Genomic DNA, 72,089 nt, shown 5'->3' with positions numbered 1-72,089 from the left:
GATATAGACATCTACAATGTATCAAGCGAACACTACACTACTGCATACGGTACTCCGTTGTATATAGAAGTGAGCAAAAACCGCCTTCCACTAAATGTCGAGAAAGGACAGATAAAGCAGCGGCAAAGGGGTATCTTCTATCAAATATATAGTGAGTTCTGTTTGACATTAAATGAAGACTTTTTTTATTATTAGTGACAGTAGTTTAGAATGGAAGTGAATACGTCTAACATTATAGTTCAATGTAGTATGGAAGACCATTCAGCGCAAACACATTCCTTGTTGCGGTAGCTCATTTTGAAAAGAATTTTGATGCATTTCGTAAATATAGTTTTTTTAAATGTATTCCAATCCAAATATTTTCGTTCAAAGCTTCAATTGTATTTCAGTATCTGTATGAACAATATCAAAATTATTAAGGCAAAACTTATCAGAGACAGTAGGCCCGTTATGCACATATATTGTCTTTCCTTGGCGTTTTGTTATTGGGGTTTCGGGCTTATAACAGATATGACACGGGAAAAGGCCATACCATACTCTCCATATAAACGTATTACATGTCATTACTTATTAATATTTCAGTGTACATATTAACATATTACTTATAAAATGTACTTATCAACAACATAGCGTACACATTACTATCGGCATATTAGTAGATTACTATCAGCACATCCATGTATAATAAATGTATTGCAACATTTATATTACTTGTTAATAGTACACACATTACTATTAGATTATTTAGTTTATGATTGAAATGATACAACAGTTATGCATGCTGTCATGAGGATTTAAAGTGACTATTGGTATTTATTTTGCTATGTTGCCTGCTGGATCTATGTGATAGACGTAGTTATTCCCTTATGGCGTAGGTTCATACAAAATATAATAATCAATTTATTAGTGTACTATTTATCGACATGTTTGTGTTACCTATCACTTTATTGCTGCATTGCACAAGATCATGTTTACCTACATACTGTGTATGGGACATAGAAAAAAACAGATATTTTATTTATGTTGTCGTGTAGTTATTCCATTGTGACGAAGGCTAATACAAATTATTATTATCAATATATTAGTGTATACTTTATCGACATTTTTGTATTAATTATCACTGTTTTGTTTCACATCACAAAGCTAAGTTTACCTACGTATGACACGGAGAAAAATTCTAATACATGTGTAGTAACATTGAATACAGCGTTATTCGTTTTGTGTATGTACTTAAACAATTATATTTACCTGATTCACATTTGTCATCATTCATCATTACTGGTCACGACACCTCTGACGCTGCACATAAACCGTGTAGTTGGCTTCTATAACAAGTCAGAGTCGTGTTTAACATGACTGATCACGAGGACGCGTGGGGATTTAAATAACTCCACAAAGATTGACGATGTACTATTTTTAACACAATGTAAATATATATATTGATATTAACATTTGCTTACCACAGAGGTCAACATGCAGTCCACACCTAAGTTTAACAGTGCATTATCACGGGCCAGCAGGAGACTGTTCTAGTGTAGAGGTTAATCAATCAGAACTGTCTAAAACTGCCGCGGTTTCATTTCCGGCCGTGTATATGTAGAATTACGAACAAGGTTATTTATTTTTTATAAAATTATCACAGAATTATATTTCAAATAGATCGTTAACAATATATTTAAGACACTGTAGATAAATTCGTTATAGGTACTGTTAGACCCCACTAGTGCATCAACGTGTGTTAATGCATCAATTGTAGAAGGTATAGTATACCCTTATTGGAGTAACTCTCGCATTAACTCATTCACCCCTGAAATTTAAAAATGGACTATCCCAACCTTTGAACTAGAAGAGTTCAAATGAGTCTTCAGGGGTGAATGAGTTAACGGAAGGTGCCTAGTTTAGCCTTAGTGCATCACATGTTAAGTTGATGCATATGGAGACGTTGGTCCTGTATACATGTGAGTGTGTTGAACGTCCGAAACATCTTTTAAGATGAACATATTAATTACACGAATAACATATAAATGTCGATCATTATTTACCAGATTGGCAGTGTAAAGATAAGTGATAAACTTTAAACGTACCTTTTAATGTTCAAAACATCGCAAACCAACTCCTTCAAACAGTTTTACAGTGTTAATCATCATGAGTATTGCGAATCCCGAGAAAAATTGAAAATAACTTCCCAGGTATGACACTTGTTTGAAACTAGAAACATCAAGCACATTAAATACTACAGGAAGTCATGCAATGCCAGCCATAACCCCGCTATTTAGTTTGTCAGATGTTCAAGATAATGATTACCATCGGCGACATAATAGTGACATTAATATGCCACATTAGGCAGAACTTAACATTTGTAAACAGATAAAAAATGTCTATTTGTGAATAATTTGATTACTGTTAAGAAAACACTATTCGAGAATAGCGCGTTCAATATATTAACAGATGTGATTAACAAAATTATTAAAGTTATAAACATTGTGATGTTTAAAAACATGTTAAATGTAAGTATTGTCATTCTGACACTACTGTTGGATTTGGATATCTCAAGTCTGAAATCAATATAAAAGAGAGAGAAAAAACAATTTAAGAAAATATTTTGAGGTCAAGCGATGATGGAGTAAATGAAATCCAGGTTAAACTCAAAAGTCATATACATATATCTCCTTTAGGAGTCAACTGTACAATCCCTTTGTCTTTTTCTTGTTCGTTACGAGTTGTGGTAAATATATATATATATCGGTGCTGTCAATCTTTAGAACGCATACAAACATTGATGTTGTAACAAAAATGTGAGAGTTATTTGTAAATTAAATGAAATAATACAACAACATTCATCTTCTAAAAACATTTGATCCTTTATTTTCATTTTAATATTTTGACATTAAGAGTCACACTGATGTTTAAATGGCGAGTACAATTATGCTTAAATACTCATATTGATAGACGCAATGATGATTAAATGTTGACATTGACAAAAACGAAACAAAAAATCCAATTACAAGTGGCTAGAAACCAATTCGTATTCACTTCGATAAAAGAGGACAATCATTCAGACCTTTCCATAAGCTGTTTGCTTGACATGTCAGGCTACGTGAATTTCTCCGCCTGGAATCGGTACATTGTACCTATGAGACAACCATCATTTGAATGCGTGTGATTTGAAGTATAAATGATGTTCGATTGAAACGATAAGATGTTGTATGGTTGATGTACTTTTCTGAATTTCATTTGCAGTTTATTTCACTTAAAAATCAATCACGACTTGCGATAAGCCAACCAAGGACTGATGTTTTACCTTGTTTAGACCAAACAATACAACAATCCGTCCACACCAATGTAGTTTAAATTTTCTATTAAAAGACATACGTGGTATAAACAGCAGCAGTAGTTCGACTGCATGCAGCCAATTCACAAATGATTTCGAATTTTCTTTCATTTGAACATATTTTACTGACACTGAATAGTCAATTGGATGGCCCTCTCCCAAAGTGTTTTCTTTTTCTTTGGAAACAGAAGTTTAGATTCTTTTGAGAATGGAAGAATGACATTCTTTATCTTAAAATAATCGAAATATTGCCAAAACAAAAATCGGCGGATATCCATCTTTTAACAAATAATATTACAATTAACATAACAGTTGTGAAACAACACTTACATATACACTCAACCCGTTTGTTATATATACCATATTCATATTTATAACTACATAATCAAAACACTTTTCTTATCATGTTTGACATTGTTGGATTCACTTCTAAGAAAATTAATTAGTACGCTTGGACTCCTACACAACCCGCACAATTGTTCTAGCCCGGTGCCAACATCGTCTCCTAGCAACAATTATACACAGCTGTAGCTTTTGTTCAGGTGATCCCTATAATCGAGTAATCAGACCACATAATGCATTTTCTTTGGAAAGAAGAGTTAGTAAAAAGGCTGCTGTTCGATTCCCGCTAGTGTATGCCTTCATTGTAAACGTACAGCCATAATGTTTACCCTATTTCAACAACAAACACCATCATTGCGTTGGATTTGAATGTAAGTGAATGAGCACAGTTGTTTTATATGAAAAAATAATTTCATTTTGTTGAATATGATTATAAACTATACACACATGTATACGTAATATAGTCCTCTTCACAAATAAACCTACATTACATATATCCACACACGCATACACTATTTACATAAATGTATATACATTTCCGGTAACATAATGTATGTATGAACACATATTTAATTACATACATTTATATATACTTAACTAATTACATGCATGTACTTACACTTGTAAATTACAGGTATATATGCTCACGCATTTACATACATGTATGCAAATACATATTAACATATATACAAATGTATCTATATAATTGCTTACATGGACATACACACAACCAGTGACATGCATACTTATATAGAAATACACATAATTGACACGTATGAAACATGTTAATCATTATACATAAACTCACTGATACAGTAACTATGCATAAAATTAAATTGAGCAAATAAAGACCCTGCCGACTCCCTAAATAAACCAGCTCTGGACGCAACCGATGCTCATCCCCATAAACCTTTCTAATGAATTAATCCTTAAATAACAACCAATCATATGTACTAAGGATACTGGTATAAACGCTGTAGAATATTCAAGATTGCTCCAATAAATCCACATTGTCTGTATCAACCAGGTTTAACACAAATTTGAAAAACATTTATAAAGATACAGTAAGGAGAGGTAACATTAAAATGTTTGTTACATGCACATCTCTTCCCTTCTTCTTGGAAAGTTGTTCCCGTTTGGATTTGTTTTCGTTATTCAGTAGGACAAAGTGACGTGTACACCAATATAGGTACACTGTATGTCCTAGATATTTGTTGTGCATTCTGCCACTTGGATGTCCTCCCTGGCAATGATGTCTTCATAAGGCGGCTGGTCCCTCAAATTGTCCCGCACCTGTCAACATTAACAAAAATAGCAAGTACACGTGTGTGTAGAATGATCTAAGACTACTGGGAGGGCAACCTATCAGTGATACGTGTTATAGTTATCACAGGTTACGTTAATGGATTTTATATTTGGTCATTGTCTATGGAGCGATCCTTTAGGAATACCGTAGGGAATGATAGAAAATGCACAAAGTCCTTAATGTCGTAAACAATAAGGCTCTCTGTACTAGGTTTCGTTTTGTGTAGGATGGACCGTCCTCGAATTAGCCAAGTACCCCCGAACATGGTGCCTAGAGATCTAGATATATCGCCGAGCATAAAGTGTAGCTAAATAGGAGAGACCAGAAAAGGATGGAGGTCCAAACTGTAATGCAGATCAATTTTGGAATCTGAAAATGTCCCATAGACAGATTACACAGGAGATATGAAAAGAAATTGGAAGACCGTTTTCCTCTCTAAATATGATCAAGTTTATGCGATACGTAGAACTTTTAAGACATTATAAGAGGGATTACACTGATAGATATATCGATTGTCGATCGTGGCACTGTATATCACACTGGTTTAACTGTGAAGGGAGTGTATATGATTTGATACGTTCTGCAGGATTTGTCTATTGTACTCCGTTTCTCTATTTTTCTGTACAGAGTTTCCAAAGTGAGGGAACATTTCCAAAATAAGATATTGCACATAATAAGGATCAACACGCCTGAGGTGTCGAAGAACTTCTTAGATTTTTTTTTTATCTGAAGACAAAACTGACGATAAAGGGAAAGGGAGGGGATTTAAACATTAATAGCTATATAGGTCATTTATTGTAGATGTGTCTGGGTATTAAAACATTACCGTCACTGTACCCAAATCGGGACACTTGTGGGAAAACGGCCTTCATTCAATGCAAAGGAATACTTTTATGTATACAGTTTTCATTTGATAATACTTTTCATGACAATTAAACTGTGTTAAGCTTGATTGGCTGCTGATTATTGTTACATGGACAATTTAAAGGTGAGAATAATTGCCAAAACAAGACTTTCCTGATTTACGTGCCGTGGGACGCTATTTATTTGGATATCATTTTCAAAAGTTGATTTTATCAAAACTAATGCTAGTTCTGAGAAGAAAAATCAGAACCCTCGTTGACTCTAAAATATTTCAACTATGCATATGTTCTGCCGATATTGACCGTTTATCCCAAAATATTCGCCATAATACCGGAAGTGTCCCTTCCAGGGTACGGTAACACCGGTTTAAGGGCCTACGCAACTCTGCTGGTATTTTGCGTTCATTTATAGAACCACGCGCCCAAAATATCAAATTGTGATAGAAATGGAAAGTGGAGGGTATCTATTTATGTAAAATGAACAAACAATCATTTTTTTGGAACTGATAGTGTTGTATAAAGAATATTGATATTTATCTAAAAAGTGTCCCGATTTGGGTACAGTGACGTTAGACCGTGTGCGTATTACCTGAACGCAGACAAATTCCATATAGATGTATTTACATGTAGCACACTTAGCTAATATCCTACCAAAACAGCCAAAGAGAGTTAATTGTAATACGTACTGCCTAACACAAATAAATTGTACCTATTGAAATAAAATTGTTCAATCAAGAATTCCTTGTTGGAATTAAGGTGGTCACTTAAGCGCTGAATCCTTTCACTTCAAGACGACACTCACCCGCTCGACTGCCCTGAACACCCTGATGAAGTTTTCCCCTACTACTTTTCTCAGCTCGACCTCTGTCCAGCCCCTTCTGCGGAGCTCCAACAATAGGTTAGGGTACTTAGACGTATCATCTAGGTCTATGGGATACCTTAACGTAAATGAAAACATCACAACATAAAAAAGTGACTTTACGCAATGAATGTATTACCACATAAGTTGTATATATTTACATTGAGGTTATCACACACATCAATCAATTGATAACCATGGAATTTTTACTTAACGAGATCATATCTAATAAATTCATAATAAAATGCAAGTCTTTATTGGCATCAGCAATGTAATACAACACCATTCGACCTGTCATTAGAATTGCGAGTGACCTCATTCCTTGTATTTTAGACCTGGATTAATATACAAGAGGTCCCACAACTAGTAGTGACGCTTGGTTTAGTTTGTTATCTAACTCGAGTTAGTCACTGTTTAATTAGGTTAATTGGTGTGTACAAGTGAACTAATTATGAGATTTATAAAAACGTGACAACCATCCATCACTAGAGTGAGGACTATTTTTCTCCATTAACGTGCATATTATATCGACAATTTCATAGGCTTGGCGTCGTTGAATATTTCTTTTTCTGATCGGAGAGACTATTGCTTTGAATTATAACGTGATGGTATACTTTAAGGTTTAACCAGTGAAATTACGTCGAAGGTGTAACCCATTGGTTGGTAATCCAAAACCAATTACCAACTCTGAGCAGATTAAAATATATCATACATAAATAATGTTTGTGGGAGAAAGAGAATGAGAAAACTATACTCACATTGTTATAAACAATCATATTTTACAAAAATTTGATTTGTTTAACTAATCACATTTGTATATGTTTAAAGAAATATTTACAGTGCATAAGGTGATATATCATATTACAAAGATTTACCACCTAGTGTTGTATAAAAGACTCCTACCGTTCAGTTTTGTTATGATTTTGGATATTTTGTCACTTTATGTTCACTGGAATAATTCATAACTCTTTATGAAGTAAACAAGGGGAATATTTAGCAAGGTAAATGTTGAATTTTCAAAATAATGTAATTTCAAAATTCTTCCGTCTTTGATATAACAAGGGAGATGACTTCTATAAAAGTTTGGATAAACTCACAATTCGACCCCGTCGAAATCTGCACCAAGCCCCACAAAGTCCGCCCCGATTCTGTCCTTGATATAGTCCAGATGGTCTGTCGGGAAATAACTCACAATAAACAGTTCATCGTTCTTTTGTTCTTACATTGTAAACTTGATACATTAGTAGATAGTTGTCTCTTTGGCTGTGTGATATACGTTCGTTATTGGGGTTTAATTTTACAGCCAGTGAATTATCTGCTATGTTGTGATGGCTTACAAAAGTTAAGTTGTTTTCAATCATTATAATACACGTGTTAGTGTTTATACATGAAAGTAAATATCCTGATTTGACGAAGCAATATATTGACAATTCGATTCTCTTTCAACTAATATGGAGTTAATCACAATTAAAACAAAATCACTGGTAAACGTTCTTAAAATTAAGTTTTTGTTTTCACAATGAATCCTGCTGTTTATGAAAATTCACAAAAGTACACAAAAACGATTTCAATTTCTTTTTCTTTTGTGCAGGAGAGGATTATAGTTAAAATGACCTTCTCCAGTGAACTTATACTTGTTCTATAGAAAATAACCTTGCTATCCAAGAGTTACAATATGACACACTATGAAAACTGCTAGTAATAACAACTTCAAGATATCTTTGATCAACGCTCTGTCTAACCATGAACTTACCTGCCACAGTTTGAATTGTCGTGTTTTGCTGTTGATTGGGGTCACAGTTCAGATAACCGTTGTAGAAATTCACCATAATTATTCCTCCATTCTCTTTCTGAATAAAAAACCCACTCATAATAATAAAGTATAAATATAAACTGCTAATTGAATGTTTGTACTGTTTCTTGCTGTCCAAGCATGATACTTTCCCGACCGCTATTGTTACAATTATTGTAAAATATCTGGTGTAAGGATAATGTTTGGTAAGGGGCCTCTTTGGCCAAGTGGTTAAGGTGTCTGACATTCTACTACCACTAGCCACTGAGTCGCGGGTTCGAGGCCATGGGTAGGTACTCCGACTTTCTTCCACCGCCACAAAATGATCATAGTTGTTATTAGGACGTCAACCACAAACAAACCAAGATAGCAATGGCAATACATGTATGGTTGTTTGGTTGTATGATACTAAATGATACTAAGGAGAATGGTAAACCGATGGCAAGAAAGATATTTAATTTTGTTCACATTGGAGTGCCGAAAGTTACATCACCACCAGATCCCGGTTTTATTTTTAAGGTTTTCGGGACTTGAAACCTCTCTTTAATAAACCCGGGTCTTGTCCGTTACATTACACACATAGCGCTGTTCGGTATCAATGTACACCAGTCTAAATAGCTTTTACTTCAAAAACAGACATACGAAGTAATGTAAATAGCCAGATACTGCCCTCGACCTTATGGAATACAGTCTGTCGTATATTAGTTAACGAGACACGGTAAGGAAAACTTGAAAATGTTATCGATGCAACATGTTAACGCTATCCTCAAGTTGGCCTTTTGAGCTGAGTATCGGCCTTGACCTACCGTCATGTCGATGACGTCGTCCTGTACGTTTCTATAGTGATTACACAGGGTGAAAACGTTGGAGTGACTGAAGATAATTGGCGCTTCCGACGTCAAAATGGCGTCGATCATGGTCTGATGTGACACGTGAGAGAGGTCAACCATCATTCCCAGTCGGTTCATCTCCTTGACAACAATCTATGAAAACCAGATACGAATAAGATAAGTATTACCGTTCCTAACGTACATGCATCATACAATGTCATACGAATCATGTTACAGTCATCAGACCCTGAACGATGTCTAGATATTTATTCTTGTACAAACATCCTACATGTAGGCAGAATCTATTCGACATTGAACGTAACAATTTTACATTCTTTGAAAGCCATAGGTATAATGTGTAATCCCCTCACAGAGGCAATGTACTGTTGTTAAACATGTCGTCGTATGATCCACATATCCTGACGATAACAGAGGATCGGGGCTACCAAAACAATATAAATAATGATGTATGTAGGAAAGTTTACATTACCTTGCCAAAGTCTGTTAATCCGCGTGTTGATGTTTCATTGACGTCTACCAAATAACTGTCTGCCCTTAAAGCAACAGCGATCATATATAAATGTACCTAAGATCACACATCTGGTAAACCATTCCTTTGATTTGTAAAAGCACAACACAACATAGCAAATGTACAAAGTTGAAGAGACAAAAGCGCATACCGATCAAAATGCTAATGGTTGGTTTCGTTGAAGTGAAATTAAATAGATACAATGTATAATTCAAACACAATACAAGACTTCCGGGCCGTTATATAGCACCATTTCCTATATAGAATTAACAGTGAGAGCATGCAACGTATTCCCCCAATAGCCTCCACTGTGTTCATGACATATCTATATATTAACAATATTTCACCAAATGCATTGTTTTGAAAATAGAAGAATTTTAAACATTCGAATTCTTATAATGCAAATATTATCACACAATGTTTTTTGTCGAAATTTAAGCATTTAAAATGGATGCAAATTACTTAATATCCTTTATGATTTATTCAAATTCCATATCTTATATGCCTGATCCAACAGCCATTAAAGTTGTAATGCATATGTTTATTTTCTCACAACTATTCACAAAATTACTAAATCTAAATCACATTCATAGAAACGTTACGACAACAACTTCACATTACGTCACTTACCAGTCAGTATCACAGCTGTGGGTCAAGGTCATGTAACGCGTCCCTAACTCATAGTGCATACGAAGAACCCCGAGGGTGTTGCCGATCATGTGACCTCCTTCAAGGCCTATTGCACTGGCGATCTTATTCCTTCGGAATGCGTCGAGTAACCCTGTATAAGACATGTACCTTCGTCAAGGCTTTGGCTTAGTACATTTATGTGAATTTTAATTTGTAAGCGGTTCCACAGGGGTTAAAAATAAGAACTGCAAAGTTAACATTTAAATGTACGCTAATTACTGTCCTTATCCAATGTAGTAATGCATGTCTTACAAAGTACTGTACCAATCAAAATCTAAAATGTGTGTCAAACTATCTACTGCTCTTATCAAAATGTAAAAACTTATGTCTGTCTGTTTTCTGTCCAATATAACTTATTAAGAGACCTGTTCAAATCACACAAGCTGGTTCTCAATGCTACATATTGGATCAACGGTCTGTTGCTTTCTGTGAAAACTGTTTGGGGGAAAGCGTGCGAGTTGTTCCGAATGGCAACCTACCGTCGGCCGTTCTGACCAGCTCAAAAACGTCTGAGTAACGCCGAACAAATTTGTAGACGACATCAACCTGGTCTAAGCCCATCCGAACGGCATCCTTTCCAGAGGACTCACATGACGTAAAGATCGACCAGAACTACAACAATAACAAACGACTGCAACACATCCTACCGTAGGGAATTTTAAACTACATATATAAGTTTGTTTCTAATTCATTAATGATCATTTGTTTCCTGGTAATTTTTACGTATTATTAATGCAATTCATAGGGTTTTTTTTAGCAATGGTTTTGATATTCATTATCAGCCATCCTTGTTTGAACTGCTCACCTGTGCTCCGACCTTGCCCTTTCGTAGTCTGGGTATATCTGTACATGGCGGCATATATGAGAATGATGGGTCAGTAAGGTTTATCGTCATTGGCCATAACTGTCGTGTGTCGGCGTAAAAATCGAATGAGTAGACTTTATTTTTAGTTTTTTGGCGAATGGTCCAAGGTAAGTCGTTGTGCCTGGAAGAGAAACAAAGTGATCTTTGGTATGATAATACATCCATGAATATTTACGTTCTATATTGACATTCGATCAATGATCATTGTTCTCGTAAACTGAAGGTACAATCTTATCATCTTAATATATAACGTGACAAGTTTCATGGCGTCGACGACGATACAAGAACATATGCAAAACGACACCATCAGCAATAGATGTGGGCGGTGCTAACCATGGATTATGGGATTATCAGTCTATTACGTTTATTGAACGACCGGCACGTTTTCTGTCTGTCTCGGTTGTCAGCTGCATCATAAAAATGCTTCACTTTCCTTGTGATTCAAGCCTCAAAGCGACCCAAATTTGCGATGTGTAAAGTTAAAAGCAGACCGAAAAATCCGGAATTTGAATATTTCTTTTTTAGGAAAGGTATAAAAAGTTTTATATTTTTTTCTCGACTTCAGATTTTAAGAGTGGTAATTCCCGAAGAACTATTTCCAAATTGGTGTGGCCTGACCACTTAACCCTTGTACATTGTAAGTTGATCAATTTCATGTATTTGATAATTTTTGTCTCCATGGTTCATTATTGTGTTATCTGATACTATCTTTAACATTTTAATATTTTGGGGTAAACAGTATACCGGGTTTAATTAATCTCACATCACATGACATGTTTGATGCAGATATTTACAAACATCAAATTGTTACAAATAAACAAAATCTAAAACGTTTTTTTTTAACATTGGCAATCTGTAACGGTATTATCACAGGTGTTTTCAGTAGTGGATGTTTACTCAAAATTACTCAAAAATAATATTTCATAATATTCGGGCTAATAGTATTACAATGTATAAATATATATATACGGTTGACCGTAAGCCATACCATTACTACTTCTGGTATAGCTGAGCACACCCCACGGCAGCGTTGCTGCAGATGTAGTATAGCTACTCCTCATCCTCGATATCTAGGGGTTACGCTTACTTTCGCTCTCTACACCCCTGGAATATTGAAGGTTCAGTGTGCGCCACCTTGTTGATGAGACAAGAAGACTAGTTCGATCCTTTGATGTACATCAAAAGAATCTCGCGGTCAGGTAACGGTAAAAATTGACAGACTTTGCATTGAAGTCGGGCGTCTCTCCTTTGTATTCTTCAAAGGACAGGTATCAGCCTAGCGATTGGTCAGTGTGTTTTTTTTACCTCTGACCAATCAAACAGCTATCGTCGTGCCTTCAATTTTGCTATGACATATTCCAGGGGTGCAGAGAGCGAAATTGAGCGTAACCCCTGGATATCGAAGATGAGTACTCCTCGGCAGTAGTGCTGTTATATATAGTTCAGTACTCGTCAGGTGAGCTTATCAAATAAGACACTCTGAAAATGATGGGACATGCATCCTTAATAAAACGTCAAAGTGAATACTTACGCGTCTATCAGTGGATATTCTTCCAAAACTCTTTGAACCACGCCTTCATGAGTATCATCAATCTGATTGGCTATCACGCCTAGAGCCACGCCCAAAATGACTGCAAATGCACCAATCAGAAACAAGACAGCCAGGATCAACACACATCGATATCGTGTCCACAAGCTCTCAGTCATGGTTGATCGTATCTATAAAAAAAATATAGTAAGTAGTATAATAGTCAGACAAATCGCGCACCTGCTTTTATCTATATGGGAAAAGACTAAGTAACGAAATTGAATCACAAATATTTTTTTCATTTGCATTCAGTTTGCGCTGTGCAATTGTACAGTTTCTTAACACTGCATTACCATTACAATGGCACACATGTAGCGTGGTTTTAACTGCAGAGCAGATGGGATATATCAACGCACGTATGGCAAGAATTTTGATGGATATGAGTTAATATTATTTATTTCTTGGACAGAGAATACAAAAGAGTTGTTCACAAAACTATTCAGTACCTTGACAAAATTCGTTTTATTTTAACGCTAACTCAGTTCGCATTGGGCGCGGATATATGTTTAATCCCGATTTTTACGATTTTCGACGATAAAGCGTATACTAGAGTTGCCTCCCTTTATACAGCCACGAAAGATAAAATAGGTTTACAAGTTAGTGCATAATACTTACCTCAGGTTAATAGTGTTTCCTTGCGAAAAATAATGGATGGAAGCAGCTAATTATGTATCAAGAAAAATGTGAACTTTGACCTTTGAAGATATTGTTGATTTTCATTAAAAATGACATTTGAAGATATATTTCTGTTTGTGCACATGCACTGCCTTGAATATTACAAATAACGAATACAGTATCCGAGCCGTTACTCTGAAGTTTCCTTTTATCCCCAACTATGACGTGCTGAAGCTTCCTTTTATCCCCAACTATGACGTGCTGAAGCTTCTTTTTATCCCCAACTATGACGTGCTTTCGTTGGACATATTACAACTAATTATGAAGAAAACAAGCTTAAGAATCAAGTAGGATCATCTGAGCGATAACCTGTTTTAAACAGTGTCTAGGTAAAATCATAATACATTGTTTTTGTTTAACTTTCAGTCAACCTTGCTGGCTCTGTGCTTACATGCATGTTATCTATATTTAATTGAAATACATACATGTACCATCATTCTGGACATCCCTACAATTTTCTATATTATAGCCACAACAAGGATACTTTAGAAGTGCTTACCCTAGGGGCAAAGCCCGCTTCCGCTCTCTGCAGAAAACGAAAGTGAGCGAAACCCGGGAATGTGCACACAATTTTATATTAAAATGTCACTATTCAGAAAAAATCAACAATATATTATTCCATACCAGATAGTAAATGTACATTGTATTTCTGATTGCCATTCTCGACGTCCCATTTAATAAAGCTATGTTATATTTTTAATGCACATATTTACAGGACAAAATTGCATCACAGATATCTGCCCTCCCACTGATATTTCTTTAAGTTCAGTATGGAGGTAACTGGCCGAGAGTAGGTCACAGAAAAGGCTTAAGCTTCCAGCAGCGCTTGTTTGTTAAGGCCTGTCTGATTAAAATAAGTGATAATCATAATAAGATCTGTATTGAAACGTCAGTGGACCATTGAGCTAAGGGCTCAGATTCAGATTCAGATTGTTTTATTCCTTGTGTAACACACATCGGAGAGTAGACATACAAATAGTTCAATAGCTCAGTTCCCATTGGTTCAATTATGTAAATAGGCGCCAGAGGTCTGACGGATAAAGACGAAGCAGCAGATATGCCTGCTGTTCCATTTCCCTGATAACATAACACGAAATTACGAGAGCGACTGTCAAAAACTCGGGTGTGTGTCACAGATCCACGCCCACGATCTGTATCCATGTGTACCATTTTTCATGAGAATGATATAATTTACAGAAGAAAAGAATCAAACGGAACTCATTCAAACAGATTGTTAAATAAATAAGCTTTAAAAATTTGAAGTATTGATTCGTTTATTAACTTATCTTAATGTTACTTTAGTATTCCATGAAACTCACACAGACACTATTGCTCAATGTTCAACCAAAGTTTACGTAGGGAATATCGATAACTCAATATACTGTTATGAAAATTACTATAAAATTACTAAAGAACAATGTGGCAACGCTATGATATTATAACCGTTGACAGGGAGCGAGTACTAGTTACACCAGTAAATATTGTGACGTCAACAACGGTGAGTTAGTAAGATAGAATGTTGTGTATTTACAATATGTGAGGTTTCCGTTGACAAAAAAACTATCATAATACACGTGTATTGTGTTTACAATATGTGAGGTTTCCGTTAACAATACACAAATGCTGTGTGTTTACAATGTATGAGGTTTCCGTTGACAATAAGCTTTTATAATACACGTATCTATACACAAATGTTGAGTGTTTACAATGTATGAGGTTTCCGTTGACAATAAGCTTTTATAATACACGTATCTATACACAAATGTTGAGTGTTTACAATGTATGAGGTTTCCGTTGACAATAATCTTTTATAATACACGTATCTATACACAAATGCTGTGTGTTTACAATTTATGAGGTTTCCGTTGACAATAAACTTTTATAATACCCGTATCTATACACAAATGTTGTGTGTTTACAATGTATGAGGTTTCCGTGGACAATAAACTTTTATAATACACGTATCTATCCACAAATGCTGTGTGTTTACAATGTATGAGGTTTCTGTTGACAATAAACTTTTATAATACACGTATCTATCCACAAATGCTGTGTGTTTACAATGTATGAGGTCTCCGTTGACAATAAACTTTTATAATACACGTATCTATACACAGATGCTGTGTGTTTACAATGTATGAGGTTTCCGTTGACAATAAACTTTAATAATACACGTATCTATACACAAATGCTGTGTGTTTACAATGTATGAGGTTTCTGTTGACAATAAACTTTTATAATACACGTATCTATACACAGATGCTGTGTGTTTACAATGTATGAGGTTTCCGTTGACAATAATCTTTTATAATACACGTATCTATACACAAATGTTGTGTGTTTACCATGTATGAGGTTTCCGTTGCCAATAAACTTTTATAATACACGTATCTATACACAAATGTTGTGTGTTTACAATTTATGCGGTTTCCGTTGACAATAAACTTTTATAATACCCGTATCTATACACAAATGTTGTGTGTTTACAATGTATGAGGGTTCCGTTGACAATAAACTTTTATAATACACGTATCTATCCACAAATGCTGTGTGTTTACAATGTATGAGGTTTCCGTTGACAATAATCTTTTATAATACACGTATCTATACACAAATGTTGTGTGTTTACAAAATGAGCTCATGCTTACACGTGTATATGATATAAGGCGGGTGATGTGTTCATCTAATAATATCTTCAGAAAAACTTAAAATACTTATGATGGTTTAATAGGCAACGTTTGTAGTAAACATGAAGAAAACGTATTCTGCTTACCTAAAACTGTTCCCACTCAGCTCTCGTCCCTTTTTGAGAATCACGAACAAAGAGGGACGCGTATATTTTCCAGTAATAAGTCCAAAGTTGAAAGGTTACATATCATTGCACTACAGTGTGGGTACAGCAACGCGATGCCCAACACCCCTCCTGTGTTCCCAACAAAGAATGTCAGTAGCGCTACATGGACGAGCCTACTCGTGTATAAAGGGATGGATAGGTTGTCCATTCTGTGTAACATATAATGTAACTAATTAGTAACTCGATAGAGGACTGGGAGGGCCGCTGCCGCGATAACTTACAGAACGAGGAGATGGAATTTAGTGTGATTTGATTTACAGACTTGGTATTTTGGTAGGACATTCTGTTATCAGTCCATCACGGGACCATCTGTTACTCAATGGCTAATGTCTGTATTGACATACTATTATGCGTTCTATAATTTGTATTAAGTTGTAGTGTGGTTAACTTATAACTGATAAATGGAAATATTGGAATAATTCTTTCCTTTCTCTTAGTGTATCTGTCTCAAAGTATTCCATTTTGAAACATATGAATAAAAACCATCAGTCATTTCTGCAAATGAAATGCTCACAATATAAAAAAAATATAATGATATTCAACATTATAAGATCAATAACAGATATATACATCGTTGTTCTATATATATTATAGCAGTACAGCAATGCAGTGTATCGTATCAATAAACAGTTAACCTAAAACGCGTATTTTAATAACAAGCGGTTGCATATAAGTGCTACTAAAAACGTTTAATGAGTATCATATAATATATCGTTGAATACAATGCAATGCCAATATAACAAAGGGGAATATTGATTGACACAATATGTACTGTACTTATTCAAGTTGTGTGTTTAAAAATGAGACAATAAAGTCAGTGGAAGAAAATGTAAGAGTTATGAATAATTATGGTTAGACTTATTGTATTGTTTAAAATATTGTAGATAAAATACAAATGACTTATAATCACAAATGACGAAGAAACACAATGTTATCACTCGTACATGTATAGTGTTTTTGCGGATTTTCGCCTTTTCTTCATTTCGTTTTTTCACTTGGCTTTATTTCGTTATTTCGCTTTGGCGGGTTTTCGTTTTTTCTTTATTTCGTTTTTTCGCTTGGCTTTATTTCGCTATTTCGCTTTGGCGGGTTTTCGCCTTTTCGTTATTTCGTTTTTTTACGCTTGGCTTTATTTCGTTATTTCGCTTTGGCGGGTTTTCGTCTTTTCGTTATTTCGTTTATTCGCTTGGCGTTATTTCTCGGGCGACAAAGCGAATAGACGAAACATCATAATAAGCCACCATAGATATATACAATATAATGCAACTTTACAACTATTGTTACAGTTTACAAATCATATGTGTATACATCTATAAATATATCTTGAAAGTTGTAGTGTAAGAAGACAGGCATATTGATATATTGTTATATGTTAACCGATGAGCTGGAAAGCTGAAAGCAAATACAATGTATATAAACGAATTTGAAATGAATTTGAAATTACGGATCTTTCGAGTATTGCACCAGGTATATCTTCCTAATTCGAGTCAATTACTGCATCAGTTCGCTACAAAAAAATGAAAATTATCTACAAAAAAAAGGGTAGCTAAAGATAACTAATACCGGCATTTATAACGTGCAGTTCGTTTGATAATGAATATAGCTATTGTGTCTGTAAGATTAACTGTTTAACACGGCGAAACTGGGGCGATTGGAGGCTTGGGGTACTTCTGCTTCTACTTCTAAATGGTACTGACCAACTTCAACAATCTGAAGATAAAATGTCAGACGAGGAGTGAAACATGGAAAGAGAGTGTTTTTAAAAGATAGGAGATGGTCTAATTTGCGTTTGAAAAGTGACGGTATAGGGCTGATTTGAATAATACCGTTGTGGGGCTCGAAATAATGTCAGGTGGGAGTTTATTCCAATCGGGTATAGTTCGAGGGAAGAATGATGCCTTTCTGGTCTGGGTTTTTGAGTGGGGAATTTGATACGAAAACTGGTGGTTTGTTCGGGATTTTCTAACTGTAGGGATTAATCAGTCTGATTTTACGATAGTGATTTTCTGGTTTACAATTTTAGGAAGCATGGTCAGACGAGCATCTCTACGTCTATCTGCTAGAGGGTGCAGATTTAGGCGGTCCAACATTTCTGACAAGCCCCTTAGTTCTTGCATGTATAATGAATATAGCTATTGTGTCTGTTAGATTAACATTTTAACATGGCTAAACTGGGGCGATTGTAGGCTTGGGTAGCTAGACTAGCTACCAGCCCCTAGTTATTACATGTATAATGATTATAGCTATTGTATCTGTTAGATTAACATTTTAACACGGAGAAATTGGGGCGATTGGAGGCTTGGGGTAGCTAGACTAGCTACCAGCCCCTTAGTTCTTATAATGAATAATACAGCTGTATTACATGTGTACTTGCTTATCTCCCCTTGTTTAAAGGTCCTGGGGTAGTGTTACATTACACTGGGTACCGAAATGGTTGAAGGAACTGTAGACTCGGCAGGAGGCGCCTCCCGTTAGCTGTGTACATAGGGAATAACAACATGGCTGAATTTTACATGGGCATTTTATTAAGTAAGTTGATTATGAATTTATAGAGATTGAATTAACAGAAAATGCGTGCGTGTATTGCTCAGAAATGCTACTTAACCAAGACAGAGTCATTCGGAAAAGATGTCGTCATGTGTCAGGAGAAAAAGATTGTCTGAGACGATAACTGCTGAGTTATGTCCAACTATCTTGAGATTTTGTCGACATGATCCTAGATTGTGTGGTATACGTTTGTTTGTTTGATGGAGGCTTTGATGAACGATGTTTAAGACTACAATATTGACCCTGACAGTCCATTATGTGTAGACGGGTAATCGGTGGTTGTATTTAAACTCCGTAGACACACAACATTATTTTCCAGATGTATTTCCAACAAAAATGCTTGTTCATGTCCTCTCATAGACTGACCATCTACGTTTGTCCCAGGTATAAGTGCTGGTCCCATTCTTATTATTATAAGATTTGTACAATGGAGGCACCGTAGTTTACTGTAAATTATATTGAGTTACTTCCCTTCGACGATCGTCCAATGTATCGCTGTAAATTATACTGAGTTGCTTCCCTTGGATTTTTTCTTACTATTCCGTACTTTTGTCCGCTGTATCGGATTAAGTGTACCAGGATGTGTTAATAAAAGCTATATATATATATATATATAATATGATTCTGATCGATAAAGGGAGCCCCCTTACCCCTCGAAATGATTCTATACACAGTGTCCAGTGGCGGATCCAGAGACCTATCTGGGGGGGTTTCCAAATTTCCAGGGGGGGGGGGTGCAAATGGGGAAAAAATGAGGAAAATGGTGAAAAAACATGATTTTTAAAGAAAATTTTCAGGGTGGGGGGGGGGTGGGGGGTTCCTGAAGCCCCAAAAACCCCTCTGGATCCGCCACTGGTGTCCTCTTTAATTTGATAATCCTTAACTGTTGCATAATGAGTTTATTTGTTCTGTGATCATCCCTGTAATCTACTGTGAAACGGCAATAAATAGTGTTGTGTTTCATCAGTATTTGTTTTATAGTGTTATTTTGTACCTGGCTGTCTGCTGGTGTTTTGTGTAGATAATAGGCTGCATGTAACACAGCTACGATAAGCTATACCCTGGGCTTACTGGAAAGTGAAAGCGTTGGCTAGAACTTGAACTATTTTTGCAATTTGGCTTGTTTGTACTTTACGTCCTATTAACAGCTATGGTCATTTAAGGACGTGACAGGTTTTGGTGGTGGGGGAAAGTCGAGGTTCCCGGAGAAAAAACATCGACCTGCGGCCTGTACCTGGTAACTGACCCACGTAGGCTTCGAACCCGCGACCCAGTGGCAAATATATGGTGAAGGGTTTGGTGCTCATTGATCTACGGTCAGACGCCTTTACCACTCGACCACCTGTCTGTTTGCAGTGAAATTACTAATATGGTGGAATAATATTCATTATTTTGGTATAAACTATAAAGATAAGTGTGTTTTAACAAAAACAGGAATTGAAACAAACTTAGTCTTAAACTTAACCAATATGATTTACATCAAATGTAATACAATATTTGCCCCCTTTTATAATAATAATATCAAATATAGAATGCAGCACCACAGGTCCAGCTGAACGTATTTTTTGATAAGTTTTCAACGTTTTGTTATCGTATTATATATTGACAAAATGGAAAAAAAAGACTACATGTATGTTCAACTATAATCTAGTCAAATTTGACGCGAGGAAAGCGTACGTCATTTACATGTTAAGTAAGCAAATTATACATAACATCAATCGAAGAAAGTGTTTTATATCAATAATTTTTTGTTTTCATTTTGAAGGGTCAAGAACAATAACGAAAATAGAGATGTAGAGTCAAATGGCTTATCACGGAACGTAATAATATCGCAAGAATAGCTCTACAGTGCTAATGTTTAATTGTTTTAAATATGTAACTTTAGATAAAAACTTTTGCATCTTGTAATAAAATACCCGAGCTGTGACGCGCTGAGAAATGATTTATTATACTGTTAAGTGCATTTAGCAAAATATAACAGAAATATAGATCAATTCTGATTCAAAGCGGCATTTAGATGTTTATTCACATTTTGAATATGATTATTATAGCAGTACAGTCGAAGTGACGATATCACCAAGAAAAGCTAAAAACAGTTTTGAAGTAAAAGTTGAGAAGATGGAGAAGTTCGTCTTGTATGACATTTTGACTTCTGTGGTCCATGGGACATCGTTGCTGATCAGCTAATTTCTACAACTAGCCATACAGTCCAACATCGTCACGAATCTGTTCCCATTGCCGCCAAAGCCCTTAAACGTGAACCTCCGACACCGAGACGCCGCAGTGTCCCAGTAGTATCGCGTCTTTGCCAGGTTACCGCGACCAGCAACAGGGGGTAGCAGGCAAACTGTAACAAAAAATATAGATGCAAACATTAATTTTATTTACATGTGCTTGTAGGCATGAAATGAATTGATTCGTACGATATTAATCAAATAAACATGTACGTGTAACTGAGCGTGACCGGGTTATCTCAGTCTAGGGTTAAGATTTTTGTAACATAATCCCAACCGAGGCGTAACCCGAGGTTAGGATGTTACAGAAGCTTAGCCCGAGAAAAAGGTTACAGGTAATATTTTTTGTTCTTCCACCTTTCGATCTAAAAACGAACTATCCGATTTCGCTATAGTCTGCAGGTATTGCGTCCGGGGTCTAAAAGAAAGAAAGCCTCTTCACTAATAAAACAACGTTTGGATGCTTCCGAGTAAACAATGCAGTTCGTCCTTACATATTTTATTTTATATTTTTATTTACAATATCAAGAAGCTGTAAGCAACATAACAGCATATATATATATATAAACTAACATAATAGAACACAATCGTACGAGTAAATCTCTTGCAAATGTGTTAGCTCATGGATGAAGAAATTCCTGTATGATAACCCGCAAAATATCGCCATATTAGGTAAGTGCCAGACAAAATGGACGAGATAAACAAATCTAGCACGGGGTGTCACGTGGTGGATATCCCTGTCTGAGGTACGAAAAAAATCACCCATAGACTTGAACTTACTGCGCAATATAAAGTTAGATCGTCACTAATTCAATCAAATGATGTTGGTTTCAAACAGCTCGATATTCAACCAAGTGCATCAATATGATTAAAAAAATCATAACCACGTATTACATGAACAAAATCCGCCGCGAGTTCTTGAAAATAACATTCTGTGCTCAAACTAGTTTTAATGTGATTTTTGTTTTTAATTTCATATAAGTCCAACTTAGAACTTAACTGAGGTCTACACCTTAGTTTCATTTCCATGATATGATCTCCTTACAGAGTTTACCATTCTAGTTAGTCTGGACTTTTTGTTTAGCACAGACACAGAAATGAGTTATCTTATACCTGTAATCTCACATATAGGTTCATTGAAATACATTTAACCGATATATACATGTTATAAATTTCGCACTCACCCGGTTTGCGGGCAACAGTGAGCTGGATCACCGACAATGTTACCAGTACAACCAGGGCTAATGTACAAGACTTCATCTCTGACGCTTCTCTCTAAATAGAATAAGTAAAATATCATCTATAAATGTAAAATTCACATTCATCAAATTGTATTTTGGATCAATCTCATTTTTATCTTATGCAAGAAACATGTATGTTTTTAGCCCGGCAGGAACTTGACATGGAAACAGAAATGATGTTTCTAAAAAAATACGTTAATTAAGCGAAGCGTACTTTAAAATAGCAAGTACGTGGATTAGTAACCGTTCATAGTATGACGCCGGGAGCATTCTAGCTCGACAGAAAAATATTTTTTCTTTAATTTGATGTATGATTTGCCATATATCGTGCAGTATGATTTTCGGTAGACTTCATGAAACATCGAAAAATGGTCGAATTTCAGTTGGTCGGACACTGTGCTGTCCACGGGATGGCACGCTAAATCCCTAGTGGGTAGCGCACAACAAACGGCATGTCCGCTATTCAATGTCGGTACAGTGTTTCTACGATAGGAAACACACGGCATGTCCGCTATTCAATGTCGGAACAGTGTTTCTACGATAGGAAACACACTTACTTACATGCTAGTTCATGCCCTTACATTATCATGTCGAACACCCGAGTCCAGTGTTCAAGCTAGTCAGGCTGACGATCGGATTTCTGAATAGAGCCTTTTTATAACTTTTGTGACCTCGACGCTTATTGGCTTCTAAATTTAACGGACCATTCCCCCTGCTATTTTGTACTAACCCAGAAAGCCATGTTTTGAAAGTAGGTCAGAGAATGCTACAACGACATGGACATGTATTTTGAGTGCTCTGTTCCTTATTATACACATATATTTGTGTCTGTGGCATACACATGGGATCTACATTATATGAACCGTGAGTAGCTATAGACATCGTTGTCATGAACTATTAACGACCTAAATGAGTTTTTCATGAAGACTTTGTTCTGCCTGGATTTCGGGCGGAATCTGCATCAAAGTATGAGTGCTTCGGAAATAAGAGGTCGCAGTCGGCAAATAAATATCCGATAGAAAAAAGGTCGACAAGTGGCCTCTTATGTTTAAGGAATATTTTGACACCCTGATCAAAAACGACCATCACAACAAAAGTTAGTCTCGTTCAACCAGACGCTTGATCACTTGTACATTTGTAATTCTCTGTTCAGCGTAGCAAGACTTTGGTTGAACGAGACTAAATGCAAGTCGGTTATAGTCCTATTTTGTACACTTTTTGGTAAGTATGTTTAGGTTTCCTAGTTTTTAAACTAAAGTCTCTTATAGCATCAAGGAGTAGACGAGTACTTACACCAATAGGTAAAATATCAGTTATTAAAACACTACTTATATCACAGTTTAACCATTTATTTCTAGCACTACCAAATCCTGATAAAACATATATAAGAAAAAATAATACTATTCTGTATGAATTCTTGTGGAATGGTCATCCAGATAAAATAAAGAGAGATGTGATAATTAAAAGTTATGAAGAAGGTGGTCTGAAAATGAAACATTTAAAATCGTTTATAACAACAACATTAAAAAAATCATGGTTTAAAAAGGGAGTACAATTTGTATACAACATTACTTAACATGATGGATCACTCTATCATTTTGAAAAATTTCAGGAAAAAAAATAACATTGATACTAATCTTTCGACATAGCAAGGCCTAAAGAATGCTGTGCATCATTTTATGAGAAAAAAATATCACATTTTTACTTCAGGAAAAAGCAGTTATTTTTCCAAATATACCTATCAATCTTAAGTTAATACTTAGAAATAGTAAAGGAGCACAAGACATATTCAGTATTAATCAAAAATAATGCTAAACCTACTGTTCCTAGAAATTGGATCTTAAATGATAATATAGATTAAAACCACCACCAACTAAATAGACCTTAATTCGACTAGTCTCAAAAACCATATGAAATTTGATTTAAAAGCACAAAAGATCCTTGTGTCTCAACAGAATAAATCAATAAATAACAATGAGTGAAATCGTCAAATAGATGCACTTATAGTATCACTTAATATGACAATCTATTGTACTTTATCGTCTCCTCACTGTAATAATAATCATAAAAAAAATCATACATTTTAATTCGCAAGGCTTCACTGAAGTTAAAATGACCTAGGATTGCTCCGCATCATCTCCTTTAATGTTTTGTGTTTTATTTTGATTTTTTTCTGTTTCAGTTTATTTGGTTTTGCTCTCGTGTGTTTGATGTCATAGGTTTATATGTATTGTTTTTGCATCAGTGTCACGGTGTATATGTCTTTATGTATGTACATGGCATTGGCAATTTTTGTAATGTCTGCTTATGATATCAGATGAAAATGATGACATAGGATAATGATGGCTGATGATGATGATGATGATCATCATGTAAGACAATTATGATGATGAGGATGATGTTAGATGATAATGTTAAGAATATTACCTTTTACCTCTTTCTAGTTTGAATCTTTAAAATTTCTACTCTTTATTTAGCATTCAACTAGATTAGTTAACATATAAAGGTTTTATCCATGAAATAAAGGAGTCTTTCAATCCGAAAGTACGTAACGTTTTGAACATAAAATCCCATTCACATGTGTCAATGGTTTTTCTAAGTTTAGGAAAAGATTGCTCCCACTATATTTCAATGGTCTGTGTAGTCAAAAACATCATGTATCCGTCGAATATTGTAGCCGATGTATCTATTGTTTAAATGGCCTTGTTTATCCGTACTTATTATAGAGGATAGTATGTTTTGTAGACGTTCAGCTTAAACATCTGCTGCAGTTAAGGAGAGTGATATGTCTCCAATTTTCTAATAATTTTTAATCGCTTTTTTAATATTAATGTAAGAGCCCCTTGTCTCTTTAAGTTGGACAGTTTAGTTTTGTTTTACCTGTGTTGAGCTTAAAAAAATCCGTTTATCGTCAAACCAGGTGATCTGTTTAATTTCAAGTTTTCCACAGCATTTGTACATTGCCGGTTTACTTTAGTAGAGTCTGGAGCCTTTTGTGTCATATAGTATTGATTCACCATCGTCTTTTAGTTTTGTTAATTTTGTTTTAATCTGTCGTCTATTTTCTAATTGGAGAAAACAAATGGTATTTCTCTCACCCTTTTCTATCCAGTTTTCTTTCGCTCTGATTCGGGAATCGCTTGCCATGAATCATAAATTTCACGTGTCTGCGTTTCGAGATCTGCTATTTTCTCTTCCATGGAATTATCTACACTTTGACCACCTTTTTCATTCAGTATTTTAAATTTTTGTTCTAACAGGTATAATTTGTTTTTTCTATCTGAAAATTGTGATGATTTGTTCTTTGATTCTCTGTATTCATTTATAACATATCTTAATAATTCAATATATTTATCATCATTTAAGTAAAGGTTATTCAATTTTTAGAGGGATTTACCTCTAGTCGGCTAAGTACTGTTAAGTTTAATTGAGATACCCACGCGATCTGTGTATTTTTGAATAGCTAGTATTATGTCGCATGTATTAAAATGGTTCGTATGTCTTTACTAATTAGCAAACAATTAATTCTGTTTTTATCAGACCCATTTTGTCGTTTCCATGTAAATTGTTGTTTGTTTTTATTATGTTGTCTCCAAATGTCAATTCATGTGTTTTGTGTTATCAGTTGTGTTAGGCTGTTAATTTTTGTGTTCCGTTTGTTGTTGTTAGATTTTCTGTCTATTTATTGGTAGTTTAATTGAGTTGGATATAATGTGACCGAGCAGGAAACTAATTATACCAGCATATACATGCGTGTTTTACTCAGAATTACTACTTCAAAAAGAGTTATGCGGGGAAAATGATTCTTTATTTTTCAGAAAAAACTGTCCGGATATAATGCTGATTAGTTATGTCGAACTATCCTCAGATTTAATGTCAACATTATCTAAAATTGTCTCGATATACGTTATTCTAACCGTTTTGTTTGCTTGATGTTGTTAAATTTAAACGGTTTTTTTACTAAAAATATTAACCCTAACAAACTATAAATTGTTGATGGGTAATCGTGGTTGTACAAAACTGTGCATGTTATTGTTTAAATTAATGACTTCTTTATTATATTGAAAATAGTTTGAGTTTCCCGGTATTTTTCCTGCAATGAATACCAGTTACGTCTCCCTAGTGAATGCAAGGCATGCTTTATATGTCATTAGTTGTCCCGTCTATTTGTCATATACATGTACATGTATATATTTGCTACATTTGTTGGTCGAACTCATTGTGCGTTGAAAAACTGGTCTGCAAGTCTGAGTTGCTCTTTTATCTTAAGTTAATTTCTTTTGACTATTTTCAGCTGCTTTGTACTCTACATTATACTGAGTAACCTCTCTAAGACTATTGCCAGTTGTTCTAAGTCCTAAAATCACGCTTAAACAACAAGAGAATACAGAATTGTTAACAAAACAATAATTCGAAATAAAAACTGATAAAACTTGGGGCAAGATATGAACAAAGGAAATACCGACATGGAGATCCTTGTAAGGTACAAGTACAATATACAACAAGGTGTTCCGGAAGGTTAAGCGTCGTCTGTTCCGTCGGTGACACCCGCCATGTAAATCCTAGTTGTTCTAATTAATGTCATACTCTCACATTCGAAAACTCGGGTAGTAACAACAAAACCACAAAGCACTATTATGTATTATCAAAAACATCGACCACCACATCTCACAGAAATAGCACATATACACTATCCTGAGTTACTTCCCTTAGACTATTGCCAGCCGTTCTCAATTCTTGATTCACTGCAAATGATACTGAATTACATCCCTTTGACTATTGCATTTATGTTTTCTTGAATCGCTGTAAATTATCATAAGTTGCTTCCCTTAGACTCCTGCCATCTTTTCTGAATTCTTGAATCGCTGTAAATTACATAAGTTACTTCCCTTAGACTACTGCCATCTTTTCTGAATTCTTGAATCGCTGTAAATTATCATAAGTTACTTCCTTTAGACTACTGCCATCTTTTCTGAATTCTTGAATCGCTGTAAATTATCATACGTAACTTCCCTTAGACTATTGCCATCTGTTCTGAATTCTTGAATCGCTGTAAATTATAATACGTAACTTCCCTTAGACTAATGCCATCTGTTCTGAATTCTTGAATCGCTGTAAATTATAATACGTTACTTCCCTTAGACTATTGCCATCTGTTCTGAATACTTGAATCGCTGAAAATTATTATAAGTAACTTCCCTTAGACTATTGCCATCTGTTCTGAATACTTGAATCGCTGTAAACTATCATACGTAACTTCCCTTAGACTATTGCCATCTGTTCTGAATTTTTGAATCGCTGTAAACTATAATAAGATACTTTCCTTAGATTTTTGCAAGCAGTTCTGTACGCTTGAACACTCTAATTTTAAGTCAGTGCCTTTGTACTTTTGACCGCTGTATCAGTGTACGTGTACCAGGATGTTTTGTATTATACATTAAAAGCTATAAAGTATATAAAAGTGAACGATAAAAGGAGCACAAAACCCCTTTAAATTATTGTATACTTTGCGTCCTCTTTTATATGATCTTTACTGTTGCCAAGTTATTTATTTCATCTATGGTTATCCTTGTAATATGCTGTGAAATGAAAATAAATAATGTTGTATTTTATCGATACGTTTTGATATTGTTATTTTGTACCTGGCTGTCTGCTGCTATTTTGTGTAGGTGATACGCTGTAACACAGCTACGGTTCGCCAGAACCCGGATTACCGGAGAGTGAGATCGTTGGCTACAACTGTTGGTTTGTTTGTGTTTTCGACCTATTAACAGCTATGGCAATTTAAAAAAACGTGTCAGGGTTTGGTGGTGGAGTAAAGTCGGAGTTCCCAGAGAAAAAAACACCGACCTGCGGCTAGTTCCTGGCGCCCGCCCCACGTAGGTCTCGAACCTGCGTACCAGTGGTGGATTGTTTTTTTGTGTTCATAGCTTTTGTTATCGTATTATATATTGACAAAATGAAAAAAGATTACATGTATGTTCAACTATAATCTAGCCAAATTTGACGCGAGGAAAGCGTACGTCATTTACATGTTAAGTAAGCAAATTATAATAACATTAATCGAAGAAAAACGTTTTATACCAATAACTTTATACTGTTTGTTAATTTTGAAGGTTCAAGAACAAGAATTTGCTACGGAACGTAATAATAGCGCAAGTATAGCACTACAGTGATAATGTTCAATTGTTTTAAATATGCGACGTTAGATAAAAACTCACGTATCTTGTAATGAAATACTCAAGCTGTGAGAAATTATTCATTATACAGTTAAATATATTTAGCAAAATATAACAAAAATAAAATTCGATGCTGAATCAACGCAAAATTTGGTGTTTATTCAAATTTTTAATATGACCATTATAGCAGTACAGTCGAAGTAACGATATCGCTAAGAAAAGTTAAAAACAGTTTTAAAGTACAAGTTGATCAGATGAAGAAGAAAATGTAGCGAAGAGACGTTCGTCTTGTATGACATTTTGACATCTAGTCTATCGGTCTTCGTTGCTGATCAGCTACTTTTCACAACTAGCCTTACAGTCCGCCTTCGTCACAAATCTGTTGTCATTCCCGCCCTTGCCATTATACGTGAAACTCCGACACCGAGACGCAGCAGTGTCCCAGTAGAATCGCGTCTTTGCCAGGTTACCGTAACCAGCAACAGGGGGTAGCAGGCAAACTGTAACAAAAAATATAGATGCAAAAATTGATTTTATTTACATGTGCATGTAGGCATGAAATGAATCGATTCGTACGATATTAATCAAATATACATGTACGTTTAACTGAGCGTGACCGGGTAATCTCAGTCTAGGGTTAAGATTCTGTAACAAAATCCCAACCGAGGCGTAACCTTAGGTTGGGATGTTACATAATCTTAGCCCGAGAGACAGGTTACAGGTAATTAGTTCTTTTTCTCGTACTTTGTAGTTCTCAAAACTATTTTATTTCGCTAAAGTCTGTGAGTATTGCACCCTAAAATAAAGAAAGCCTTTTCACTACTACCGCAACGTCTGGATGCTTTCGAGTAAGCAATGTCGTTCGTCCTTACAGAGAAGAATCGTATATCACAGTGTTGGTCATATTTCATATTTACAACATCATGAAGCTATAAACAACATAAAGTCATATGTATATATAAACAATACAACAGAATACAATCGTACGATTTACTTATGCGTTAACGCACGGATGACGAAATTTCTGTATGAAAACCCGCGAAATGTCGCCATATTAGAAAAGTGGCAGACACAATGGATGAGATAAACGATCTAGCACTGGGTATCACTAAAAAACCACACCCAATATGATATGCGTCATATAAGGTTAGATCGGCACTAATTCAATCAAATAATGTCAGTCATAAACAGTTTGATATTCAAACAAGTGTATCAATATGTTTAAAAGAAATTTCATGAAAAAATCCACCGCTAATTCCTGATACTCAGATTCTGTGTTCAAACTACATGTAGTTCAAGTAAGGTTTTATTTTTGTTTTTTAAATAAGTCCAACTTAGAACTTCGTTGAGGCCTACATCTTAGTAACCTTTCCATATGTTTGAAAATAAACAAGTTAAGTTAGTCTGGACTGTTTATTTTATCTTTAGAATGGCTAGTTACGCTAGCAGACACATAAATGTGTAATCTAATCAATGTAATCTCGCATATTGGTCCAATGAAATACATTTAACCAATATATACAATGCACTGTAAGGAATGCAAAAACATGTAATAAATTTCGCACTCACCCGGTCTCCGGGCAACAGTGAGCTGGATCACCGACAATGTTACGAGTACAACCAGGGCTAATGTACAAGACTTCATCTCTGACGCTTCTTTCTAAATAGAATAAGTAAAATATCATCTATAAATGTAACGTTCGTATCATTAAATTGTATTTTGGATCAATCTCACTGTTTTCTGATAAAATATATGGTTTTAGCCCGACAGGAACCTAACATGGAAATCAATCGAATAAACAACAAACAAACGTTCAATAAGCGAAGCGTACGTAAAGATATGCAAGGATTAGGAAACGAAGTGTTTATAATGGAAAATGAAGGACATTCTATAATACAGGGATTTATCGGAATGACTGATAGAGTACTGGGTGTTACATATGATATTTTGAATAGCAATGATATTTATCTGAAATATTGATATGAACATAAATAAAGATGAAAATATAAAAAATAACTTTTTGTCTAAAAACACATGTAAACAATACTGATATATCATGATAAACGTAACGCCAGTACTTTAATTATAATGATGATAATATACAACATTTTATAAAGCGCTCTACCTAGCTAGAATTAGCCACTCTGAGGCGCTTAACAGTACACATATATACAGTGTATACAATCAATACAATCAGCATAGACATTAAAGGGTTTTGGCAACGATTTGTTTCAGTCTGTAAAAATAAGCGAAACCTGTAATATACTTAAATGAATACCGAATCATCCATCAACGCGCGTTCACAAGCGTTCCCATTCTGAGGAATTCCCAGGAGCTGCCTTATCTGGCGCTTACTACTGGTCCTATGTCACATGGCTTATATCTCCCTATGTGTGTATGCCTGCGTGTGTGCTGGAGATGTATTGCGTTCTGTTTGTAGTGGGACCGTGCTTCCAATGATATTATTGATAGTTCCACCTTACTGGAACACTACAGTACATACACAGCAACATCAAACCCAGACCATTTTGTACCCCACCTTGGGTTGTTTGAGTTGGAAGGAGAAAAACACTTTCCATGCTTACGCCGGAGTGTTAACCACTCGACCAATCCGCACATAAAACAGAATTCCTCAAACCTAAATAAGGGGACACTAGAAGCATAGTAAGATAGTATCGATATCCATACATAATTACTCAAACCTTTCCTATCAAAGACTTATTGGCATTGTAAAAGAATACAAATCTTCATACATAGTCCCTCAATTCTAAACTAACTGGATTCTCAAAATGTTATAGCAACGTTTGATCGATATCTGATGCAAGCAACAATTCAGACACCCTGATAAAAAGGACGATCAAAGCAATAAGCAACTCTGTATTGATACTCACGTGTACCTGATACAACGTTTAACGGCAGTGGCTGTAAGTAGGGCTGTAGGCTGACAACACTACAGGTCGGATGGGTAGTTTATATACACAAGCAAGAGGTCACTTAACGGCCATATATTAATCAAATGACCAGATGTTTAAAAATTGACCGCTACTTGACTCTTGAATTGTTTTGAAAACAGTTTAAAGGTGTAACATGTGGACGGCTATCAAATTTTGTAACAACATGAATCGTCATTAAACATTACTTATAATGTATTTTATATGAGTTTTAAAATACTGGGCATGTGGTTATATACATCGTTCTACAACAATTGATCAAAATCAAGATTTTGGTTAATGGTAACGTTTCAATTCGTTTATTTAAAATCCTGATTTAGGGAAGTTGATAGTCAAGACACTAGCGCCCTTTTAAGTCGTTATCTGTCATTGTTATCCGGGATATATCACCAATAATGGACGCTTAAATTAGTCCAACAGTAAGCTTTACAAACTCTTAGAACTGCTTAAATTCGAGCGAAACCAACGATAAAGAGATGAAGCATTACAATGTATAAAGGTTGATGACTACAAGCAAACCATTGTGATATTTGCAAACACATCTCCTGAAAATTGTTCAGCATGGTATTACTTGTACGTGTAACTTATAAAGGTTTTCTTGATGAGTCAGACATGACAATGTCATACATACTTTTGGTGGAGTGACGTTCTCAATGTGATACCGTTTCTGCGATGTTTATTTAACTGGTATTGATAACTTAAAAATCAAAAATTAAAATGATTAACTGTTTTTCAACCTTTTCCATTGTACAATATGTTCCATCCATTCTATTACATATCTAAGCTTTGATCAATTGTATAATATATCTTGTCTTCAATCTAACTTATAATACACGTATATAACTAATGATTCATCGTTTCCATTTTGTATCTTATCTTAGACTTCAATTCATTTTATTATTTCTCTAAGCTTCAATCCAGTCTATGTGAGATCCGACCTTCAGTCCAAATTTGTTTTTTTCTATGCAATCATTAAGGAGGTCTGCATTTTCGCAGTTCTACTTCTTCGTTCAGTTGGAGTCGACATAAGAATGTTCTATTGATGTTCATTCCAGTGCTTGTGGTGTTTGTTGTCACCCTCTCTGTTATCATTTTCGTGAAGTCCCAAACTTAAAATTGTTCTTGTCGATATGTTGGGAGTCGTAGTTGAGGAAAAAGACCCCTGGAACACCCCGGCCAGTATTCATTACCGTTATCCTGCTCAAACTTAGATTATGTGCTCAAACCCAATATTTTGTGCCGGTGATAATTTATTAAACAAGCACAATTTGTCAATTATTTGTAAGAAGTTTAGACAAACTTTAATACCGCTTTAAATGTTTATACCTGACATGTGTGACCTTGTAAAATGATTAGAGAGAGAAACAAGTTGTTGGTTTGGGCATGAAATCCAGTCGAAATTCTGTTTTAATCACATTTCGTTAATTTCATAATGTTTAAAGCTCTTCTTTGCTTTAAACTTGTCTTCATATTATTAATGATCTTTATTTCCATTTCTTTACAATTATTTCTCTTTCAAATCAGAATGGCAGATTTTGGTATTTGCATATAAAGCCTCATAAATGATAGCTACCCAATACAATGCTTCATATCAGAAAGAAATCATATCTTATGTTGAAAACATTTTTTTCATTTTTTGTTTTAATTAGCACAGGTCTTGAAAAATTAGAAAATGTATATAAATATCATTTTGTCTTCTCGCCTGCTATTTTAAATGTAACTTTCAATTGAAAACTTTGTGAATAACAAAAGTTCCAGGTTGAAATATCTTTATATCATAATAGAAAATATCAACACATTAAAACCACATATCTGTTGTTAAAGTGAAATTATGGCCAAAGATTGATGTGAATTAATGAATAGTTTAATTGATATTTATTCGATAAGTACACGTTGTTTTGTATATCAGTATACTAATATACTGTCAATGTGAATCCCATTTTTAACAATAAACAGGAGTAGTGCGATGCTTAATTGCACCCAACATTATCACAAAAAAGCAGTAAGATCCTCCTAATTTGTCATTATGACCTAGTTGTAGCATTCATTGTCATAATGAGGACAGCATTATGTTTCGTTAATATTATTTAATATAACTGAAAGTTTAAACAAAATACATCATTACATTTGTAAAACTAAAGGCAATTTTTGTACTGGATATGTCTTGTGCTGAATACATTTAATCATAGAGTTCTGAACTTTTCCTTATTTTGATTATATTTAGTGATGAGGAACATGTTCGTGTCTTGGCATACTTATTGAGTGGCGATATGTGAGGGTACTGAGCGTGAACAAAATATCCAGAAAGATAAACTTAATGTAATTAAGAAGAACAATCGAGAATAGATTGAAGTATGCCGGATCCGTTCCACCAGTTGGCATCTGGCAGGTAGTGAATTTTATAAAAAGATTTGGTGTCCATCAACTTTGCTGCATGTTCTCGTTTTCTTCCGAAAGTAGTCGTCCAGTGGGGAAACCCTTGAACCAAGAACAAATATGTTTCAACACATCCACTTACATCTTAATATACTGAAAACAATCTTCACGGTTTTTGTTTACTATTTAGAGAGAAAAAAATCAATACGAAATACGAAGAAGTCATTCTCCTTTGGCGTATTCTCGCGAGAGTGAGATGCAACTTATCATCTGTTGTTAAGGGAAATAAAAGAAAAAGGAAAAAACGTATGTTTAAAATTGTAGATGTTTTACTATAGATGGCGTTTGATATAAAATAACATATATTTGAGTGCAAACTAGTCCATTTAGTACAATGCATTACTGGAATGCATAAAAACTCTTTCAATATTGTTTTTCAATAACGTCGCAAACACGTCGTACTTGGTGGGCCTTCATCGGTTATCTCCAGAAGGATGAAAAATAACCGAAAATCTCGAACCTAATGTCCGTTGCGTTATCTGTTAGCCTGTGCGTCAAGACTAATATGTTTTTATCTGTTTTTGACTCAGACTCAAAAAGTAAAAAAGAGGATAATTTCTAAAGATTGTAAATGTCATCAACCAGTGTAGTATTCGTATACTATATGTTATTGATAACCTTAATAATATCTACAGTCGTTATCATTTGTATATGTAACGTGAATCATTCATGTTATGTGACATGCGCAATAAACCGGAAGTTCCATGTGTGAAGACCTTGAATGGTGTGTTTGTTATGTTGATAACTAAAGGTTCGGTTCAATCCGGGAATGATCCAATCATCCATCCATGAAGACACTATAACCAGGTTGAATTAATAACGGGAGATACTTTTATAAAGAGCATTACAATAATAGGTCTACATGCCATTTTTCCCAGCTGCAGCTTTTGATAACTATTTGTTTAGAATGTGAATTCTACATTAATGTTAGTCTTAACAGTTCATTAAAGCTTGTGTTTAATCGTTATTCCTTGACTTGCCTACTTTAAATCTAGCTTATCTTGTCTTATTCTTAATTAGAAAATATCTGAGATTAGCAAAAGCCACGCTTTTTACAGACTTTGCCTTATCCTATAACATATATATTTCCTTCTCTGTACTGTTAATCCTTTAAGAGACTTTAAAAAAATTGATGCGTGTAGATAGAACTCTAAGCTTTGGCTTTGTGAACATCCTGCAATGCTAGGAATGTTAACTGCTCAGCAAGAAATTATTCTTAAGATCCGGTTCTTTTGGTAGGCCCGTCGTTTGAAACAAAATGCATTACTATATATTTAGTATGTTTTAATATCGTTCTCACACGACAGACACCGATATTCAGGGTTTAATATAATAAAGATTTGTTTACTTACTTAACTTTATGATCTAAACATTTTTCAGCATCTGATGGCCTCACCACGGTTGCTGCATATGATACAGGAAACACTTGACATGAAAAAAATTTCAGAGATTATTTGTCTATAACGTCGCAAACACGTCTTACTCAGTCGGCCTTCATCGGTTATTTCCGGAAGAATGAAAAATAACCGAAAATCTCGAAACTAATGTCCGTTGCGTATTTCTCTGCCTGTCCGTCAAGACTAATTGCTTTTATCTGTTTTTGACTCAGGTTCAAAAAGTAAAAATGAGGATATTTTTCTGAAGAGTGTAAATGTCATCTGCTCAGCAAGAGATTATTCTTAAGATACGGTTCTCTTGGTAAGCCCGTCGTTTGAAAAAAAATTACATAACTATACATTTAGTATGTTTTAATGTCGTTCTCAAACGGCAGACAATGATATTCGGGGTTTAATATAATAAAGATTTGTTTACTTACCTAAAGTGTTTATGATCTGATGGCATCACCACGGATGCTACATATGATACAGGAAACACTTGACCTGCTGGATCATTTGTTCGAGTCTCCGCTTTTTGAATGGCTATCAACTCTTTTATTTTGTTTTGATGACCTCCCAGTTCCTTGGGTTATTTTAACTTTCCTTTATAAAATGTGTTTGGTGTTGTGTACAGATTTACACCATATCAAAACTGCAATCACAGTGTGTGAACCCTTAATTTTTAACCTGATTATGTAGCAATAGAAATTAAGTCTGTATTATGAAATGATAATTCTTTATTACTGACATTACTGTACGTTTATATTATTACAAGTGTATCTGTCATTTAATGTACACATTACAATTATGCATTTCTCCTTGGTGAACCTGAATGTCATCAACACAGTGCGTACTCTTTTACACAAGAGGATCATCACTCACATTGTTTTTATATCATAAACGTACGAGATTACAGGCTACTGTAATTAATAACTGTAGTGTCTACAAAGCGGGGACACAGCAGGGGATATTTGGTTTAGGGTATACACAGGATTCAACAGCTTTTGAGGTTGGACTGTTATTTCCACTTATGATATGAATTATGTATACATTCTGAAATGATACATACTTTATTAAGTTATGAAATGACATTACTTTGTAACTATCGCTTATGTTGAAAATCCTGTATATATTCAATATGGTTTTCTTTTTATCATTAACAGCCCATGTAAAATCATAAAGTTATTCTGTCAGAATATCTTGATAAACTTGTTTAGATTCAATTATCAATTATCATTTGATTTAAGAAACTGTTTTGCGTTGCTGCTTAAAAGGTCTAAAAAGATGATATTTCGGGAAGCACTGTTATTTATCCTTAACTATTGTGTGAAATACGGGCATAGTAATCAGTTTTATATTGCTGGTTAAAATGTTTTAATATCGAAATCTTACTGACGATTTCAAAAAGGCCACGAATCCATTTTAGTTTCAAATTTTAATTCAATGAGAACCTTTCCAGCGCAATGTCATATAAGTGTAAAAACATTCTATATGGCTTATATATATTGATTTCAAAAAAACTGTATCGTCATCGTCAACGTCATCGAAATTATCTGTTTACCCCCTTAAAGGCGTATTTATAAAGCCAACAATACCATATTAACAATGACACTGTATATACAGCTACTTAATATCAAAGAAGTTCCCATTTCATGTAGCCTGTATCCTCAAATATTTGTATATGTACTTAAATTTATGACCAGGCTATGTGCCGATGTTAAAACTCAAAAAGAAAGAAGTTTTTTACTCAATTTATTGTAACATATATTTCAAGTATATGACAGATTTTAAAATCGACAGACGCGTCGACATGCGCGACGTGTCAGGAATCGGTTGGCATTCCCGCCACATCCGTAGTAGGTAAAGGGTACACATCTCCCTCTACGATGGTTAAAATAGAACCGTTGTACCCTTTGACTTTGGAGACCACATGGTCGTCCGGGATGAGGTTTTAGATGACCTGATAATCAATCAAAATATCAATTTAAAATATGTCTTTAATACAAATATGGTTTGCTGAAGAAAACAAATATGATAGATAGAAAATCGAATAATGGCCAATATAATGATATTTGTATTCTACTTGTGTTTCCACATCATTAGCGTCATTGAAGCAAAAATTAAATTGTGAATGCTTGACGAAAAAATGATATTGTTAATACATTGATTACTAATTATCTATGATACAAAAACAAATCTACACAAGGGAGACCGGGGCAAGTTCGGCGATCCCTGATATTTTTGTTCTTGAGCTAATATTTACAACTTAAAGGATTTAAGCAGTTTAGTTGGCTGGGCATTCACACGAAAAAGCATCATAAGATAAATACACATGTACTTAATGATCATTCGCTGAAAGCCTCATCTAAAATCTTCTACTAAATCCCCGTAATTAACATTAATACGCATTTCATTACATACTGTTCTGATATCACCAGAACCGTTCGTCGTAAACCTATCAAGTTATGAACATGTTGTGATGCTGCTGGAATTTTAAACTTTATCGCCTACAATTGTGACCTATAATACAATATGTATTAGACATAAGTCACATGAGAACTCAGCGCATATCAACCCTTAATGATACAATGTTTTTGTTCAATGAAATTATACTAAGGAATATCAGTCAATAACAGTTGTATCTATCGAGAATAGCAATGATCTGTGGGATCATATTTTGAAATAAAGGTTCTATGGGAAATATTGGACAAAAGTGATCCCTAAGGTTGACGTGTTTTCAACTAGTTCACCGCGTTATGTAGAAATTGTTGATATATATTAGAAAGTTTGATTAGATAACTATTGTCTCTTTTGCTTACTGTGACTTCTTACCTGTATATCAGCGTGATATTTGCCCGGTGTCCGTTTTTGTAACAATCTTTGGCTGTAGCTACCTTTTTATCTCGTGTTTATTGTGACTACTTGTATTTGCGTGGTCTGTATCTGATGTCAAGTAACAATAAAATACCGTAACTAATGATATAACTTTATAATTTTTGTTTAACATCACTTACATCTGGATCGCCTATGTCTGGCGTCCGTCACTGTAACCGCTAGCAACAGCATAATGGCTACGAATACAAATATGGTCCTCATGGTCGTCCTTCTCTGACAGGTGAACAAATCAAGAATCACTAACAGCCTCTGAAAAGGATACCAACCATCCTAATTGTCAAATAATAAAATGTAAAAAAACTTATAAGGTAGCACCTGCTACAGTGGATGGCTCAGGGAAAGTTCTAAACCTTTCTAGTGACGATTTATACATAAAGAACATCAAATTACGAGTTGATGTCAAATATAATTCATTCAGTAAGAGTATCATCTATAAAACAATGGCATAGGTGACAGATAGTGAATACGAGGCCTAGGTCGGACCGATCCCAAATTTCGTCTGGTTAATACCATTGTGTTCACAAATCATACATTTCTCCATTGATTCCTGTAGGTTTCATCACTGCCATACTTTAGTATGTGCTTCATTCTATGTCACAGTGCAAAATAATATAACTTGCATCTAAGGTGAAGCAATGAGGGAGACGAAATACTCGATTCCTTATGATCAGTTATGACTTACGTTAATTCTGAAATATATTCTAAGCTCGCTAAATAACACAAAAATAAACTAATTGTTTGGATATTTATCATGATCAATCATCTCTAGGATATAATGTAGCCATGCTGGCGTTTCATTGACATAAGTGTCTGCTCTAGCATTATCTACAAACATCAGAAGATCATTTATTTTTATAATAATCTCACAAGACATACATATTCATTTTTCTCAGTTCTCATGGATTGAATATAAAGTTTATCCCATAAGTTCATGAAACGATACCCGCTATATGTATACCAAACACATACTTTTAGATCATAAAAACAAAAATTACATTTGATATACGAAATGTAATAAACTGTTATATGTCGCAAAGTATTTGATACAAAACAGGATGACGTTATTTCTAACTTATAAATAACAAAAGACTACCACATAAACTATCAAAGTGATAAAGCAGTGATATAATTTACAGATAAAAACTCACCTTGTTATCTTTCACTTCTGCTCACGTACCAATGCTTTGGACAAAACGGTATTTATACACATATCAGTATGGTGTAACAGGTGTCCAAAACAGAACCCTTGATGCCTTTAGGATAATGCCAAAACACGTTTTTGTAACGAAGACAAATGTCCTATGCCTGATAGACTTTATCAGAATGAGGTGAACTAAAACGTACTCGAACGTAACTTTATCGAACTAGCACGTGGAAATCAGGAGAACATATCTGTTTTAACATCACTAGGAAAGCGCATTACCTGAAATATTTTTAATCAATAAAAATGTACTTATGAAATTTTATTTATACATTTATTTTAAGTAAAAAAAGAAAGCAAAACAATAAAGCATCGTTCAATCGATATGTAAAATATAATTAACACATACCAAATCTGAACGATTCTTCTACAAGTGTTTTTATTGTCTTGTATAAATAAAACCTATTAAATTATCATTATTCCTATATTATAACAAACAATATAAAATCACCATCGTAGGTTTCTGAAGTGTTGAGAATATTTATCATTAAAAAAGATGAAATGGTCATTTATTCTTTACATGAATGCATTCCCTCTACACCAGACTCAATGCATAAAAATTAAATATACATGTATATATGATAATGATTGTATAAATTACTTGATCTCAGGTATTCAAGATGAATTATTGACTATCATAAGCTTTCGGTTACAAGCTAACCGAGGGGATATGCAATTACAACAGCATATTTTATATAAGTAACTTCTGTTTATTTATTTTGTATTGTATTATTGTTTCATGGTGACTGTCTCTGTTTTATATTGTGAAACGTAAATTTTCTTGTTCCTGTTTTGATACAGGGGCAGATCGCCCTAGAAATTTGACAAATTTCTTTGTCTGTACTGTCGTTATTACTTCTTTGCCCATAATGATAATTGTATATGTATATTGTTATATATAACACAGCCAAGAAGAACTTGTTTAATTGCTATCTATTTCCAGTGAATGTTTCGCTGGATGTAAACCGGAACTGAGTTGCCGATTATAATATTATGTAAAGCTTGGCATTTAAAAAAGCTTTTTGTGTCCATGTATAAGCGAGATGATGTATTATAGGAATATTGCTGGTATTAAAATATAATCTAAATATCTAATTTTACAAGAACTGTTATGGATTTATTTCGATAGTAATAATCATTAGAACTACGAGACATACTGAAATCGAAAGTGGTTGTCCTTCTTTTGTAATTTGTATTTTAGCTTGCTCTATTGATTCAATCACGTTTACTATAATTATTAGAATAAGGACAGAAAGAGGACATGTGTGAGAAAATCGAAACTTTGTTTATCATCGATTTATAATGAGAAACGATCTGATTAGATGAGAGGGAGCATGTGCTCCTTTGAGATATGTATAAAAGAGAACACGAAAGACGTGCATGCTAGACAATCTTAAAACTTCAAGCTACGATCACACATTCCTTAGTTCCAAACATTATTTTCTTAACAGTGCCTTATCATAGGGTGATCATTTCTACTATGAGGTCTGAACATTTTAAGATATTCTGTCCCACTAGAGAAGTTGATAACGTGAAATTGTTTTTGGTAGTAGTCTAGTACACCACTGCCGTAACCATTGTGTTATTATGTGAAGTAACTGTTATAGATAGTGTGACAAATGTTAAGGTTATTGTTCTGTTGAATACATAGGATCTTAAATGAAATATGAAATGAAAACTATGAGATACTTTTTATCACATAACTCAGATAACTTATATTTTGACAGGTTTTAAAGTCAAAATGTAGAGGGCTTAATCAAACGGAGACAGACAATCGGTTGCGCCATTCACAATTTATGACGCCACGTTATTGTTAATATTATGACGTCACAATCGATTTCTGACTGGCACAGCCAACGAAAAACGCCCCAGGGTATATTACACTAGTGACATGTAAAATATTACTCGGGCAACTATACTGGATAGCAGGCCGATTATGTGATAAAAACGTAAGTTATTCTATATAAGAAGTTATTTATGCAGTTGATAATTGTCTCAAACAACACTGAACTCTGAAAGCATGCCAGCTATATGCAGCATCCGTGTACACATGCTATAGACATGTTATAAAACAAGTGAACTGCTTTGATTGTGTTTGATTAGTAACATCAACTCTAATTGCTGTTGCTTACTAACCACTGAAGACCAAGTCCAGGTCTGCTACAATATGCAATTCTGTCAAAATGTAATACTCATATCATAATTTATTTAAATTATATCTAAAAAACTATTTGTCATTAATCGCTTTGAAGTATGAGCAATTCGTTTTCGTTTGACAAATACAACAAAAAAGAGCAATATGTTTTATTTTTGCTTTTATCTTTGGAATACCACTACGCCTTTATTTAGTGGTAAACGTTCACATTTAATTTAGTCCTACTACGTTGTCGATTACGCATTTTTTAGTTTGATGTCAATAAGGCTTCCTTCAAGCAAACATTATTATCAAACGTATAAAAATAAAAGATAAAAAATAAACCGGAATAGTATTTTATTAGCAGTATCTGAATGTACAATAAATACAAAAATAATGCCTAAAATTTATTTTCTTGAAAAAATGTGAAATCCTTTTTGAATATCGAGTACAGTTCTCTTGTATACGAGATGTTTCTGCACTAGTGAAGCATCAGAAACATGCTATACTAGTGAAACTATACGATTTTACAAGGGAAACCACGCTTTCTGCATTTTCATACATCGTAAATTTTTAAACTATTAAATCAAGAGATATTTTTACTTTTAATAAACCATAGCGCAGCTTTATAACATGCCATTAAGAGAAATACTATTCACGACCTCAACACAGCTGCCCACTACGATATGATTAAATATATAATTAGTAACCGGACAAAACCCTCCGGCGTTTCAGCATCGCTTTGCAGTGTTCTCTGTGTCATTGACTGGTCAACTATTACCAGCGACGCATGTGGTCAGCAGGTGCATTTAACTATTCATTTTTCATTTCTCGCGAGTATATTTTCCCATGTGTCCATAATTATTGATGTAAATCGACCATTGATAGCATTAACGTCATTTGACCTAGGCCTATGGAATATGACAAGTAAAATCTGGAAAGGGAACAAACTAGATATATGCCTAATACAAAAATAGGGAGGTTTGTTTTCAGTTTGTTTTACAAGGAAATAGTCATCATATTGATAGTTCTGTAAACGAAACTAGCATAACGACAGTTTCCGAATATATACCGGAAACCAACGTCAGAGACATTGTCAAGGAGGAGATGTCGCAACTAAAGAGTATGCTGAGACTGAGTCAAGATTAGATCAATTAAGTAAAAACAAAGATTCATAAGATGTTATACCAATCAAGTTATAATTGAAAGTCGTGAAACTTCTGAAATCTTCAAAATAAGTAACTTTGGATCTTTGACAGCTCATTAAATGATATGGAATATCGTCTTGTCTCTCACATGTGTTTGTGTTAAAAACGATAAGGTAAGTCCTACAGAAAAACTAGCACTATGAGGGAAACATTTAATATCCATAAACTAAATACTATCAAACATTAAAATAGCTTTGAAGGTAATGTGAACATATTGAATACGGGGAAAATCGGACATTTTATGATATAACATACATAAAAAAGTCAGGGTGACGGTTTTTTCTTTGTAAATAAATTGTTGTTAATGTTAATTTCAGGTCATGTTGACATTTGATAACATGTTCCATCCGGTTGATAATTAAATGCATTATTATTTTTACTATTAAAAGGCTAATTTAATTTTACGCTTGCAATGTTTGAATTCTGAAAAGGACAAATAAACAACGGTTTATAACAGGATACAGGAGTAATTTAACTAAGAACCGTTTTGATAACTTGTAATATGTATTGCACCGTGTAGCTGTAATGAATAATCCTGACTCGTAAACATGTCACGTTACACCCTCACTCATCACCATGCGCCGACGTAAACAGATTTAAATGTCTGACTACATTATGCTGACATGTTAACACAGGTATCATTAGACCACTGAGTGCAATGTACATTAATAAACATGTAAAACCTGTAATAGGATAGGGAATAGTGATACAGATAGTGCCATCGCTGGGGCTCGATCCCGCGACCCTTGGCTCTCCAGCCCGATGTTCTATCGCTGAGCTAAAGGGAAATTTCCTACAGCTGACGCTTGTAAAGCAACCTAGTCAATGCACATCTTTACACTATTCCCTCCTTTTATCAATCACCAACCCAGGTTCTTTGACTCCCCGCCACGGGTTCTCCTACCTTGAACGGGGAGGGCCAACGGCACCAGTTTGTAACATGAAAGAGAATAGTGTGCTTTCTCTTGGGATCGAACCCCCGATCTTCAGGTTCCTAGTCGGACGCTATACCACTGAGCTAAAGGCAAATTCCCACTAGCTCGAAGCTAGCAGGCGACCGTTATCTTATGTACAATTAAAATCTGCCACACTAACTACATAAATTGACATGAACATTCTTACCAATGTTCATAATAACGACTTGTTGGTACAAAACAACAGAAAACCCTTCTGCAACCATAAACTTTATACCTAGAAGACGTTCCAGAAATCTCGGAGTAATAATATAGATCTTGATATGTTGCTGTAATTTAAGTAAAAGTTAGTTTCCAACATTTCAAAACAAATGATGTGAGAGAGTATCTTTGTGTCAATCATAGTCACAACAGTCGCCACGACCAAAGCCTACAATGCTCTGTGGTTAATAGGAGATGCGACATTTACATAACTAACAGCCTTGGATGACGTTTGTTTATGTTTTTACCTCGTGCTCGAGTTCAAGGATCACTAAGATATAAAGAAGCTCAGACCGGTTAAACCATAATAAATTACGTGACCATCCCTCATAAAAACTATACTGGAGATTCCAGGTATCTTATACGTTTTAACAATCCCGGATTTCAATAGCCGTATATATTCACTGTCCCTTAAGCCATTTCTTATTATTTCTCTAGCTCCGTAAACACCATGTTGTTCGTGTGTCTGTTTATCGTTCTAGTACTGCCATACACGGACAGTGCCGCATCCTCTTATCATGAAGTATTGCGGATGTCTCTGTCATCTTTCGTTGGACCAAACGTAAGTTTTCTTAAAACAATGACTTGTTTATTGCTTACTTTAAAACGTTTTTAATGCGATTGAATACTTTGATTTAGATTGTGTTCAGCTTATGTAAAGGAAAACGCACTTATTTCCAAAGTATCGGTTTCGTCGCCGCTTCTTGATAAACTATTTGTTTTGTTGATTTGATAGATCCTCGCTTTCTTTTATTATAAGTCTGTATCGGTGTCAATTTTCGATTATATTTATTTTTTGTTGATAAAGTGGAATGCTGTGTCCTTGTGTGGTGACTGTGGTATATCTTGTGTGTTGTGGTTGGGGTGCTTTTTGTCTTTGTACGGTGACTATTTTTCGTCCTTTTATAATAAAACTATGCTGTTGTTTGCCCTTGTGTGTTGACCTTGATGTATGTTTGTCCTTGTGTGTTGACATTGAGGTGTGGTTGTCCGTGTGTGTTGACATTGAGGTGTGGTTGTCCTTGTGTGTTGACATTGAGGTGTGGTTGTCCTTGTGTGTTGACATTGAGGTGTGGTTGTCTTTGTGTGTTGACATTGAGGTGTGTTTGTCCTTGTGTTGACATTGAAGTATATGCCTGTCCTTGTATATTGACACATGTATACTTTGCCATTGTGCGTTACATTGTAACACTGTAGAAATTTCGTCATCTATTCATCTGTTATATTAATTAGATCAATACAAATAAGAAATCGTTTTTTTTTTATATTTGGCTATTTTTATTGTTAAAAATATACAATGTGCATTGACGGAGAATAATATACGTAAAATGTTATACTTACAGAAAGTTGAATATGGCTGCCTCTCTGTTCCACTCAAAGCTGATGAATATATAGGTAAATGTATAAGCTTATATTTCTATCCGAGTCGGTTTTCTATATCTACTTTACAACCATTATATATGTACAGCGTTTATCGTTAACATAGAAATAATCTTATCCCAATTTTAATAAGTTTAAGCTGATATAGATGTAGCCACTTGAATAAACTTTAAGTTTGATTATTTTTATCGTTGTTTCAAACAATTAGAGTTGTTTCCTGTAATGCCGGCATAACACACGTATACGAAGCTATATCACGTCAATGTAGCAGGAAATCCATATTCGGGTTTTCTTCACATCGCTGATGTTTTGTTAAACATAGGGATCCCTTTGATGAAGTTTAATAAAAAGTAAAGCTTGTTCCGAAGTGTGCTGTTACGTTTTATAGATAATCTAAGATGAAGCTGTGTCTTGTACATGACAAGAAATTGCAATTTGAAGTAAGTTTTCTGTGATATGCTAGAGGCATCTCACAAAAAATAACTTACTTCAAATTCCAATTTTAGACGTTGATAGAAGAATCACAAAAAATAACTTACTTCAAATTCCAATTTTAGACGTTGATAGAAGAAAGAGAGCAAAGATGATATTAGAGATCATAGGCACATATACGATTTGGATAAGCATATAGAACAATATATACCCTTGAGTAAGCACAGCACGGTATACAACTTCATTTGTGAATTCAAATTCTTTTTACATTGAAGGGTTGAACAATTATGACGTAGGAATCTGTATAATTATAATGCAACTATTAAGGGTCGACGATATATCGTTCCATTTTGAGACATGGAATATAATCTCCTGTAATATTCTGATAATTTGAACCTATATGTTACGTCAAAAAGTTAACATAATGTATAGAATACGTTTTGTTTTACCGCAGGGCTTCTTATCTCGTTGTTTTACTCCTTTTCCCCATTAATGTGATTTAGGGGTGAGATAGAAAACACCATAACTCGGAATCCTATACATTTCAAGTCAATATTGTTTTGTCCAATTTGTTAATGTAGATATGCAAAGAAACAAAACCCGCTTGTTTAAAAGACGAAAGCTTATATAACTTGAAGAACTACTTTACCGTGGATTTCGTTTGGTGTCAAAGTATCATATTACCATTGACAAGTGTTAATAGTACGGCAGTTTACTTTTCTATTCAAAAATTATTTTAGACGGTTGGAAGACAGCTAAATTTTTACATTAACCCTTTAATACACCTAAACTATTGTTTTGTAAGTAACTCGATAAATAAGTGTATACGAGTGTGGATGATTAAGGTTCCATGGTGTGGTTTCTCTCTCAAAACAAAAAATATATTCGTAGATTTGAATTCTTACCCCTCGCCTTATCTTACCCCTGTACATTTTAAAAATAGTGTTAGTTATAGGCGTGTCAAACTGAGAAATGAACAACCAATCACTATAAGTTGGTGTACGCCGCCGTACATCACTGGATACTGTACCGCCCTCATACATTAATTCACCAGACCGATACAAATGGGCGGTTACCTATCTGTCAATCATCTTAATGCCGAGAGAGAGAAATAATGAGAACAGATAATACTGTTTCATATGAACGAAGTAAATTAAATAATGATAAACTATTGCCAAAACTAGTGCAATATGTATTTAAAAATTAAGTGTCGACCCTATATTTAATGAATTTATATAAAATACTGTTTGAGATTTCTTGGATATCTCTTTTTGTTTATAGTAAGATATTTGATTGACGTTTTTAATATACAAGTATCTGGTATAAGAAACATTACTATGTAATATTTAAGATATCTCATAAAATCCCTATACAAAATGTTGTATATATGGTATAAGATGTCTTTTAAAAGAAATGCGATTTCTTATATCATATTGAAGTTATATCATAGGTATAACTATTCTTTTTATACATTGAATTCTCACAAGTCTGAAAATTAAAATAAATTATTGTAAAATGATTGATCCAGACGGAACCTGTAAATATGTATTTGTGTCTGCTAATCTTCCATTTTACAAGTTTAAAAACATTAAAATAGAAGATTTGGAAACTAACCAATGTCAATCATCACAGCCGGAAATCTACCGACCTTGCTTTGTTCTGTAATTTTCATTCACTGTTAGGCGAATCGATTACTTCAAAGTTAAGTCCTTTTCGACATCTGGATTTCTTACAAACGAATGTATTATTTACTCATTTCATAAATCCTTTACATTTAATAAGATAATTTGGAATTTTGTATTGGATATTCTATGTTATATCAAAATATATTTTAAAATCTATATTGTAAGATAAAAGATATAGGATATCTGGTATAATTTAAGTTGATCAATCGTTAACAAAATTAAGATATCTTGAATATTTTAAGATATTTCTTATCTTGAAAAGTATTGAAGACAAACTAGAAATGAAGAATTTTTCACATAAATTATATTTGATATCTTAAATACTTCTGAATATATATTAATTATTTATCATTTTGATCAGGATTGAAAATTGTATTGCGAACATGTTAAATCAGCTTGGAACAGATACAAAAACAGTTATCTTTTCAAAGTTCAAAATAATTCTTATCCTATAAAAGGAATAAAAATAAAGATAAAACATATTGATATGAAGCTAATCCGACTCTAGTGATAAAGACAACTTCCTATCTTATAGTGAAGCTATTTTTACATTTAATAAATTACATTTATGAGCTGTATTGATAAATCGTATGAAGTTATAGGGCTGAGTAGATACATTTTATACTTTAACATTAGTACATACGTTATACTTAATAACGTAAATATCCTCTTTTTCCTAATCAAGTCTATATTTATATATATATACTATAAAACACGTATATTTAAAACATTATACAACAATATTTATATAATCTTTATTTTGTAGTGGTTAATTTCATATATTGTACATGCGTTGTTTATATGAACTTTATTATGACTTTATTTTAACAATAAACCTCTAAGCGAACAAAGGGTTACGATCCGATACGGTCCGCTCTACTTACTCTTCACCCTGTGCAGAGAGAGAAAGTTAGCGTAAGCCCTGAAACATCGTGAATGATAATATGTATGCACTGCGAGAAAAACACGCTGCTATGTTACCTGTATACATAACATAATGCTACAATCCTCAAACACAGCACTGCTATGTTACCTGTATAAATAACATAATGCTACAATCCTCAAACGCAGCACTGCTATGTTACCTGTATACATAACATAATGCTACAATCATCAAACGCAGCATTGCAATGTTACCTGTATACATAACATGATGCTACAATCCTCAAACGCAACACTGCTATGTTACCTGTATAAATAACATAATGCTATAATCCTCAAACGCAGCACTGCTATGTTATCTGTATACATACCATAATGCTACAATCCTCAAACGCAGCACTGCTATGTTACCTGTATACATAACATATTGCTTCAATCCCAAAACGCAACACTGCTATGTTACCTGCATACATAACATATTGCTACAATCCTCAAACGCAGCACTGCTATGTTACCTGTATACATAACATAATGCTACAATCCCCAAACGCAGCACTGCTATGTTACCTGTATACATAACATATTGATTCAATCCCCAAACGCAGCACTGCTATGTTACCTGCATACATAACATAATGCTACAATCCTCAAACGCAGCACAAAACGTTAAATTGTAACTACGTTCAAGGCTCTGAACATGAACTGTATGGAATTAAAGAGAAAGTCATACTAGTGTTAATTATACGACAATGATACTTGTGTACCTACATTTTACAATATCTTTTCTGCTTTCTTGTACAGTTGACTTCCAGCCCCACTCACCAGCAGGCGGCGTCCACCACATGGCAATATACAGATGTGACGAACCGTATGAAAGACAGCACGTATGGTAAGAAGAATATGATACGTGTTATTCAAGATAACATATCCTGATTTCATTCGCTTTTGATTAACGGAATTACAATGTACGATATACACTGTACCCATAGCAAAGTTACAAAGTGCAATTGATGACGCTTCTAACTAACTGTTAAAGACATTTTCAACATAACTCTTAGTGAAAACACAGATAAATATGCGTTTATCATATGATCTCTCTCGTTGTTTTAATTTTGGTTAGTATCAATACATTTTTGTTTTACGGACTAAAGTAGGGGATGAATCTTTCAATGCTATATGAAATATATTAAAACAAATTTCAGATTTAGCCTATTGATAATTTAATTACTTGTCTACTTCATGTTCACCTTGGCTCTCGAAAATTCCGAAATCCTAAAAAGATAAGAAAACGCTGTATTCCATGAAGCCATGATCCTACTACTATGTGTGTTTATATTTTTTATAGGGAATGCATTGACCCCACACACGTATGCAAGCCTGGATCTAAGAAAAGGTCCCTGTTTGGCTGGAATTTAGGAGCCCCGGGCTGGAAATTACCACGTTGTAAGTCATACCATGATACAATTTCTAATCAGTGGCTGTTCCACTTACTTAGTGAATGTTAGGAACGACAACTCCGGATAGAGATCGGCATTTATTAAATAGAACCACAATGTTGTGCAAGTCGTGGGTGTCTTTTTGGCCATACAGATAAAACACATATTACTTATAGACTCTACATCGAAACAACGCATTGTCGTTCTGTTCACCTTGTTCATTTAAATCTATATTTAGAAAAAGAATAAACAAAATCCAATTACATTCATTTACATTGCATAGATTGTCAATATATCTTTTAAATATCTCATTACAAGAAACATATGTAGTTTGGTAATTGGAATAATAAAAATTGTTCATTAACGATGAACACCTCTGAGAAGTCAAAAATTTCCTGTAATAAACTTTTTTTCTTATGTTGATTTTTTGGAAAAAGGGGATAATGGCATAGTAGAAAATGCAAAAAAAAATATATGTCCGTGTATTCGTTTTTGCGCTACATTTATGTATGATCGGTCAAAAATACCAATTTAACACAATAGGTGATTTTAGGTGAATTTTCGGGTTTTGACCATTTGCAGAACAAATTCATACAATTTCTTCCAAGTTTGTTATCAGATATGTATGAATGTTTGTAGAATTGATAAAGATATTATTTTCTGTTAAATTATGGAAGTAAAATTTCTTAATCTTATTCATTTTACTCAAAAATGCGATTTTAGTTACCCCTACCACTTATTTTTAATGAAAAAATACCCATTTTTCACCATTTATTGCAGATTAAACGCTTGATATAAAAAAATCCTGCATTAAACTTTTTTTAGTATTCAATGAATCAAAAGAAACGTGTTTCTCTTTCTAAAACAGCCACAAAAATGGGGGGTCGGTGTGCTTCTTTTTTTGTCCCATTATTATTTGTGTTAATTTTCACCTTTTTCGGGGTCAAAAATCAAAAGTGCTTCAGTTACCCTAATATGTGAAAAAAATACCAATAATATATAACTTTCCACTTTTTTGCATATTATTTTAATCATATTGAACATTATAAAGTTGTACAGCAAAATTGAACCTGCTACATTTAACAATGGTGACACAATGACAATTTAAGTGATCAATCTAGTGTCAAAAAAGGTGAAATTTTGCTTTTTGTGAAGCGCAAGAAATTCACATAAATACACTTTTTCAAAATGGCCGCCAAATTGGTCATTTTTTTCAAATTCTTGTAAAAAATGTTCTACACAAAACAGACATCTAGTTTTTTGACATGTTTTTCAGATGTGTGTTTGCTATTAAACCTATCATAATTTGTTAAATATTACAAAAAACCCGTTACACCAGATCAAAACAAAAAATATGTTATAATTCTGTTTTAGTCACTGGTATCTACACTGGGAATACTTCTGGACATATCGTGGTTCAGGTCCATGGACGATCCGATCTTAATAGTAAGTAGTAAAGGCTGTCATACATTTAGAAATGTTGCTCCATTCTGATATCATTACAAATCTTCAAGACTCAGATAACGCAAATATACGTCATTTTACAAGAGTTGTTTTATAGTTTATTTATATATACCTTACTCCATGTTTTGTAAATGTAAACTTTATTAATTTTCAACAATTATGAAACAAGTTATTTCAACTTATATAAATTACTTCATATGTGTGGAACTGTCCATGTTTTCGCTCATGTTGAATATAATATAATTGCAGGTCACCATTTGGATAAATATGGTAGTATTACCCTGGAATTCCAGACAAAAAGGTAATATTTTTCCTATGTATTAATGCAAAGATTATAATTTTTATTTGATAGACAATGATTTTAAGCAGAGTTTCATTTTGATTGATTTATTGTGCAAATACAATTATATCTGTTATACTGCTGCCATGACGTTCGATATTGCTACAGTTTTTATTTGTATCGTCCAATTTTTATTTGTATCGTCTACTTTTTATTTGTATCCTCTAAATTTTATTTGCATCGTCTAAATTTTTATTTGTATCGTCTAAATTTTTATTTGTATCGTTTAAATTTGTATTTGTATCGTCTAAATTTTATTTGTATCGTCTACATTTGTACGCTTGATGTTTTGTCCGACATGATGTTTATATTTCTAATGTTTAAATAACCCTGCCCTGTCACAATATAAACCTGCCAATGTCTGCTCTAATGTTAAAGATATTTTGAATTTAAATATCAAGTCATCGTCAAAATGAATGAAATATAAGTTTTGAACTAAATTCTATTCTGAGCTGTATTTTGATGATTTTGAATAATATATTTTGTCTAGAATCCTGTTAAGAGTTAATGTGCTCTCTGTAAAGGTAGAAGTTAAATGCTTCATTTGAATCATTATCTTGTCTCCATTCTTATCACCGTTTTTATGTTATTCAAAAAGATGAAGTCTCAGTTACTATTTTGTTATTTTTCTTTGACATTCCAATTGGTTGATGGTTTAATTTTGACATTTTTCATCTTAAATTAATCTTAAATTAATATGTTAAATCAATTCTCTCATACTTAGCAATAGCAGTTTTATATATTTGTTACCTTGCTGTGATATTTTTTCTAATGTTTTGTCGTAATAATAGCTCTTCAGAGATAATGTTTCTGTTTTCACATATACGACTATAAATAAAATTTCTTGTATCTTGTATCATCTTATATGAATTCATTAACTTATTTAATATTATTGTCCGCTTTGATATTGTTGATTGTCGAGTAATACTAGTGTGATGCACAATACAATACCATTGGTGTTTTTAATGTATTTATTTATTTTATTGTAGGCCACGACTCGACACAGTATTTAAAGGGTATGCTGTAAGCGGATACATCCCTGCTAATACTCTAGGTACATTAACGGTTACCGATTTCATCAACACAAGAGTCTGACGATTCAGTTGTTCGACTTAATTTGCCATACTGTTATTTACTTGACATGTTTATTTATATAGTAATGTATTATTTGAACGACAATATTAATCAGAATGGTAAAATTGGTGAAAATGTTATGTTTATTTAATTGAGAGAGAACAAAAATGTGATGGCCGTAACAGCAAAATTAATTTATAAATAGTAATAGTATTGCACTCTATGAACATGGACAACAAGAAACGTGTCAAGTTTGTATTTGGAGATGTGGGCACATAATTTAGACCCCGAGTAACATGAAGTCTATGCAGTCTCTCGTATTCATTTGATACAGTGACTATTAATTATTTTACATGTGTTTATGGATTTGTTTATATTTCATGGATGTCTAAATGTATATAAGAATATATATGTAATAATTTGATTTATATTTCGTATGTGTATTCCACAATCTGCTACATGTATACATGTGAAGAAAATACTGATACAACAATAGCTAGTAACGATGCATATAGCCAGGTACACCAATAGCTAGTAACGATGCATATAGCCAGGTACAACAATAGCTAGTAACGATGCATATAGCCAGATACAACTATAGCTCGTAACGATGCATATAGCCAGGTACAACAATAGCTAGTAACGATGCATATAGCCAGGTTTTTCATGTTGTCAGCCTAGGTTGGTATCTCCCTACTTTTATCTTGTTATATCTGCGTTGATGTTAATCCTATCTTACCTGTTCTTTGTTTACACTATAATTATAAAGAGCTGCCGTATACATTTCTTTTATAATGTATATGACACATTCATAGAGAGACATGGATAAACATAGATAATGTACATGCACAACTATCATTAGCAACAACGTGCACGTGACTCCTGTTTGACTTTGTATAACGTACCTACCAAATGTTGATTTGTTCAAAAAGATATCATAATCAATAGCTAATTTTGCTTTTCAATTTGACGTTTTTATGTCATTTCCTTTAACACGTAAATCATTTTTGTAATGACATCATTTGTGTTGATGGGCCGTTGAAAATCCAATGATAATAATAATTGTTTGACTTTTTAGGTTTTACGACGGACGTTGCCTGCACGTGGGACATGAAAATAGGTGCCCGGCTCATTGGATATGCCTTACACACACATGACTATGGTAAGCGTATTACTTTACTACCTTATATTTTGTTTGTTTCTGATAAACGTTATATGACGTAATTATAAGTTATATGATATTTACATAATTGAGATTTTAGGAGCATGATTCAAGCATGTTCATTATGTGACAAAAGCAACTATTTATAGAGAATCATATTTCTTGATTTTTTTTTTATTAAGATTAAATCATTGGGGCGGATACCACATTCAGTCATTGGGCACTGGATAATTTCTATGGTCTAACGTTTATATAGATTCTATTCTTTTAGTCGTGAATGTAGAAATATATGCATGTCATATAAGTTTTTTAATAAAAAAGCGACGTTTTTGACGAAATTGTCTTAAAAGGTTTTTTGCGTTTCCGATATCACAGTAGATTGGCATTGGTTCCTCTTCGTAGGCACCATATCTATCGTTTACCAAAATTGTAACAAAATCAATTTGCATTCTCGCAAACGCTTTGACGAAGATAGTGACTTCACTGATTCAAGATTTTAACTGTAAAACTAACAAAAATTGTAAGGGATGGGAGGAACCGTCTATTTTCTTAAGTCTTCAACCCCCCCCCCCCCCCCCCCAAAAAAAAAAAATCCTTATCTACCGATCCCCATCCAATTTACTAGGTCTCAAAGTAAGTATCATAAGTAAAGATTTGTTAACATTATTTTAAACCGTCATAGGAAAAATATATATTCAATACATTTTGCAAGAAGATGTCAGAAAAAATACAGTATTAGGATTTGCTGGCATAATTATGAAAAATTAATATAATTGTAAGTTACTTCAAAAATAAGTAATCCTTTAGATATCCTTTTTTTAAATGTTGTGATTCGATATGATTTTGTTATACTTTCAGGCGTTGCAACATCGGCATACATAATTAGGAACGGTACATGGATAGAGTTAGGACGTGTTGATCCACAATATTCAATGGTAAGGAAAACAATCATTTATTTGTAAAGACAATTTAGCCTGATCAAGACGGGATGATTGTATAGTCTTGTATTGTGTACTTGATGGGTGACACTTGACCTCTTACATAACACGAAGTAGACAACTACGGTTTTGTGGTTATTAGTTAATTAGTTATTAGCTTACTATTACAGTTAGAATATACTTGCCAAACGAACACGGAAATTGTAGTTGTATCTATAAACATGATTGGGAGTTGATATCTCAATTAACAGTTCATAAACATTTACTAGTATGTTACTGTCATTTCTAATATATTTCTATATTTCTAGTATCTTTTAGTTTGATTGTTCCATTTCTATCTTGAATCAATGGAATAGTAACAACCTTGAACGATATCGCACCAACAATGTCATGTATCGACTTCACATATGGTCTTAGTTGATCGATTGTGTAACAATAGCTGCTGTTCTTTGATGTTTTGTATTTTATGTTTTATAGCTGACGTATGACATATCTCACAAGCACATGTACGTCCGGCCTGGCGACGTTGTGGTAAGTATAGTTTTAATAAATACCGTGGAAATCGACGTAATATGGTGTAAACGTAATATAATTAAAAACGACGTTATAAAGTGTGAACATGACGCGATATGGTGCAAGTATGACGTTATGATATAGGAACGTAAGATATACAAACACGACATTATATAGTGTCAATTATAGAAATCGAATAGTGTAATTATAATGTTAGATTGAGTAAACATGATGTGATATGGTGCAAGTATAACGTTATGATATAGGAACGTAAGATATACAAACATGACATTAGATAGTGTCAAATAGACATCGAATAGTGTAATTATAAAGTTAGATTGAGTAAACATGATGTGATATGGTGCAAGTATGACGTTATGATATAGGAACGTAAGATATACAAACACGACATTGGATAGTGTCAAATAGACATCAGGTAGTGTAATTATAAAGTTATATTGAGTAAACATGATATGATATTCTAGGAACCTAACGTTTAAGTCGTTAAGCTCTAATAAAGGTGCACGGTTACACCTCCAAAACGTAGATCAACCCCGCATGACCTTCTGAATTACAAATAGGATGTCTATACCACGTTTCTGTTATATGAAAGCTTGTATAACAACCCTTTTCCTCGAAGAGTGAAAACAACATTCTTATCTAGTATAATTAAAGATTTTTTTCAGAATAAATTTTAAAACAGATTTATGTCCTTGATTGACAGCGGCAATAACGATAACCCATGTTCGTTTTGGCTTTTTTAGGTTTGATAAGAATTATTACGCATTAGCATGTTTATGGAAATGGACATTTGCACAACTGATATTCATATCAGTTACGTGGGTAAATGCATATAATGCTTTTTAAACGCAATTTGGATTTAATTTTCTATAGCATGACTTATAGTTGCTTCATATATACTTACATAAATATGTGGGGCAACTAAAAAAAATAAAAAAAATGAATACATATAGAATTGGTTTTATACAATATGTTAATCAAGAAACTTAATTATTATAAAAACATAGAAATATGTTATTAATATAATACACGTCAATGGTAATTCTCAAACAGAAAGCCTATTTTTATTTCCGCACATTTACTGTATCGAAGTAAACGGGCCGCGAAATCCTGTTTTGTCTCCCAACTGCACAGGTAATAACACTAAGATAAAAGTACACTAAAAACATCCTGGCCACAATGTGTCACTATAAATAATACCGGTTATCATCTTTCTGCGCATCTAGATGACTGACAGGCAAGCTAATCGACCCTTTCTAGTAATCCAATAAATACGTATACACTTTATTTGACCGCGGTGCAGGTCTACGTAATTATTTTCGTAAGTTGAAATGAATTGTTCCATAATTGTTGCAAAATACATCAAGTTTAAACTTCCTTATTTAACAAGCCAACAAGAAGGATTGTTTTTGTCATATTGACACTGAACCGAATTAGGCGTCTCGACATAATCCATAGCATGCTATGCAGGTTTGAATAATACGTAATAAGACTGAAATTTAATATAATAATTGTATGACAGTATATCCCAATACCACCTACAGAGTAGCAGGCCATTGCATGTCCGCTTTGATTTATAGAAATACATGTAATGTATTAAATCAATCATCATGAAAACCATTACGAAACCAGAATACAGTACTAGCGCGTGCTTCTTTGGGTATGTGGACAACATTTTACAGGCAGATTCTAGTCCGTCGTTACACGTCACATTCTTGATCAACAAATCTTTTTCGTCTAACAAAATTGATTTATCGCCATAGAAATACGAAGAGCAGAATATCTTATGATTTTATGTAAACATTATGTATATAGGTAATCTGGGTGAATGTGTTTTGATAATTGTTCACATGTATCCGAATCCGTGTCATTGCCGGAACGTAAAACATATGAACATTCTTTGTATTCTACACTGATTGTTACTAATATTTACAAATGTTCTATCAACAGGCCACACGTTGTACCTATGACAACCACGATGCTACAGACGTTCAGATGGGGTAGGTGTATATAACAGACTTACACTACAGAATTTGAGCAGATTACGCGATCCCATGTATCAGATTTCTTTGATTTTTAATTTCTCAAGACGAATGCTACACTATACTGGGACATTTTCGCCGCAGTTCAACACACACACACACACACACACACACACACACACACACACACACACACACACACACACACACACACCTCCGTAATGAGGGCGAAGTTATGACGATAGTGACAATAAGTACACTATATACCATACATATTGATAACATTTGTAAAGTCAGAAACATATTTTTGAAATTCTAAAGATTCGACTGCTTCTGCAAATGAAGTAACAAACGTTTCAAATGTTTGTTTTTTGTTTACAGGTATAGTCATGCGGACGAAATGTGCAACCTCCTACTTCACATCGCCATCCCCCATAGGGACGCAGTACAAACAAAGATAACGCAGTGCTCACGCAACGCCCAGGATTACCACTGGGAGGATATGTTTGACAACATCCCGTCCCTAGCAAGCGACGTATCTGGGGACACTGACCAAAACCGCTACATGAAAACCCATCATTTATCGAAAAAAATTTGAACGTCTGCTACCAGTCATATGATTAGAAAAACCGACGATTTACATAAGATGGACTCAAGAATATCACCTAAAGGGGAGCCACGATCTGCATGGATTGCACGGACGCCTACAGACGGAATATAACAGCTTTTATGATAAAGGACAAGAAAGAACAGTTTGTGTTTAAACCTTTTCTGTTAACTTGGACCTGACTGATGAGATCAACGTTATGAACAAAAGATGAAATATATAAAAATGTTTAAAAAAAATCCAAACAAATTCTTGAGTTTGAAATCAATTTTGAATATTGAAGTATCAGCTGTGACCTTACCTTACAACAACTTTGTTGTTAGCCATTACAATAATACCAAACAGGTTTGCTGAGGGATGAAGTTTAAAAGTATGAGCATATATATAAACTGAAGAAAATATATGTGTTACAGTGTTCTATGACCATTGTCTGAACATTGTAATTGTCGGACCTACACGTACTACAAAGCCGCCATATTGTATACCATAATAGATTAATAGATTTCAATAGGTATCTTTTAAAATTTCAAAAAGTAGTTTTTGTGAAATTAAAACCGGTGTCCCTCCGATTTCAATACTCGGGCCTTTGATATTTTTGATATATGTCAATTATTCGCACTTTGATCTAAACAAGATGATATTGCCATGCAAAAAGCACACAATGACATCAGTGTCATTGAATTATACCTACAGAATAATTGTATGCAAGTGCAAAACTGGTGTGCTATGAATAAAATGGTCATAAATACTGACAAAACCAAAGTCATGTTAATTGGAAGTAAGCAGAAGAAACAAACGATTACAAAAGGTCTTACTAGTGTAGCTGATAACTCAAACCTACAGAATGTTAAGTATGAAAAGCTGCCTGGAGTATGCATTGATGATACCCTAACTTGGGATAAACATGTACAAGATGTGCTTAAGAAAATCGATTTTAAAATTTATCAATTATATAGGATTAAGAAATTCCTTCCAGTGTCAGCCAGAATCACATTTCACAATTGTTCTATTCTACTATACATTGATGTTTGTTCAAACATTTGGGGACATTGCTCTAACAAATTAGTAAGTTAACTTGAAAGAATTAAAAAAGAACCCTTCGAATCATCTTAGATGCGGATTATAGTGTTCGCAGTGCACAATTATTTGTCTAACTTAAATGGTTGCCTTTTACCCAAAAAGTAGAATGTAATGAATGTGTTTTAATCTTTAAAGTGATAAACAAATTGTGTTCAAACTATCTGAATTGCAACACTCTTGTAAGCAGTGTTCACTCCATTCAAACCAGATCATCTACAATAGGCAGATATTTTGTACCAAAACACAAGGAAAAATTCTAAAATTCTTTTAGATACAATGGTCCCACCCTTTGGAACAGCCTGCCAGTATCTGTCACTGAAAGTCGGACACTGAATACTTTCAATTCACAAAGCAGAAAATATTTTAACAATATATACATATATATCAGAATTGGGATGGAAATAGATAGCTATATGTGTCTCCTAATGTTTTATGCTGTTTTCCTATGCCTATGTCACATGTGTAATAATTTTAGGTTTATTTACACTTTAAAAATATTTTTTTTTATGTTCTGCAATATCTGTTTTGGTCTTAGCTCATGCTATATTAGCATATATTCGGTCATTTTTTACAATTTGCCATATTAGTATAACTGTACATTAGACACACTATGCGCTTCTTAATTTCTAAAATGCATTATGAGCGCTTATGCTTTACATGACATTTCATCAACTCACTAATTTTATAATTACACATGTGACACATTCTTGACTTTCCAAACCTGTGATACTATAATCTTACCTGTGCTATGCTGCTATCTTAACCTAATGAATTTCATATGTGCATGTAAGCTATGTATCTTATTTTTTTACTCATGTTGTAAATATTGTATATTTTACGTCGACCACATGTGAGATGAGTCCTTGACTCAATGTAATACGAATTTAAATAAAGTCTATTATTAAATCGTGTTCGAAAATTTAATATCATCTTTTGTCAACTTAGAAACTGTGTCAGTAACCTGAATTCAGATCTATTTGAATCTCACCTAATTGATACCCCTGCCTGCTTATGTAGTTCTCCTGTTGAGGATTGTGATCACTTCTTCCTCCATTGTACTCTGTTTACTAATCAAAGGCGATTCTCTCGAACTCCATTTCTACCCTTAATTCTTTATCACTATTCTTTATGGATGCCGAAGACTTAACATCAATATGAATCGAGTATTCTGGAGAAGGTTCAAAGATTCATTAACGATGGTAGACGCTTTAACTAGATTACATATACTTGTTTGTCTTCTTGCACATGACTTTGCTGTGTGGAATGATACCAGCACACACTTGTACTATGTGCTGTCCACCAGCATCGTTTGCTTATGTTTTGTATAATCTAGTTTCTGTAACAACAATTTTCAAAACAATGATAATGACCTGCAATTATCAATATATATAATATATATTTTTTACCGTTACTCCAATTCAATATGATATGTGTAAACCATTTATTACTGTTATTAGAGGGCGCTCATGGGCTTTGCCTGTTGTCAAATTTCTTTTTATCTAAGATCTGAACAATAAATATTCTGAAATATAAAAGTATGAGAATTACATCTGGTATTAAGAAACCCTCAAAAACTTTTTACCATCATAAAAAAGTCGAATAAAATCTGATAATAAGAGCGTCCGGAAGTAGACGTCCAGTGGGGAAACCGGAAGGGTATCCTTGAAGCAAAGACAATTTTGTTTCAACCCTTACATGAACATCTTCATATATTGAAAATATTTAGATAAAAACTAATATACATTCTGAGTGAAAAAATCTATCACATAAATTATGATACAAGCAGGCATGAAACTTTGTTCAGAGGTTATCATACTATGACGTCACAAGCACGTCAGTCTCCATCGACCTTCATCGGTTACTTCCAGAAGGATGAAAAATACCGGAAAATCTTGAAACTGATGTCCGCTGCATATATCTCTTTGTCGGTGCTTCATGATTTTTTTATTTCAGTTTTTGTCACAGGCACAGAAAGAAAAAAATCTGAAGATCATTTTTGTCGTAAACCAGGTTCTGGTAATATTTCTACCGAGAGGTATCTTCAAAAAGAGCCGCATTAAACCAATGAATAGGTCAACGTGTACATTTATTTTTCATCGTCTAAAATTTCATAGCTTTTGATTTCCATTTGTTGAGAATATGAACGGAATAATTAGCATTTTTTAAAGTCTGGTTATAATTTATGCATGCATCACCACTAATAAAAGAAACAATGGATGATCAATGTGACATTATAGATATACAAATCAATGTGACATTATAGACATACAAATCAATGTGACATTATAGACATACAAATCAATGTGACATTATAGATATACAAATCAATGTGACATTATAGATATACAAATCAATTTGTTGTTATGTATACATATTGTTTACCAATTAGTTTGACGTTATAAACATACAAATCAATGTGACATTATAGATATACAAATCAATGTGACATTATAGATATACAAAGCAATGTGACATTTTAGATATACAAATCAATTTGTTGTTATGTATACATATTGTTTACCAATCAGTTTGACGTTATAGACATACAAATCACTGTGACATTATAGATATACAAATCGATGTGACAGTATAGAGAAATAAATCAATGTCATGTCATAGATATATAAATCAATGTGACGCCATAAATACACTAGTCAAATTGACGTCATAGATACATGTATACCAATCGCTTTGGCGTTATGATAAAAATAACAATCAATGTGTCGTTGTATATTAACCAATCAATGTGACATTATGGATAAAAATGTACCAATTGATGTGACGCTATAGATAAAAAAATCAATGTAACGTTATGAATCAAAATGAAACTACACTTAATGTGAAATGTTTTTAAAAAAACATATGTTTAAGGTATACCAATCAATTATATCTTCTAGATTTTCTCATCAATGTCACCTGTAGATATACTGACTAATGTGATATATATATCAAGCAGCGACACGTGAAAGATATGCCAATATTGTGACGTCATAAATATCCTATACAAACCAATGTAACTTTATAGATCTCCTATACAAACCAATGAGATTTTATTGATATCTTATACAAACCAATGTGACATTATAGATATCCTATACAAACTAATGTGACATTATAGATATCCTATACAAACCAATGCAACTTTATAGATATCCTATACAAACCAATGAGACTTTATAGATATCTTATACAAACCAATGTGACATTATAGATATTCTTTACAAACCAATGTGGCATTATAGATATCCTCTACAAACCAATGTGAGATATCCTATACAACCCAATGTGACTTTATGCAAATCCTATACAAACCAGTGTGACATTATAGATACCCTATACAAACTAATGGGACATTATAGATATCTTATACAAACCAATGTAACTTTATAGATCTCCTATACAAACCAAAGTGACATTATAGATACCCTATACAAACTAATGTGACATTATCGATATCCTATACAAACCAGTGTGACATTATAGATATCCTATACAAACCAATGTGACATTATAGATATCCTTTACAAACCAATGTGACATTATAAAAAATCCTATACAAACCAATGTGACCTCATAGATATCATAGCCAAACCAATGTGACATTATAGATATCCTATACAAACCAATCTGACATTATAGATATCCTTTCCAAACAAATGTGACATTATAAAAAATCCTATACAAACCAATGTGACCTCTTAGATATCATAGCCAAACCAATGTGACATTATAGATATCCTAAACAAACCAATGTGACATTATAGATATCCTTTACAATCCAATGTGACATTATAAAAAATCCTATACAAACCAATGTGACCTCTTAGATATCATAGCCAAACCAATGTGACATTATAGATATCCTATACAAATCAATATGACATTATAGATATCCTATACAAATAAATGTGACATTATAGATATCCTATACAAACAAATGTGACCTTATAAATATCATATACAAACCAATGTGACATTATAGATATACTATACAAACCAAAGTGACATTATAGATACCCTATACAAACTAATGTGACATTATAGATACCCTATACAAACCAATGTGACATTATAGATATTCTTTACAAACCAATGTGACATTATAAAAAATCCTATATAAACCAATGTGACCTCATAGATATCATAGCCAAACCAATGTGACATTATAGATATCCTATACAACCCAAAGTGAAATTATAGATACCCTATACAAACTAATGTGACATTATAGATACCCTATACAAACCAATGTGACATTATAGATATCAAATACAAACCAATGTCACATAATAGATATCTCCTATACAAACCAATGTGACATTATAGATATTCTTTACAAACCAATGTGACATTATAAAAAATCCTATATAAACCAATGTGACCTCATAGATATCATAGCCAAACCAATGTGACATTATAGATATCCTAAACAAACCAATGTGACATTATAGATATCCTTTGCAAACCAATGTGACATTATAAAAAATCCTATATAAACCAATGTGACCTCATAGATATCATAGCCAAACCAATGTGACATTATAGATATCCTATACAAATCAATGTGACATTATAGATATCCTATACAAATCATGTGACATTATAGATATCCTATACAAACCAATGTAACTTTATAGATATCCTATACAAACCAATAAAACTTCATAGATATCTTATAAAAACCAATGTGACAATATAGATATCCTATACAAACCAATGTAACATTATACAAATCCTATACAAACCAATGTGACATTACAGATATCCTATACGAACCAATGTGAAATTATAGATATCCTATACAAACCAATGTGACATTATAGATATCAAATACAAACCAATGTCACATAATAGATATCCTATACACACCAATGTGACATTATAGATATCCTATACAAACCAATGTGACATTACAGATATCCTATACGAACCAATGTGACATTATAGATATCCTATACAAACCAATATGACATTATAGATATATTATACAAACCAATGTGACATTATATATATCATATACAAACCAATGTGACATTATATATATCATATATAAACCAATGTCACATAATAGATATCCTATACAAACCAATGTCACATTATAGATATCAAATACAAACCAATGTGACATTATAGATATCCTATACAAACCAATGGGACATTATAGATATCGTTAACAAACCAATGTGACATTATAGATAGCCTATACAAACCAATGTGACATTATAGATATCGTATACAAGCCAATGTGACTTGATACAAATCCTATACAAACCAATGTGACATTATATATATCTTATACAAACTGACATTATAGATATCCTATACAAACCAGTGTGACCTCATAGATATCATAGCCAAACCAATGTGACATTATAGATATCCTATACAAACAAATGTGACATTATAAACATCTGATACAAACCAATGTGACTTTATACAAATCCTATACAAACCAATGTGACATTATAAAAATCTGATATAAACCAATGTGACTTTATACAAATCCTATACAAACCAATGTGACATTATAGATATCCTATACAAACCAATGTGACTTTATAGATCTCCTATACAAACCAATGTGACATTATAAAAATCTGATACAAACCAATGTGACTTTATACAAATCCTATACAAACCAATGTGACATTATAGATATCGTATACAAACCAATGTGATTTTATACAAATCCTATACAAACCAATGTGACATTATAGATATTCTATACAAGCCAATGTGACATTACAGAAATCATATACAAACCAATGTGACATTATAGACATCCTATACAAACCAATGTGACATTATAGACATCCTATAAAAATCAATGTGACATTACAGATATCCTATACAAACCAATGTGACATTATATATATCCTATACAAACCAATGTGACATTATATATATCCTATACAAACCAATGTGACATTATAAAAATCTGATATAAACCAATGTGACTTTATACAAATCCTATACAAACCAATGTGACATTATAGATATCCTATACAAACCAATGTGACATTATAGATATCTTATACAAATCAATGTGACATTATAGATATCCTATACAAACCAATGTAACTTTATAGATATCCTATGCAAACCAATAAAACTTCATAGATATCTTATAAAAACCAATGTGACAACATAGATATCCTATACAAACCAATGTGCCCTTATAGATATCATATACAAACCAATGTGACATTATAGACATCCTATAAAAATCAATGTGACATTACAGATATCCTATACGAACGAACCAGTGTGAAATTATAGATATCCTATACAAACCAATGTGACATTATAGATATCAAATACAAACCAATGTCACATAATAGATATCCTATACACACCAATGTGACATTATAGATATCCTATACAAACCAATGTGACAATATAGATAGCCTATACAAACCTATGTGACATTATAGATATCTTATACAAACCAATGTGACAGTATAGATATCGTATACAAACCAATGTGACATTACATATATCCTATACAAACCAATATGACATTATAGACATCCTATACAAAATCCTATACAAACCAATACGACATTATAGATATCGTATACAAACCAATGTGACATCAAACCAATATGACATTATAGACATCCTATCCAAACCAATGTGACATTATATATAACCTATACAAACCAATGTAACAATATAGATAGCCTATACAAACCAAAGTGACATTATAGATACCCTATACAAACCAATGTAACTTTATAGATATCCTATGCAAACCAATAAAACTTCATAGATATCTTATAAAAACCAATGTGACAACATAGATATCCTATACAAATCAATGTGACATTATAGACATCCTATCCAAACCAATGTGACATTATAGATATCCTATACAAACCAATGTGACATTATAAATATCTTATACAAACCAATGTGACATTACATGTATATCTATATATTACAAACCAATGTGACATTATATATATCTTATACAAACGAATGTGACATTATAGATATCCTATACAAACCAATGTGACTTAATAGATATCCTATACAAACAAATGTGACATTATAAAAATCTGATACAAACCAATGTGACTTAATAGATATCCTATACAAACGAATGTGACAGTATAGATATCCTATACAAATCATGTGACATTATAGATATCATATACAAACCAATGTGACATGATAGAGATCCGATACAAACCAATGTGACATCATAGATATCCTATACAAACCAATGTGACATTATAGATATCCTATACAAACCAATATGACATTACAGATATCATATACAAACCAATGTGACATTATAGATACCCTATACAAACCAATGTGACATTATAGATATCCTATACAAACCAATGTGCCCTTATAGATATCTTATACAAACCAATGTGACATTATAGACATCCTATAAAAATCAATGTGACATTACAGATATCCTATACAAACCAATGTGACATTATATATATCCTATAAAAACCAATGTGACAATATAGATATCCTATACAAACCAATGTGCCCTTATAGATATCATATACAAACCAATGTGACATTATAGATACCCTATACAAACCAATGTGACATTATAGATATCCTATACAGACCAATACGACATTATAGATATCTTATACAAACCAATGGGACTTTATAGATATCCTATACAAACCAATGTGACATTATAGATATAACATAGATATCCTATACAAACCAATGTGCCCTTATAGATATCATATACAAACCAATGTGACATTATAGATATCCTATACAAACCAATGTGCCCTTATAGATATCATATACAAACCAATGTGACATTATAGATATCCTATACAAACCAATACGACATTATAGATATCTTATACAAACCAATGGGACATTATAGATATCGTTAACAAACCAATGTGACATTATAAATATCTGATACAAACCAATATGACATTATAGATATCCTATACAAACCAATGTGACATCATAGATATCCTATACAAACCAATGTGACTTTATAGATATCCTATACAAAGCAATGTGACATTATAGATATCCTATACAAACCAATGTGACATTATAGATATCCTATACAAACCAATGTGACCATATAGATATCTTATACAAACCAATGTGACTTTATAGATATCCTATACAAACCAATGTGACATTATAGATATCCTATACAAACAAATGTGACAATATAGATATCTTATACAAACCTATGTGACATTATAGATATCTTATACAAACCAATGTGACAGTATAGATATCGTATACAAACCAATGTGACATTATAGATATCCTATACAAACCAATATGACTTTATTGATATCATATACAAACCAATGTCACATAATAGATATCCTATACAAGCCAATGTGACATTATAGACATCCTATAAAAATCAATGTGACATTACAGATATACTATACAAACCAATACGACATTATAGATATCCTAAACAAACCAATGTGACATAATAGATATCCTATACAAGCCAATGTGACAGTATAGATATCGATCCTACACACACCAATGTGACATTATATATATCCTATCAAAACCAATGTGACATTATAGAAACCCTATACAAACCAATGTGACATAATAGATATCCTATACAAGCCAATGTGACATTATAGACATCCTATAAAAATCAATGTGACATTACAGATATACTATACAAACCAAAGTGACTTTATAGATATCCTATACAAGCCAATGTGACATTATAGAAACCCTATACAAACCAATATGACTTTAAAGATATCATATACAAACCAATGTGAGATTATAGATATCCTATACAACCCAATGTGACATTATAGATATCTTATACAAACCAATGTGACATTATATATATCTTATACAAACCAATGTGACATTATCTATATCTTATACAAACCAATGTGACATTATAGATATCCTATACAAACCAATGTGACATTATAGATATCTTATACAAACCAATGTGACATTATAGATATCCTATACAAACCAATGTGACATTATAGATATCCTATACAAACCAATGTGACATTATAAATATCCTATACAAACCAATGTGACAATAAGTGACCTAAAGAAGTCAGACACACAACAGCAACAACTGAAATCCAAATACACTTCATGTCTGCAAGGTAGCTGCTCTGATAAATACTGAATCAATAACATAAATAAAGATGGAATGTTTTGTATTAAAATCGTATGAATTCATTTATGTATATAGCAACAGCATATCAGGTAACAACTGTGTATACAATCCATATTCCTGCGTAAACAATTATGTCCTGAGGAAAATTAATTATTCAAATCTGAACCGAAAGCACATTGATTTGTTCTATTAACTTAAATAGCGAAGAAATACCAGTGTTCAACCAAATAAATATTTTAAAATCATTATAATAATAACTTAATAAAATAATGGCTTAACAAGTTTTAAGAAAATATGCCGCAGTGCCAACACACCAGTCTCTTCAAATGATTCGATGATAAAGCTTCCTATACTAAAATCCATGTCTCCCAAAACTTCCCGATACAATGACATGTTTCTATGTTTATCTACCTAACGTCAAAGTCTAAGGTCTTGAATCAGAACTTTGATGAAGGTTTAAGATTATCGTTCGTTTCTTATTGTAATTGACCTATAGACTTGGTTAAATACCGCTAAATCAATGCATATATACTTTTACCGCGTAAATAAAATATTCTAGAATCCAGAGGATGGACATTTATTTCCTTATTGCTTATTTAATGTCAAACTTGTAAGCTGCAAAATATACCAAATATAGTATTAAGTTTCCTTATTTCGATATTGATAGTTTTGTTCTGTTAACGGGATAGTACGCGCTTTACGATGTAAAAGGAGTATAAAGAAAAGTTAAAATAATTTTGTTATCTTTGCTGTATACATTGTGTTTCCTATTGACATCAATAAACTCATTTCTTCGTTCAAAATTGCTGGAGTCTAACACCGAGAGCTGTGCTGTAAATGCGATTACTGTGAGCTTTTATAGAGAAATACTCGGCACAAAACCATTCTGGGTTTGCAACGTGACTATTTTTTTTATATTATTGTTATCGGTTAATGAATAAAACAACTCGTCCCAACATTTCTTAGAATTGCTTGCAAAAAAATCCAAGATATACAGGAGGGAAATTAATGTATTCAAATGACGCTGTCAGTCATCATAAAGTGCATTCTAAGCCAACGCTGACCACAAAAAACAATTAATAAATGAAGTGTACGCGTGGAATACCTAACAACACGGCTGATGTATCACTGAATGTGTGGCTGGTAAACCAGGACCTTCAAATGTCAACTTTTGTTGTTACCTGTGACATTGTTATGAGTGTTTACCTGTCAAATGTCTATGTATTACACCTAGCGCACGTAATCATGTCATTTAATAAAAACCGTAGGAATTACCCATCCCTTGTTGTCCAGATGATTGCGCATTTGGTTTGTTTTCTTTACCGCTCCTCCTCGCATTATTCACGATTTTCGAAGACCTGGGCATGTTGCAATAAACAGTTAGTTTGTTATCCTGACAATCATCACGTCCCCGGTGTAGAGAATACATACTTTGGTATAAATCAAGAAATCAGACATATATTGTTTACGGTGTATATAATTTATAGCGCGCACTTTCAGCAGTGCGAGCCGCTATAGCAATCCATGTACAGAAAGTACGGGAAAAGAAGTGTAAATAGGTTCTATAGTAGATGAAGGCTTCAAAAACTTTAATTAATTGGGGGGTTTTATCGTACAATTTATCTCTGGCAACGTTTTTTAGAATTGCTTGCGTAAAATTCCAAGATACATTTATACAGGATGGAAATTAATGTATTCAAATGACGCCGCTATAGCAATCCATGTACAGAAAGTACGGGAAAAGAAGTGTAAATAGGTTATATAGTAGATGAAGGCTTCAAAAACTTTAATTACTTGGGTGGTTCTTTTATCCATCAATTTATCTCCGGCAACGTTTCTTAGAATTGATTGCGTAAAATTTATCTCCGGCAGATTAGTTTGTCAAGTAACAAACCCTAAAACGTTTTACAAGTCGATGTAACTGATGAAATACTTCGATGTCCTACAAAATAATTTGATAGTTTCATTTTTCTCGAACTAAAAAATTGTTTCCATGTTGTACATGTGCTGGATTATATGTCCTTAGCTTCAAAATAGCATCAGTTGATACTGATAAGTCCGTTTATATATACTAAGTATACGTAGTTTGCATTGAAAAATACCGAATTGACGTTCACAACATGTTTGCACGCGTCATCATATATAGTGTAGACAATACATTCACTGAAGCCAACTCGAATTTTCTGCAGCTATACCACATTATTTAAAATATTTTGATCTAGTTTATTCTTATTCCTACATTTCTACATTGTAGGCATTCAACCATAATGGATATCTTTGATGTCGTGTACGTATTTCATGCATTTATGTTACTTTTAAAAAGTTCTCCTGAAGTCATTTTAACTCGGGTTCAAATACAACGAAATGTTCTTTCTGAATTTTTCAACAAACTTTTAGAAAAAATATCTAAATTTTCATCTCGGAATATTGGCATATTTTCCGATATCTGATTTTAAGAACATGATTTGTTTTTTAAAGGCGCATTTTGCTGTTTCATTTGCTTCTTCATGTTAGAGAAAATATGCAGTAAATTCTCTTACAGTAATTGTGTGTATATATGCTTTTGTAATATGATCACTATTGGCATCAGAATAATTGAATGAAAAACAGTGGAAATGCGGCATGAAATAAACTTTAAAGTATGTTTATGGATAGGAAGATATTTCGGCGTATAACTGACATGTAAGTATAAATACATGTAGGTTCAAAAGGAACACCAAATTAAGGTCAAAATGATGTTTTATAAATGTGTTCATTATTAGATCCTCGACTGTTCTACAAGACCTTTTAATTCCTCTGTACTCTCCTGTATTTGAATGTTCTTCGTCTTTTAAAACTGGAGAAAAGGCGGAATCTCTTCAAGATGTACTGCGTAATGTAATCATAATCCTAATTGTATATTTACATTCAATATATCATTGTTAAAATTAGCATCGTAATGATAACCATAATCCTCTGCTGACTGTCTTCATTTCAGTGTCACGACTGCCCAGCGTGTAACGCCATGATAACTTTTTAACAGAATGATTAACAAATCAGAATATTTCGATGAAGAATTAGTGTTCCTTGCGTTATATCAGATACAAAACAAATCTATGAAATTTGTTTGTTTAGAGTTTTGCATCATTGCAACTGCTAAGAAAAGAAAGTCAAAGAAAAGAAGTATTAAATATTCCAATATGGACGGCAGATCGATTTTCGTTATTTATATATCTTTATGCAGATGATATATAGATGAGTGATTTAATATCGCCAATATTTGATTTGCAAGTATTTCTGAGGTGCTTTGAAAACAACGAGCGAGGGCAAATCCATTGCGGGAGGGTTCAATATGGGGTTAGGGCAACATAGGAGAGACCGGCGCAAGTGCGGCCCTGGCAGTGCGGTAACTCCGGCCTCTCCTGATATTTTTGGTCTTGAGCAAATACTTACAATTTTGAGGATCTTAGCAGTGCTGTTCATTGGGCAGGACATTTTATTCGCTGTACTAGGAAAATATTTTCAAGATAATAAACTGACCCGGATTTTAGAAAAACGTAAATAATATCATGAGAAGCGGAGAAGAAAACAAACAAAATTTGTAAACATATGCACACAACAACAAAGGATGGGTGATACCTCAGGTTTTTATTGAATTGGGTTCGTACGTTTGTTAGGTGTTACACATTGACAGTTGACAGATAGCATGTATTCACCTGTCACAGGTAGCTACAAAAGGTGATATCTGAAGGTCCTGGTTCACCATGATTAATCAATTGTAATTTCAAAGAAAAAACAATGTAAAAAAAGTAATACACATACAAGAACAATTAAAACAAAGGTCTTTTAACCACTACTTGATATATTTTGAATGACCTT

The 72,089-nt window shown here is 33.4% G+C and overlaps 3 protein-coding genes across 3 annotated transcripts; 1 reads left to right on the top strand and 2 right to left on the bottom strand.

Moving 5' to 3' along the window:
* Nucleotides 1-2,836: 2,836 nt before the first annotated feature.
* Nucleotides 2,837-16,590, bottom strand: LOC110461988 (dipeptidase 1-like). Its single transcript, XM_021515747.1, has 11 exons — nt 16,444-16,590; nt 12,939-13,126; nt 11,348-11,528; nt 11,022-11,154; nt 10,483-10,633; nt 9,814-9,877; nt 9,300-9,476; nt 8,455-8,551; nt 7,799-7,874; nt 6,645-6,780; nt 2,837-4,966 (listed from the first exon to the last, which is right to left on the bottom strand). The coding sequence occupies exons 2-11, from the start codon at nt 13,112-13,114 to the stop codon at nt 4,877-4,879; spliced, it is 1,281 nt and encodes a 426-aa protein (XP_021371422.1). The 5' UTR covers nt 13,115-13,126; nt 16,444-16,590; the 3' UTR covers nt 2,837-4,876.
* Nucleotides 16,591-21,078: 4,488 nt separating this feature from the next.
* Nucleotides 21,079-22,576, bottom strand: LOC110461974 (PI-actitoxin-Aeq3a-like). Its single transcript, XM_021515729.1, has 2 exons — nt 22,490-22,576; nt 21,079-21,418 (listed from the first exon to the last, which is right to left on the bottom strand). Exons 1-2 carry the CDS (start codon nt 22,563-22,565, stop codon nt 21,255-21,257), a joined length of 240 nt encoding a protein of 79 aa, XP_021371404.1. The 5' UTR covers nt 22,566-22,576; the 3' UTR covers nt 21,079-21,254.
* Nucleotides 22,577-44,509: 21,933 nt separating this feature from the next.
* On the top strand, nt 44,510-60,009 carry LOC110461979 (probable peptidylglycine alpha-hydroxylating monooxygenase 1). The gene is made up of 12 exons (XM_021515733.1): nt 44,510-44,664; nt 45,446-45,497; nt 49,283-49,370; nt 49,827-49,924; nt 51,292-51,363; nt 51,631-51,682; nt 52,711-52,775; nt 53,874-53,957; nt 54,816-54,892; nt 55,373-55,426; nt 57,380-57,429; nt 57,793-60,009. Exons 1-12 carry the CDS (start codon nt 44,554-44,556, stop codon nt 58,007-58,009), a joined length of 1,020 nt encoding a protein of 339 aa, XP_021371408.1. The 5' UTR covers nt 44,510-44,553; the 3' UTR covers nt 58,010-60,009.
* Nucleotides 60,010-72,089: the final 12,080 nt, after the last annotated feature.

This window comes from Mizuhopecten yessoensis, unplaced genomic scaffold, assembly GCF_002113885.1.
Source record: "Mizuhopecten yessoensis strain PY_sf001 unplaced genomic scaffold, ASM211388v2 scaffold10713, whole genome shotgun sequence".
Lineage (NCBI taxonomy): Eukaryota > Metazoa > Mollusca > Bivalvia > Pectinida > Pectinidae > Mizuhopecten > Mizuhopecten yessoensis.
This window is presented reverse-complemented; position numbering and strand designations above follow the sequence as displayed.

What these genes read in the sequence shown, in the direction of transcription:
- LOC110461988 (XM_021515747.1), bottom strand. Translation starts at nt 13,114, where the DNA reads ATGACTGAGAGCTTGTGGACACGATATCGATGTGTGTTGATCCTGGCT. An exon ending in GAATATCCACTGATAGACGC is followed by an intron (nt 11,529 to 12,938) that starts GTAAGTATTCAC and finishes TTTCTCTTCCAG; the next exon opens with GCACAACGACTTACCTTGGA. An exon ending in AGGGCAAGGTCGGAGCACAG is followed by an intron (nt 11,155 to 11,347) that starts GTGAGCAGTTCA and finishes TTATTGTTGTAG; the next exon opens with TTCTGGTCGATCTTTACGTC.
- LOC110461974 (XM_021515729.1), bottom strand. Translation starts at nt 22,565, where the DNA reads ATGAAGTCTTGTACATTAGCCCTGGTTGTACTGGTAACATTGTCGGTG. An exon ending in CACTGTTGCCCGCAAACCGG is followed by an intron (nt 21,419 to 22,489) that starts GTGAGTGCGAAA and finishes TTTTTGTTACAG; the next exon opens with TTTGCCTGCTACCCCCTGTT.
- LOC110461979 (XM_021515733.1), top strand. Translation starts at nt 44,554, where the DNA reads ATGTTGTTCGTGTGTCTGTTTATCGTTCTAGTACTGCCATACACGGAC. An exon ending in CATCTTTCGTTGGACCAAAC is followed by an intron (nt 44,665 to 45,445) that starts GTAAGTTTTCTT and finishes TTATACTTACAG; the next exon opens with AAAGTTGAATATGGCTGCCT. An exon ending in GCTACAGACGTTCAGATGGG is followed by an intron (nt 57,430 to 57,792) that starts GTAGGTGTATAT and finishes TTTTGTTTACAG; the next exon opens with GTATAGTCATGCGGACGAAA.